The sequence below is a fragment of the Enhydra lutris genome, unplaced genomic scaffold, assembly GCF_002288905.1.
Source record: "Enhydra lutris kenyoni isolate GAN:26980312 unplaced genomic scaffold, ASM228890v2 scaffoldscaffold89, whole genome shotgun sequence".
Lineage (NCBI taxonomy): Eukaryota > Metazoa > Chordata > Mammalia > Carnivora > Mustelidae > Enhydra > Enhydra lutris.
This window is the reverse complement of record NW_019154173.1, coordinates 2,719,985-2,792,073: the sequence shown is the minus strand read 5'-3', so window position 1 is coordinate 2,792,073 and position 72,089 is coordinate 2,719,985. Positions and strand designations below refer to the sequence as shown.

At 40.9% G+C, this 72,089-nt stretch overlaps 1 protein-coding gene across 2 annotated transcripts; it reads right to left on the bottom strand.

The window, feature by feature from the left end:
- Window positions 1-13,760: 13,760 nt before the first annotated feature.
- LOC111162155 (muscleblind like splicing regulator 3) lies at window positions 13,761-70,509 on the bottom strand. 2 transcript variants are annotated; one of them, XM_022526346.1, is made up of 8 exons: window positions 69,860-70,509; window positions 35,053-35,217; window positions 23,611-23,802; window positions 22,278-22,514; window positions 19,043-19,193; window positions 17,553-17,588; window positions 14,759-14,853; window positions 13,761-13,817 (listed from the first exon to the last, which is right to left on the bottom strand). In XM_022526346.1, the coding sequence occupies exons 1-8, from the start codon at window positions 70,034-70,036 to the stop codon at window positions 13,761-13,763; spliced, it is 1,110 nt and encodes a 369-aa protein (XP_022382054.1). In that variant the 5' UTR covers window positions 70,037-70,509. The 2 variants fall into 2 exon arrangements, with proteins under 2 accessions (XP_022382054.1, XP_022382055.1); XM_022526347.1 differs by having other exon boundaries at window positions 19,043-19,088.
- Window positions 70,510-72,089: the final 1,580 nt, after the last annotated feature.

The window sequence follows — 72,089 nt, the reverse complement described above, 5'->3', positions numbered from 1 at the left end:
AGAGTGCTCTGATTCCCTAGTTGATAATTTCCCCAAAAATCTGTTAGGCATCTACTGCACGGCTACTTTTCAAGGCATCATAGAGGATACCATGATCAACGAGGCTTGGTTCTTGCCCTTGAGAAGCCTAGTTTTATGGAGGATGAATATAGACAACGTTAGAAGGGGGTTACTGAGCTTTGAGTTTTCTTGATAAGCACTAAGTAAATATTAGCTGTATCTCAGTGATATCTGATAACCAGAGAAGACTTCAAGGAAGACTTGAGAGTTGATCTATACCTTGAGTAATGAGTTTCGAAAGAGGGGAAGGAGACGGAAGGTGTTTCTAGCAGAGAGAAATTTGCACAAAGGTATGGGAAACTGTAGTATGTGTCTGGGAAACGTGAATGGTGAGAGGGCAAATACAAATTAAAAAGAAGAGGCTTAGTTTTCCTTGCTGGAAATAAGAGAAGGGACTTCTCCTCACCCCTCCCTTTTCTGACTAAATTTCTTCCTCTGTCCTTGTCAAGTGTACATAAATCTTAGTAATGGCTAAAAAAGTCTTTCCCTAGCCTCACAATCCCCCACTTTTCCTCAGGGACCTGGGAGCCCCCTCTTTGAAATGCAAACATCAAGGGCTATAGAACCCCAAATCTTTGTTCCTGTAGGAGGGTCACAGCTTAACTTTCCTGGACACCTTGCTTCAATTTGTAAAACTATCTCTCAGGGGTAAAGATATGAAAAGTTTGTTTCTCCTACGGAGAAAGTCAACACCGGTGGTCTCCCCAGTTACAGGATAAAGTTAGAACCAACTACGAATGGCAAAAGGTGCTGTCAAGTCTTCTTACCTGAGGACCAGTAATTATTGACCTTGTAAACATGGATGTATTGGGTTCCATCCACTTGGCCATATAAGGGGGTGATTCTTTTCTGCCTTTGCAATTTCCTTAGTGGATTGCCCATGGTGTGCATCCCCTTTTGGCTCAACGTTCATCCAATAACAAAAGTGTTTTCTTTCACTACTATCTTTGGCCTAAGCTTTCCAGTGTCCCCATGTCCCCATGTCCCCTTTGTGGAGAGGATTTTTGGGTTGGAAGGACTTGTTCTTTGTTATATTTCCCCAACAGTGGTTTGGTTTGTCTAGAGTTGTACAGAGGGCAAGCCCAAGGCCTGAGCACAGAAGATTGCTGTGTTAAGAGTGTAGGCTTTATCCCACGAGGCAGTGAAGAGATCTGGGAGATTTATAGTCAGGGAAGAGAAATAATGAATTTCCATCTTAGAAAAATGACCCCAGTAGTAATGCGGAGGGTGGATTGGGAGGGAGAAGGGTCAAGTGGCACAGCACTAACTGTGGGCAAGATAATAATCTTAAAATACTATTTAAGGTTTTTCTTAGTCTGTTATTACTCAAAGATTATTCTTGGATTGAACTTTCCCTAAGCCCCATAACATTATCTAGACCTGTGTATGTCTATGTCCACCAGAGGGGCTTCTCTCCTGGATGTGGAGAGTAGAGGGCAAAAGTTGTGGTTGTAGCCTCATGTCTGCCCCTCCTGGGCCATTTTTCCCGAATGGTTCATGTGCCTCTCTGGCCCCACAATCTCATCCCAGTGACTCTGGAATCCCAAGCGTCTTCAAGATCTATAAGATCTCTGACGGTGTCCTTCAGGAGAAGGGAGTTGCTTATTACAGTTGTCTCTACCCTTGGCTAGGGCTCAGGTTATGGTGAACACTCTCTTGAGATTCAGTGAGGCACCAAAGTCTCATTTACTAGCAGCCCCTACCTGAGGCCCCAAATTTTGACCATTCAATGCCTGGATTCATGTGAATTTAGCTTTTCCTACTCTAACAACGCATCAAAAGGTTTCTTTAACATGGGGCTTGTAAATAGACATTGACAAGAGCCAAAACACGTTGAATGAGTTACACATATGTTTATTAAATCGTTGACAAAGGCACATCAATAACTACTCACTACATATACATAAATATATGTGTGTGTGTATATATATATATATATATATATATATATATATAATTAACACAGATGTGTTTCTTTCTTAACTGCCAATTTCCCCCAAGAAAAGAAATGTTCAACTCTTCAGTTCATGAAGGCTAAAGGCAATGTTTCAGTCCCAATCCCATTCTTCTCTACCCTCTCCTTAAGACCGACATTGACCCTCAACGAGTTGACCATCATCTTCTGTAGCCATAGCATCTCTAGAAGCAGGCTGACTGCAGAGACTCCAGATTCCTTCGGCACTCTCTTGGGTCCTGTTGGTAATGGCCGAGGTGTCTGCTTTAGCCAGTGTTGGTCGCCACTGCTTTCTGCTGGGGGCACACTGTTACCCTGTGATTGTTCACCCATCTCCCTCTTTGTACCTATACATACATGCAATGTGCTGAATCATTCATGGGTAGGGGAGGCAACCTCCCTCATTCTCATCAGGAAAACCTACAGTTTTTCTTGCATGTGTTCCGCTTTGCCCCAGGTGCTCTGCCTGCCTCTGTACTGCACCCCATTTCCACGCATGGCACCAAAATGCTGGCTACACTGACCAGAACTTCCTTCTCATACGGATTTCTTCTTCTGAGTTCCATTTTGGAATGCTGTCCCTTTGCGTTGGGCATCTGTTTGTGAGGACAGCCACCTTCCATCCGGGTGGCTGTCCTTGCTCTCATTGGAGCTCTCAGCTCCTAGTTCCCACGTACCATAGTCCTCCTGCCTAAGGGAGAAAGCTAAGTCTGAGCACTGAAAGGAAAATCTGGGCGGACTCAGTTAAATGAGCATGGCCCGTACAAGAAAGAGTAAAGAAAAACATCAGAATCTGTGTGTCCCTCTGTTGAATATCAGCCAAGTGTCAGCATTAGACTCCTCGAGAAATGGGATCATGGATTAGGCCTATCCTGTGTCACATTCTTTATCATAGACACTGACCACAGGAGCGGATTCTGGCCTGTGGAATTTTGGAACGTTTACTATCTGGTCAGTATTTTAGGTTCATTATTCTATCAGAACTTTCCTGACAATAACCAAATTACAAGAATCTTCCTTTTGGGCCTTCTTGAGGTGGTGAATGACTGTGCCACTAATCCACAGGAAATGTGATAGCTGCTAAATGCTGTTTGTTCTGGTAAAAAAACATATGCCCCTTATCTAGACATGCGACCTTCTGGTATTTGGCCACCGGAGAGTCATGCCTTTTTGTTTTTTTTTTTTTTTTTTTTTTTTTTTTTCGATTTATTAAGTAAACGTTACACCCAATGTGGGACTCAAACTCAGGGCCCCGAGATCAGGCATCATGTAGCTCTGCTGGCTGAGCCAGCCAGGTGCCCTGAGTCATGACTTTTTAAACACAAACACTCCCAGGGGGCAGCCCATAAACATTGCCAGTCTAACACTGTGGTGCGAATGGTCTCCTAGATCTCAGCTCTGAGCTGCTCTCCATAGCTTGAGATGCCCAACGGGGAAGTTCTGAAGGAATGAAGTCCAGATCTGTCTGGGTGAGCAGGTCTGATAAGTTGCTACCATGGAGCTTCTAGAGAGCCAGAGACCACCATGGGGGATGAGAAAAGGAGGCTCCTAGAAGGCTGCTGAATAGAGGTTGAAAAGTGCCAAAGTCAACAGTGTACAGCCATTTTTGCCTGAGGTCAGCCTCCCTCCGGCCTGATAGAAACTCCATTTTGATGGGGTTTGGGAATGCCTGCCCTGAATTCTTACCTATCACGCGCCAGTTTCCAAGAAGACATAAACTGAATTCCGAAGAGGCCAAAGACCTTTTGTTAATGTCTATATGTTGAACTGGTCTTCACTTTGGGATTATCACAGACTCACAGAAACATGGACAATACACCCGAGGGCTCCAAGCTGGCTTATTGGGAAATGCCACTGTGGGAACCACGCTCAGAAAGAGTAAAGTGGGGCACGGGGGACAAGGGAGCGCTTAGCTCTGTAGGATTCAGCCGACACTGGACCTCCTCCTTGGCCCCCGGCACAGTTCTAGACACGTGAAGAAAGATTCGAGTATTCCAAAGACTCTTCACCTCTGTTTTCTATCAGCTTGACTACCAAATAGTGGCCAATGTTTTTAAGTATTCAGAAATCTGACAGAATAAAGTATTACTGAGTTACATTTTGCTTTCTTAAAGAACAAAAATGATTATCTTTTCTTCCAGTGCCATTTGTTAGTGAAAAGCAATTTTAAATGAGAGAAAACATTGTGATGGAAAAATTCACGCATCTCATTGTTACAAAACCATTGATGCCCATCTTGGGGGGAAAAGAAAATGGAACGAACAACTCGGGTTTCATATGTTCCACTGAAGATGCAAGATAGAAACAAATAGCTGGAAAATACAAACTTATAATAACATATCTTAGGAAGTGCCTCAGAATTTCTGAAGCACAATAGAAGCCAGCAAGCATTATCTCAAAATGTTTAGTTTTCTTTTACTAAAATACAAATGTGCCTTTTTTTGTGTTAGTAACTTCAATATCAGAGAAATAATACATCTAATACAATGAGTGTATTATCTATATAATTCATAATACTTCAGGTATATTTGGAAATAAATTTCTTCTATGTATGAAATAGAACTTGGGACCAAGTCATAAATTTAAATTTTATACTAGAATTACTAAATGTTAGGATTAATCTACTAGAACAGGAATAGCTTTTAAGTAAACTCCTAATGTATGAGTACGGATTCATAAAAAAAAGACAGAACCATGAAATTTATGCGTTTTATTAAAAGAACCAAAAAATAAACAACACAAGTAGCATACTAAAATGACTCGCATAACGCACACTTTTAAACACAAATGAGCAGTACAGCACTATAACTTGGGGGTGGGGATGGAAAAAAAAATCAAAGCATCTACCCTATTGATAGCAGTTGAGGGAATGAACTATGGCATTTTGGAGGCAAAATATGTTGGGAAGAGTTTTCATCTGTAAAATATCGTGGTCATTATTTAAATCCATAATTGTTGCACATGGCTAATAATTTTTCTACCTACAGGTATTTTTAAATTGACATTCTTTTGTCCCAAATTTGTGCTTCATTTTCTACATTGTACTGGATTGTCGTTACATAAATGCACAATGTTAGCCCTTAAAAAAAAAAGAATACATTGAGAAACTTCTTTTATTAAAATTTAAATGATTGTAATTTGGGGGTATGATAACAAATGGTTCATTTGCTAATAACTGAAGCAGCAACAACAATAATAAAAGGAAATTTATTTTGCAAAGGGCAACCCCAGAACCCAACAATAGGATGGTCGTCTCATTCTCTCAACTGCTAGACACAAAAGACAGCAACACAGAATAATTTGGTTTCCATCATGAACAGACAGCATCCATATACAGAAATAAAGCTTTGCAACCATGCAGTTCTATGACAGATAAATCTGTATGTTGTGTGTTTTGGGAGAAAAAGCATGGCCTAAAGTGGGGTTACTTTTAGGTCTTGTTACAGAGGTACTTTTAAAAAAAATTAAAGGATTATGATGTAGAAGGTGACTAGTGAGAATTTTTACAATAACTTCAAATAGTTGGGACTTAAAGTGATACAATTTTTTTCTTTTTGGTCTACTATTATTGAGGATGGGTTCTATTTAAAGATAAAATTTCTGTGGAATCAGCCTGCTTTGGAGTATTACTGGGTAGTTCTTTCCTAGGCAAAGCCAAGTAGAGGGGCTGGAAACTGTATGGACTAGTCCAACGAAGCCCTTTCCTGGGTTTAATAACAGAGGTCCTTTTTGGGCCTCAAGTCATTCACCTTTTGTTATGTTTCCTTCTCTAATCTGACTCACCGAAACGCAGCCCCTGTGTTTCGGCTCCAAAGAGTGTGACCCAATGGTGGTCAGCATGGATAATGTGTCATCAATTAATTCGTTCTCCTTTGTGATGCTTTTAGGTTCATACTTACTATATTATAGATGATTCTTCACTTAAAATTGTATATTTCTCTTGGCTTTATGAACATATACTGTTGTGGCTTACAGGTTCACAGGGGACTATCAAAACAAGAACACAGGGTGAATAGGGAAAATATGCTGGTGGTGAGGTGGAAGTTGGAGTCCCTAACTATAGAATGTGTGAATGCTTACAAGTGGACCAGCGCAGACGCTGGTCAGATGGTCAGGCTGTTAGTTGCAGAGCTGACTCTTGAGTGATTAAGGGCTGAAGGGGGGAAAAAAAAGACAGAAATTTCTAACCAACGGGCCCTGAGCTATTGGACAACTGTAAGGCTTGGACTGCTTTCTGGCTTTGGCTCGTTTTCCTCTCTCTGTAAGGGAGAACCAGCAAGATGGGTAGTGATACTGATACCAGCTCCCCTGATCCCAGGGTGGGTTCCTTCTCCAAGGAAGGAACCTGTGTTCCTTCTCACTTCCTCCTGTGACCTATCCTCATACCTTTCTGACCTCATTGCCTGGAGGCAACAAAAAGTTAGATGGGGGAATGATAGGTGATCAGGGAGCTGAAATTGACAGAGATGGTCTGATTGAATCATCCTTTTCCAACTCCTATGTGAGATTTGGGCTGGTTCTCTTCTGTTTAGTTAAAACAGTAGGAGGCTGTATGGCACCGTGAAGCACTTTCTAATCCAGTAAAGGCAAGTCAGAGGACAGCTTCCACTGAACAGGTATAAGGTAAGTAAAAACATTTATAAAGTTGAGCCAGGAGCATTTCTTTCTTCTGTCGGAGGGAATGAAATGCCCCGGGGCTGGCCGTACACAACTGTGAAACTAAGTCTTTCAATGGTTGCCAGTTGGGTTTTGGGATCTGCGTTTTAAAGAAGTAGTGATGAACATTAACACTTTTAATGGTCACTTAAGTGGATATTAACTGACGTAAGGAATACCTCTCAATTGGTAATTTTCTGTGAAAGATGAAATCTAAGTTGATCAAAATGAGAGGGTAATTCAGTGCTTGCAACCATTGAAAAAAGAAAACCTTTGTCAGAAACCTGCCTGGTGTGTGTGTGTGTGTGTGTGTGTGTGTGTGTGTGTGTGTGTCTGTGTGTGTTTACAGTGGAGATTAATCTAAAAAGTCAACAATCTTTCCTACTGGTTTTGCAAAAAAAATGAGGGATCTTCGCTCTTGGTCAGTGCTGTTAGCTAGCTGAAGGTGACCCTAACCTGTTACCAGTCTTTTCTATTGGTGAACCATAGCAAACCAGAAAGCCTCCTCAACAGCAAAGCAACATCGTGCTTTAGCTAAGTCTTCTAGCAAAACCCCCCTCCTTCTCAAGGCCTTAGAAATAACTCTATCTTACTAACTTTTTCGCTATTATCACAGATCTCTTATATTTAAAAAACAAAAGCTCCAAGCATAGCGTTCATGGACTATGTACAGAAGTGCAAAAAAGGTGTGTCTCACACAGTCGCACCCTAACTGAGACCGTCAGTTAACTGCAGCATATGTCTCTCAAACACTGTTAAGGGGTCATTCCACAGTACTTTTACACAAGGTTTTACAAATATGAATGAATTCACTTCAAAATACACCTCCATCTTTCTCTAATCCTCATTTGGATGTGTTGGGGTGGGTACGTAATTCCAGAAAAGAGAATTTTTGTAGGGACAGCTATGCCTCCTGCATAGAATAATTTGGAGTAAGTAATGTTATGAAAAAAGGTCAGGTAATAGATTAGAAGTGCAATGATCACGTTTTGAAGTTGAAATACTGTGGAATAACCCTATCCACACAACAAATTCTATTAGCTATAAAGCCTGACTCTAGAATCCATGTGTTGTAAACTTTTTGATGAGAAAGTCAAACAAGGACACAAAATCAGCTTTTGCATGGCAAGGTGGGATTAAAGAAAAATTCAGCCAGATCTGTTCTCTGAGTTTTGAGCTGTACCTTCTACATGCTCATACTGTCAAAAACCATGTATAGTTAACAAGTAAAATTATCACAAAAAACCACGTGTCTAAAGGTAGCCATGTTGTAGTTTTGTTGCTAAAGCAACAACTAAATATAATTAGTTAAAAATTATTATTTGTATATAAAGTTAAGTTTGTTCTTAAACTGTGAACTGTAAAGAATAGTTACGGACTATAATCTACATTTTGTCATGTTTCAGTGTCAGTTTAGAACTATCTAGGTGGGTTGAGTACATGTAGTAAATCTTAAACTCTTCTCTAACTTTCCTGCAAAGTTAAATTTGTTAGTGACTTAGAGATATAAAAATGTAGTCTAATAAAAACCTTAAAAACTCAAAAGAAAAATGAAAACCTGGCACCAGTTAGTGACTTGGTGCTCAGAACCTATCTTTGCAATTATTATCTACAGTTTGATGATGCTATCAACTAAGTTTGCAAAAAAATTTGTGATACTCTTTTAGATACTATTCATTCTGGTGCCTTCGACAGGCACTGGTAGAATTAACAATGAGGTCACTATCTTCCTACATCTAGTCAACACAACTGGGAGAGAGCCTATTTCTCTACTTCTATTTCAATGTGTATAGAAATGGAGAAGGGACAAAAAGAAAAAGGATTCCAGTTTCTAATCACACTGTGCATTACAGCCTACCCTACAGACTAAAGTAAGTTGGAACCTTAGTGAACACAGCCCCGTTGTACAGGACAACACTTAATGGCAAGATCAAAGTGCTTTCGCATGTTCAAAAACGGATGGCAAAGGTTGATGGAGGAGGAAGAAGATGGCTTTTCACTTGACAATGAACTACAAATTAGACTCTAGTCTAGACAAGTGAGATGAAATGCAACAGCTGGTTAGAGAATCATGCTCCAATTGCAAAAGTAAATACTGTATTTAAATAGCGATTTTATGAATCCATTTGGTTTTAATTTCATCTTAATCCCTCTTTAAAATATACTTCTGTTCACATAGTGCCTTCAAAATTTTCTTGAACTACTAAAAACTTCTTAACAGATAACTTTTAGATTAGATTGTTTTCTCTGTCTACCTGACCTGTTTTACCCAAGTTTCAGTACTTTTGCCTATTTTTGCAAAAGGCTGAGAGAAACAGACAAAAACAATAATTTTGGATAAATAAGAAGCCCTTGTACAATACAAAGCTTATAAAATGTCAACTAAGAATCACAAGTGGTTAGAATTTTATATATACAACTCATCCAGTAAATTATTGTTTAGAGTCACTGATTAGTTTTGTGACTTGGCTTTTTAACTGGAAATTTATAGTCTAATGACTCTCGTTTCTTCGTTTCTTTTCTTGAATAAAGAGAATCTGCATTAAGTCATTGCACAACTAGTTTAAAGAGTGCTATCTTACAATTGCATTTTTGTCAACGTTCTTTTGCATCTGATCAAAACTTTAGAGCCTTGAATCTTCTTTCTTTAAATTCACTTACAAAGTTAACTTTTACAATGCCAACTCTTTCAAATATTGTGGCACCCAAAACTCCAACTACCTGAATATCCTTCACTGAACCTCTTACTGAAAAATAAGTCCTCACTGATGTCTTCCAGTGCTCACAGCATCATAAAAACCATGGTACGCTATGCTTCTGGTCTACGTACATCTTCCTCAGAAGTTTAAAGGGTTAAATGAGACAGTACATTGTATCAAAACATCAAAACTACACAAAAGAGTTCGTTTTGCACTGAAGACATCTCTATCCCCCTTAAGGAAGAATCCCAGACTAGCTAGGGTGCTTCCTTCCTGGGTTTGTGGGATTAGCTCTGCCTTTCTGGAGAGGCACTGGCACAGGATCTATACACAAGTTATTTCACAAGGTTAAGATTTTGGGAAACAGAAATGAAGTGGTTCAAAGAATCAACAGGTCAAAGTCTGGACCCCTCTCGTTCTCTAATGCCAGGCAATACCGTTAACAGATGACAGTGTCTTGACACAAGCAAGGCCATTTAGAAATGACTGATGACCGTGATTCGGGACTGATCATCGAGAACAACAGAATATCAGCTACCGTGCAGCTGATTTTGCTCTTTCGTATTCTGAGCAGAATGGATCTACTTTGGGATTAGAGTCTCGAATGTTCTGAAGCACCAACAGCACGAAACAGAGGAACAACCGAAAGTTGGGAGATTTTTCTGGGTCTCACTGCCACCGATTAGGTAGGTAGCCATGGGCAGGTCACGTGCCCCGGGTCCTAGTTTCATCCCTCTTGAGAAGGTTGTGCCAACTCCATTGTTCTGTGATTCAAATGCTGCTAGCCAGCTTAAGGAATCCTAAATCGGATTTTCTCTTGGCTTCTCATTTTCACGAAGGAAAACAAATCCGCTATATGTATTAAATTTGCTGACTGTATGCTTTCTAGTGAAAGCATATGTATTTAGTAGAAAATATTATACCTAGGTTGATGTGAAGTATCTTAGGGAACCATTTTACTTGGTCACACAATTATTTCAGGAGGATTAGTAATGTGAATTCAGCTCAGCTCCACGGAGCACAGCTGGCCTGTCTCAACCAAAGGGTGCTGAGAACCTCTCTATTACAGTTTTCAAATACATATAAAAACAAACAAATCTAAATGAAGAAACAAAAAAAGGCTTGGTTACGATATGGCTCTATTGTCAATAAAGTCTGGGAAAGGCAACTCGACACAGAGGCTGGCTCCCTTGTTGAAGTGTTCAACGGAACTGGAAATTCGTGTGAACAGAAGCTAAAGTCAACTGTGGATGGCCTTCCTAGCAGTTGTGAGTAAACCAAAGACTCACTTGAAATGCCTTCCTACCCTCCTCCTCACCCCCACTGTTTCTCCAGACCTATATTCACGCTCCAGCTGTGATCAGCGGGGAAGGCTATCCATTTGGGAAGAAAAGGCCTCACTTGGAACCAATTCCCTTTCACCCTGACTTTTGCAAGATTGCCTCTTATTATTCAGAGTAGTCTAAAGAGAATGCACCATTTTCAGCCAGAGAATGGCACTTGTGTAAAAGGTCACGTTGCAATGGTTTTCCCGCACTTTCCTCTAAAACGTGAAAACCATCCCCATGCCCTCACCTTCCAGTTTAATTTATAACCTACAATCAAGCATACTTTTAAAGCTCCAAATACCAATCTTCAGCTGAAGTTGACAAATGGTTCAGCTTTACATGCTTAACCTAGGAGATAGGATCCTTGAACCACAAGAAACGTAATGGGCAGTTCACATAAATGCTGAGAAATTCCTTTAAGGGTGAACTGTAATTCTGTAAGCTTTTTGAGGAGTGACATTAGGGGTTCATGTTTTCAGAAGTTCCCTGTTTTTTTCTGCAGATAATTATTTCTCTCTCCCCCAAAAAACCCTAGTCATGTGATTGTATTATGCAAGGTCAGTTGGGCAGGTACAAATTATACACATGCATGTTTATAATGAATGTCTGCCCCAAGAAACTTACAGAAATGTTCTGAAGAGAGAGAAAGCATATTAACATTAATCTGTTATGTTTTTCAAACGCACATATTTCTGTTTCCCGTTAGTAATATTTTAGTTGAAATCAAACACCACACATCTAGAGGAAAACACTATAGTATGTAAAAATCTAACACAACACACCACAATACAATACAATACAACAGTGAGGAAAATGGTACTGGTTACCTTTGTTACATTCTAAATCAACCCAATAGACTATTGTGTAAACAAAACAGTAAGGTAACACTTCAAAACAGATGAACATTTACCCACTGTGGAGATTCACTCAGCATAATGGTTATTGGAAAAATCACAAAGAATAATGCAACAAACTACAAAACTTTACGGTCACATTCTACCTACTAATTCAAATAAGATAAATGGTAGTTACTCATTTTCTATGCTGTTTTAACATCTCCACTGACTGTTTAATGCTTTACTGGTTTTGTCAATTGAATCTGTTGGTTGGTCGATGCATTTTGTTTAATATATTGACCGCACCACACTTATTGTTGCGTTGGTAGAAGAGGACCTACGAGAATATACATGGAAAGGCCATATGGAGGTTCTCATGGAGAGATCTTGATACTCCGTAACTCTGTTGTTCAGAATTTCAACTGAAATGGAAAAAAACAAAACAAAACAAAAAGAGAGAAAGAGTGAGAAATATTAAGGGGTTATTGAAGTAGGAGTCGGGATACTTGGTTCTTGCGCGAGTTCTGTATGTGAACTGCCAATATATCCCCCACTTCGAGTTTCATATCCTACATCTGTGAAAATGGGGCTGTTGGAAAGGGTCCCAGAGAGTCATACGGCATGACAGTTCATGGCCTCACTGAGTGCTAGTGCTCAGAATCGCCCTAAGGTGACAGACATGTGCTCAGGCATTTAAGGTGTCATCCACACAATGCCTGAATGTGTGGATGAACAGCCACCCATCTCTCCACTTCCATCTCTCCAATGTACATTCAAACGTACATTGGGAAAACACGTTCGATACGCACCATTTTGAAACACGCAAATATTAAATATACTTGAAACTTTTTTTATCTGAATGGTTTGGAGCCATGCAGAAATAGCCAAGGTGTGAGATCTAGGTAATATAGCATTTTACAAAACTACGTTTTTGAACTCTGGAGAAATTGTCAAGATCGATTACACACGGAAGTGATTATGGTATGCCAAATACATCCAAAGTTTCCAATGGAAACTAGCGAAAAGGAATCACGATTCTCAAACAGGAGCTGTTGGAAAGCTCGTCATGATATTTGACAACGTTTGTTTACTTTATTGTAGAGGAGCCCATGAGAGTCAGGCAGATGTTTGCAAAACCTGTATGCTCATGTTGGATGCTAATCCCAAGTTGCCACCATCCCAGATGATTCCCCTGAAAACAACTACGATTTATAGCTAATTCCATTATTCCATGTATTCAGAGGTATCTTTTAAAAACATTCCTTATGCTTGAAAGGACTTGTTTGTCTAATGGTCTAATGTGCAGTCAGCCATAGGCTCTGTCCAGGAGTTCATGTTCTAAGCCAGGTTCTGGGGAACTAGTTCACCAAGAGAACAGAACCATCACCTCTGTCCATTAAACGAAACACTCCAGCCCTGAGAACCTCAAACTTTCAATGACTAATATACGCAATTCAGAATCCATACACTTGCTTAATAAGTCCCTATCAGTCATTAATTAAGATACCTAGGAGTCCTAATTGGCTTGAAAAGTCACATTTCCAAGTGAAGGACTGCTTAAATTAAGTGTGTGCTTTGCCTGGCTCTGGACCGGGCAAATGGGAGATCAAAGGGGTGGGGGGTGGGGAGGGAATCCAACAACAACAATTTTTTAAAAAGCCACAATTTGATGAAAATAATGATTACCTTACTAAATTATGTCACTCAAAATTCAAAACAGCTGGAGCAATTCTGATAGACTTACATGGAAAGCAACACAAAATGGCAGAGCATAAAAAGCACGATCTTTTACGACATCATGGGAGAAGCATATTGCTGCCTTTTAAGATATTCATTGTAGTCAGACTGTGACAAAATTACTTTGCTTCAACAACAGCAACACAACGAAGCTAGAAAAGTGTTAAGGAATTAATATTCAAAAGTGATCTGTGCCTTGGGCTGACAACTCACACTCCTTTAATAACAGGAAAACATCTCAGAATTTGTAAGCTCATTGGGAAAACAGTACTGGCTGTCATTTTTTTCACAGAAAAAAATTGCGTATTTGCTCTCCACATTTCAATTTGGAAAATTTGGAGTGCTAAACTCAAGCTCTAAGTTATAAGCAATGCCTATTAATGAAAATATTTACCAAAGCCTTTAGCAAATGCAATTGTGTAAATAAAAGATATCTATAAATAATATTCATATTAATACTTAAAGAAACTTACTGTTCTACTGGTAACTTCTACATCTGTGAAACAAACATGCTGCTATTCAGTTCATCTATTGATAATGGGGGTATCTATAGTAGTGAAAAAGATTGTAGATTAAAATAGTTTCTTGAAAGAATCCCATTTATTTTGTTCACTGTTTGGACATGGCAACTAAAAAGCATAATTAATTTTGCAGAAAATTGAGACATATTAACCATATCCACTAATAGTTAATTTTGCAAAGCATGGATTAGAATGTGGCTTATTCTCCCAGTGGATTAATGCTCTGTGTGCTGTGTGGTTATCACACTTGTAATTGAAGCAGCGGTGGAATGTGCAGTCTTAAAGCGCGGATACCACCTTAATAAGGCAAAATGGCCCTCATGTTACATGATGATTGTTATATGTATCTCATGACAATTTGGAGACTCTCCCCCAGTTTAAAATTTGTTTTGGGACTCTGCCTGTAAATACCTAAAGTAAATGAAAATCACAACAACACAGGCACATCTAATGCCCGTGTGAGATCTCTGATGTCATCACTGAGTGTCACCGAGTGTCAGAGCGTCAGTGTGACATCTCTGATGTCATCACGGGGTAATGGTAAGGATATCTGAGCCCTGGAAAGAAGTGCATTATTTGGCTTTCTTTCCAGCAGGTGTGAAGGTAAAAGGCGATGATAGTACTCAGTGCAAGTTCAAACACAATAACCAAAACAATGGTAATAAAATAAAGCAAATTCTTCTCTTGACCAATGAGGAAGCATTCAAGGAGTACTTCATATATGTGTTTGAGGATTGGTGTGACAGCAGCAATCGTGAGCATAGTATAGGAAGAGCGACCTCTGGTAACTAATTCAAAATGAGGAAACTGCTGGTTCGTTGCAGGAAGATACACAAAATGTAATGACTCCTTAAGAAACACACAGGAGGACGGATCAATGTCTCTCGCCAATCCCAAAGGCATATACGGGGCCTTACCAACATACGGTCGTTGTCTGGGTCTGAACAGGTAAAAGAAATAGCCAAACCTGATTGCCTGTAGCCGCCGCAGCGAACGGAAGGTTGGTGGCAGGTGTTGTTGCCGCAGACACAGTGGTAGGAGGCGCGCCGTGCATCATGGGCACTTTCAGTAGGAAACCATGGAAGCAACACACGGGAGGGTGGAGGGTTTATGCAACCAGGACAGAAACGATGGGATGGGGCGTGGTAGGTACCACAGCAACAAGCCATGTGACATCATCGTAATGGACACACCAGGGTGCAACATGCAATCACAGTCAGTGCAAAGCAACACAGCATGGAAGGGGGAAAAATTTAAAGAGAGAAAAGGGGAAAGCCAATTATAGTCACCATTGAAGAAAATGGAATCATTCTCAACAGCTCGTTGTTCAGCAGAATCCCATTAGATAGCTGACTTAAAAGGCCACATTGTCGGAAGGGGTTATGATGAGCGCATACGACAAAAGCTGATTTTACCAAGGCTAGCTATCAGAATACCTAGTCAAGCAGACAAGTGACTGGGAGGCACATCTGAAATGTGAGTGGGAAAGTGTGAATTGGTGCTCGGGTTCACTAACTTAGAGACCTGAGTATCATCACTAGATTGGCAGTGCAAAGAGACAGTTACAGGTAGACTTACCTGATCTACATACACGCACACATACACACACACACACAAATGGCAGTTTGATTGGTGGTATATGGTGGGCAAGTATATGAAGAATACAGTGGGCTATGCACACAGGTGTTTAAAGTACACCTCTGGCAAATCCCTTGGAAACCTAGGCTGCTTGTCAAACACACACATGGGGTCCTTCCTCGTAAACATTCGACAAAACCGTGTCTTCATCGCAATTATTAAAGCAAGGACTGTAGGGCTAGCAGCTGTCACATCTCTTTCAGGATTTTTTTTTCCCCGCTTTTTCTAGTTTGTATCTCATTTTAGAAGCTTTTGGGATGCTTTTCTCGTTTCTAGCTCATTCTGGAAAGCAAACTAAGGAATTAACGTGTGAATGGTACGGCGCGACTGGCGAGCGTGCATATATAATAATTTATGTCTACATCTATTGAATTCAGATTTTCTGAAAGTCTACAGAGTAAGTAAATGGCCTGGAGAGAGGAAAATCAATATACAACAATGTCACAGAAACCACAAATGTACCCCAAGCGGTGATTAACAGAAATCCTGTAGTCACCCCTTAAGCATATCTCCAGTTACCCATTACCTACAGACATCACTTAGTGTATCACCTGCCGATTCTAAAACCACCCTCGTTTGCCCTTTCGGAGCACACCAACTATACCAGAAGCAGCGCGCCACTGAAGCATGCAGAGCTCTTAGGTGAAATGATGGGGGGCAGAGTCACAAAATGTGAAGACAGAGATGCAGTTTACCAACTTGCAGAAGTCTGTTCTAATCATACGCGTGTGATGCTCCTGTTAGTATCAGTGGACATGGTTTACCTTCTACAGGGGACAGCCAACCGCTCCATAACTGAGGCCCCACCTCCAAGGCCAGGGGTCAACCCTTGCTATGTTCGTGAGTGCTACTACTGTGTGTCACTTTGATCTTTTTGTTTCAGTAAACCTGTTTGTCCCTTTGGGGTTCTGCATCTGCTCTGGTCAACCAACAGGACAGACGTCAGGCTGTGGCAAACTCTCAAAAACTATGAAAAGTCTTGGATGGATAGGACATGGGGGGTGAGGGGTGTGGTGGGACAATTCCTCCCTGTGTCTGTGCCCATGGGCTGGAGGAACTGCGAACTCCTACAATGCAAACAAGTCTCTTTCTTCTCTTCTTCAGTGTTAGTGACGGTAAAAATGGTCTTGAGACGGCTACCAGATGTATTGGTGACTGATTAAAGGATCCGTGGGTAGATTGTTAAGAATCACATATCCCCAAAGAGTCATTTTGAAACGATTCTGTTGTGCCTGGTTCCCATGCACCTGGCACTTCCTCCCAGAACACCATGGAATTCATCCCAGAACACCAGAGAAGGCTCTAGCTTTGCCTAACTCATCCCTTGTCAACGTAGAGTACTGAATGATTAAGATCTCCTGGATAACTTTGGTGGGAGGAGGAGGGGAAGAACTGTTTTGTTAGACTTTACAAATTACACGTTGAAAGCAACAAATGTAAAGCTAAGAATGAAACTTCCCATTCTGGCTGGCTAAGGAAATGCTTCAAAATATTTCAGCTGCAGTTTTTAGGATGAAAGGAGAGAAATGGCAGGGTCCATATTGGGCTCCAGTGGAGATCACCTAGGACTCAAGAGTGTAGCACTGTCGTCATTCTACAGAGATGTGAAACAGACAGCACCCTATTAAATCTTCACTGTCCAGAAAATGTTCAAATGGTGCTAAACTATCAGCTTTAAAATACAAAAGTGCAGAATTCTCTTACTTTCTTCCTATTTGGGCCGAAGTACCCTAATCTGCTTATAGCTTAGCGTGCAACTGGCTTTCTAGGATGTATATACATATAAATGACTCCAATCATGGTCTATCTGCATTATAATAGCAGGAGAGGGAAAGGTCCCTAGCCACAGTGTTGAAACTAGAGTGAGAAGCAAGTACCTTCTTGCAACTTTTGTCGTTAATATGCTTGGCCTTCCATAGAGCAAAGGCAGACCACAATACCATTTCCAAGCTTCTTGACGTTGTTTCCTCTCTTCTTTGTGCCCTGATGCTTTCCAAATGACCCTTCCTCCCAAGCCAGTGGGCCGTGAACCACATCACCCAATCACTCATCTCTTTCACAGTCATGACAGAAAAACACTTTTTTGGATTAAAAAAAGGTGAGAATGTTTGTACAAAACCTACCAACGCTTGAAGCGGGTGCCATGCACAGTATTGGCCCTGTCCACCATGCAGAAAAGCGTGAAAAGTAAAGGAGAGAGATTTCATTATTAAATCTTTACAGAGAGAAATCATTTTTAACTAGAAAGATATTCTTTGCAATATTAATTAATGAGCACATGCAAATCCAGTAAACCCCATGCTTACAATTACAGCTTAGTTTTAAGCTCCCCAACCCTGGTAATCAAAGTAATTCTTGGATTCTTAGGTATAAAAATGAACATTAATTTTTTTCCTTAAAGGAATTACCTCGCTTAAATTGCATTTAAATTACCACAGCCTCGTCCACCATAGGCTTTTAATCAAGAGGGGGCACTGAGCCTGACAGATTTAAATTTTGTTATTAATTGAGGGGAAAGGGATTCTTCTGATATTTCGTTCCTAAGTCTAGACTTTACCTTAGCCATATCCAGCAAAAAAAGTCTAAAAATTATAAAACTTCCGTTTTTAAAATAAAGAACTACTGTGGTTAGTAACTAAAGACTGGGTTTTTATGGTTTCCTTCTAAATTAATTAGGTGATTAATTTACCAATTAACCAATGGGTGTTTTCAAGTGTAGGTATACAATGCCATGTGTTTAGTATGTTTATGTAATTAATAAGGCTTTCTAACCTAATTTGAAAGTATGTCAGCTTCATTTAATAATAGTTTCCCAACTGGGGCATTTATGATTCTTGTAAAAAAAAATCTACTGTACTCCCAGTGGTTAGTATTTTCAATTTATTCCTAAGAGACTATATGATCATTCTTAAGTACTGAACCACAGGAAGAACAGTATTTCCCCTTATATATGATATTTATTTGAACAAAATTTTCTGTTCAATTTGGTACAAAACCATTATGCTATTACATACATTTGAATGTAGAAGGTAACAAAATTTCCTGTATAGTATCAGGAAAATATGTTAAACTGCTCTATTTTTTTATATTAATTGATATAAGAGTTAAAGGATAAAAGTATGTGAGATATATATACACATACACACACACATGCTATACTGTCTTATAACTACATTATAAGTTCAAGGGTAGTTTTATTATCACTATCTTTGGCATATCAAAGATACACAGATTATGTATCGTTGCAACGCTGAAGCTGGGAAACACTTTTTTCTTTTTTGAGGGGTGACCAGTGTCTTTTCAAGTGATACCTAAGAGTCAAGGAATTAGTTTGAGACCGAACCAAGGGAAACAATCATCAGAAGCAAAAACTAAGAAATGCTAAAAGGAAAAATGTTGACAGTTTTTCCTCATTTGATTTCAAACCATTACTCTTAAGGAATCATAGAAACATTTGGTCCTATAGACTGGCAGATCAAGTCTAAAAGCCTTATTTTATTTCCAACCCAAACTCCCACTGACAGTGCTTGCTCTAAAGCTCTTTGGCAGCTGGCGTGCACTGTACACATTCACAACATCGCTAGACTCGCGCGGCCCAGAGCCCTGTTCTCACCTGCAGGGATAAATGCTGGCTGCGGGAGCTGCAGGTTAGCCAGAGCCTGCTGGCAGTGGAAAACACTGGGGTTAAAGACCGGAGTGGCACCATTGGTCTTTTCAAGTGCCGATCTCTTTGGTATCAGTTGAAGCATACCAGGCTGGAGGGCCTGTGAGGGAGGGAGGGATTAATACATAGCACCAGAGAAAGTAAAAAATGTACTCAAAGCGAGCAAGCAGCAGTTAGATAAGGCATGGCCCGGGAACCCTTTGCCACCGTAGCCTATCCACTGAGCAACTGACTAGATGAGTACTTAGTTCCAAATGGGAAATAAACATACAGGGGAAAAATCCTGATTTTCAACTTCACTCATTTAGGCAAATAAAAAGGGGCCTCCTCATTTGACCAAGATGTGACCTGAAGCTTAACAACAAATAATCATTTGAAATTAACACCTCGGGGATGTTCATTCCTGAATCTATTACAATGAGATGAGAAGAAGCAACAGATAGAGCAGGAAAGGGATTTTTGCCAGCTCAAATTCCAACATGGATCTAGGAGATCAGTGGTATATAGGTGATAAAACAGATGTCGGGAGTTCAGAGTCTGATACTGTAGTTCCATAAAACAAAATCCAAATTATGGAAGAGCTTTGGGTCCAAATCCAGAACTGTGCTTGTCCCAACTAACATGTAAGGGAAAAGGAAGTAAATTCTTTTCTTCCCCACCACCCGCCTCACCCAGGTGATACAGTTAGCAAAATGCATGCAATTCTCATTTATAGATGCTCGCTGTGCATTTCAAGATGTATCACTGGCTTCATTAAGTCCTTGTCAGGTTTAATTCTAAAATGCATTAGAATTTAAAATCCTTCTTTCATGTCTACACTTTTTTCAAAATCCCACTGTGCTTATAATACTCAGTCAAATTTGCTCCTGATCAGATTCACTGGAGAAGTTTGACATGACTTTTAACATTTTTTTTTTTTTTTTTTTTTCAAAAAATACCTGGCTTTAAAAAAAATTCCCCCGGTGAGAACTCCGGTGTGCTCCAAATTCTTAAGGAGACAGAACCCTTGTGTTGAGTGACTAGCATTCTATATGCCAAAAAGAGGGCAAGCCATGACCTCCTTCTTCCTGTGGATCTTAAAGCCTAAAGGTATCTCTATTTTCCTTTGGGAACTAAATATTTACCCTTCCCCTCTTTTGCTTTTAAATGCGTGCAAACTGCTTTCGGTGAAGTCAAGCTGAGCTACGCATGTGAACATGAAGAAGGTAAAAAAAAAAAAAAAAAACTTTACGAAGCATTTCAGCTTTGAATCTTTAAAAATATAGAAATCTTACATTTCTTTCTTTTTTTTATGCCTGGCTTCTTTTATTTATTTTTTAAATTTATTTTTTTAAATTAACATATAGTGTATTACTAATTTCAGAGGTAGAGGTCAGTGATTCATCAGTCTTCTATAACCCCCAGTGCTCATTATATCATGCATCCTCCTTGATGTCCATCACCCAGTTACCCCATCCCTCCACCCATTCCCCTCCAGCAACCCTTAGTCTGTTTCCTATGATTAAGAGTCTCTTATGGTTTGTCTCCCTCTCTGGTTTCATCCTGTTTTATTTTTTCCTCTCCTCCCTATGATCCTCTGCCTTGTTTCTCAAATTCCACATATCAGTGAGATCGCATGATAATTGTTTTTCTCTGACTTATTTTGCTTAGTATAATACCCTCTAGTTCCATCCACATCATTGCAAATGGCAAGATTGCTTTCTTTTCTTTTCTTTTTTTTTTGCTGACTGAGTAGTATTCCAGAAAGCTTATATTACTTCAAGAAGTCTCCTTTACTTGATCTTACCTTAAACCAATTCTGGTGGCCAATTTGCCCTTACTGCTAAGATTCTTCTCTGATCAGTTACTCAGAAAGTAATTTTATATTGATATTCACGAGTACTAAATGAAGGCCTATCAGGTAATAAATAGTTAACTCTCTACATGGAAATTTGGGGCTGACTTGTATGTCTTCTACCAAACACACCCAAGTCAGGAGAAATAGACACATACATAGGAAGATCCTATGACTGAGCATGAAACAGGTGCTCAATGGTATAAGCAAGAAGTCCCAGGCATATGAGGACCTTTCCTCTTGGGGGCATACTGCATTCCTCCTCTCTATTACAGACCCACACTGCTTCTAAACTCTATGCCACCAACAGAAGAGATCAAAGAACGGGAGGGTTGAAACCTGCACTGAACATTCTGGAGACCTTGCTATTTTCGTAGCTTAAAATCCCTTCATTTGAAAGAATTTAAGACAAAAACCACTTGGTAAAGTTTTTTCAAAATTCATCAAGAGATTGATTTCCAGATCAAGGAAGAGAACTGGTGCTGTGTCCTTCCATCTACCCTCCCTGGGAAAAATTGAGAGAAATTTGGAGTATTTGCTTTAGAAAAAAGACATGAAGAGTCCCACTCCTACAGAATAAGGACTGACTTATTTTGTATAATGAAATAAGTGTTAAGTTCTGGTGATGGCAAGGTAGATTTTGACTCAATGTGAGGAAAACCTTCTTCACAAATAGAGATGTTTGAAAATAAATATATCTCTTTTAGGAAGAGGCAAGTTCCTGTCATGGGCTTCAGGATCATGTGGGTGAGTATTTTCCTCCTCCCCTCTACAGCCCAGAAACATGAGATTTCATCAGGGTTTGGTCCCTTATGGGGATTATTATACCCTATAACATGAGGAAAGGCTCACATCAAAAAAGAAACTGCAAGTTGCTTATCAAAGTCACGGACAGCTATGACCAACTTAAATAACCCCAATTCCTATTTCTCAACCCATCACACTGGAGTGTTGTGCGTTACTAGCACAGCATCCTTACTAGCAAAGCATCCCTCATGGGGCCAAGAGGTAACTTATTGCCTTTGTAGGTTATTAGAATGAGTCAGGCTATCAAAAACCACTCAAAAATAATTTCCTGTTTAAATTATATAATTTAGCCTTCCTCTAAAGATGGGAAAAAAGCACAGTCGATGAAAAATCATTAGTAAAGCTTTGAAATGATTATTTTGAGAAAATTTCAGTGAATGAAGCAGAATAAACAGGTTCTCTCTTCTCCAGCTCATAACCCTATTCAGAGTGAGATCCATTCATGACCATCCAAGATCATGGTTACAAGGGTATTCGACAAGCTGGGAAACATACTATCATTACCCCACAATGGCCCACAACACCTGCCTCCTTCCTACTCACCATAGCAGAGGCAGCTGAGTGGTTCATCTGGTGATGAGCTGCCCTGAGTTTGGCTTGCAAGTGTGCAGGAGGATGAAAGTACCTGCACTTCTCCCGGGTGCATCGCCCCTTGATGTAATCCATGCAGATCGTCACAGTATTATCACTTGCCTCAATCATGGAAACATCCGTAGGGTGAGCATAGCGACAATCGTTCTCACCACGGGTACAATTTCCACGCTGGAATTCTCGGCAAACCTGAAATTAAAACAAAACAAAACACACATCACACTGATGCCTGGAAGGTGATTAGCTTTTATTTATTTGCCAGCGAGTGCAAGAGCAGTAGTCTACGTGATTTTGTCATCCATTTAGGAAAAATCTACAAAGCTGAAGGATAAGGTAAAGCCATAGTCACTGTGAGGTGTAAACCTAGACATTTCTAGTCCTAGGGGAAAAAGCACTCCGCTCCCTCCCAAGGAAAGTTGTCTGTTTTCCTTACGTTGAAACAGAAGTGCTTAAAAGGACTGTGGAAAACCACTTTATAATCTTCCAGTTAATTCACAGCCTGAAGTGTAATTAGCCAAATTTGCAAGAGGGGGCTGTTTTGCTCAAGTCCAAGATGAGTCTTTATCACACAAGCACGCAATCTTTCCCAGCAAAATCGTGGATCACGACTGAGCTACATGTCCAATCAGATTGTACTACGATACACTGCCAGGCACTCAAGTTCAGCTAATGGCATTGACTCTGTAGGAAACGGACTAGCTATTTCTTTCAATCTATGAAGAATGACAAGAGAAGACTGAAGGACTTCCTTAAATCAAAATGCTCTTTGAAGTTTCTTTTACGTTGCCTTTTGGTAGGCGGGGGGTGGGTGGGAGGAGATTTATTATCTAGTCCATCATTCTTAAGATGGAGAAAAAGATTTAGACACTATGATACTCGTTTCACATTCTGCATTCATAGAGTTAGTCTACGTTTTTTTATCCGCCCCCCCCCCCAAGTTTGATTATTCTAGCAAGTAGAGACTCATTAAAAATACAGTTCATTGCAGTCTCTAAAGCAGAAGCCTGGGGAAAAGGAGCGTTCCCACCAGGCTTCCTGTTCCACAGCAAGTCCGCGGCTGGGCACGCTAAAACACTGTTTGACCTGTTGTACAAGCGGACCAATGTCCTTCACAGCAGGGTACAACTGCATAGGAACACCTTTACCGTTTTCCCGAGGCTGTACTCCCTAAGCTAGAAACCCAGGTGCACTTATTTTAGGCATTCCCAACCCCGGGCTCTGAGTATGTTGCTTTGTGCATGAGGTTAGTATCTACCCTATAGGTATTTATATATTTCTCCAATACCTCCAGTTTATCCGAACGCATCAGTTTGGGACCAGCAGCTGCTGGCAATGCGAGAGGCGGGTTTCCAGAAATCAGAACGGGGGCATTCGGTATAAGCTCAGCAGGAACCAGGCCCATCCCAGGATGAGGTAAGTAAGGATTGAAAGCCATTCCAGGATTAGCCGCAAGTGATGGATTCATAGGAAAAGAAGTCTGTATGTTTAAAAGAGAAAAAAGGTATTAGAGGTAAATAGTTTCTTTCTGTTATTTACACAAGGACACATTCTTTCGAAAAGCCTAAGTCATATCCAAATTTACCGTTGTTTCTTCTGGTTTCTTTTTCGTCTCATATTAATTCCCACATAGGAGTTGCTTTAAACCAACAAATCTCATTGAGTAACAAATTTATTGGTAAACTGGTCAAACCAGGCACACAATTTTAAGTCACAAATTAGCCACATTAAGTCTTCTTGATGGAATGTCTTTGAAAGGTGTCTTCCCTTGTGCTTCTGTTTTTAACCTGAAAACCATGCCACCAATGATATCATACATGCAGGCAATGTGCCTTGCAGGCCGACTTCAGGTTCTCCTCTTTCCCAGAGTAAAAACTCTGTATTTGAACCACACAAGAGTACTCTGTTTTAAGTCTCTTTTCTCTCTGACGTTCATAGTAAATTTCCCACTGAAGTTACCGTACTCTTTCTCCTGGATACTTTTTGCTTTTTTGCATTTTATAAATGTGAGAACCATTATTACAATTCTCTTTAAAAACTACTGAATTTAAAAAAAAAGATTTATTTATGTATTTGAGAGGGAGAAAGCAACTTGAGTAGGGGGAGGGGCAGAGGGAGACGGAGAGAGAATCCTCAAGCAGACTCCTCATTGAGCACGGGGCCGCCCTGGGGCTGGAACCCAGGACCCCAGGATCATGACCTGAGCTAAAGGCAGATGCTTAACTGAGCCACCCGGGCCCACCCTTATTTACTTTCAAATAGACATTTTTGGTTATCCCACCACCACCTCTGCTCCAGAGTAACTACTCCATTTCATGAATTTGAACAGCTTAGCTTTGGCTAACAGCTACCTGTTAAGCAGCCTGTAAGCTCACACATTCAGTTTTTGTTTTGTTTTGTTTTGTTTTTAAGATTTTATTTATTTATTTGACAGACAGAGATCACACGTAGGCAGAGAGGCAGGCAGAGAGAGAGGAGGAAGCAGGCTCCCTGCTGAGCAGAGAGCCCAATGCGGGGCTCGATCCCAGGACCCTGGGATCATGACCTGAGCTGAAGGCAGAGGCTTTAACCTTCTGAGCCACCCAGATGGCCCACACATTCAGTTTTTTCTTTCATCCTGCCTATACCTCTATTATAGTCCTTTCCATCAGGGGAGCTAACAAGAACCCATCCATGGGGTTTTAAAGAAAAAAATTCCTAGTGGGTTGAATCTGATTTCTATTTATAGCCTGAAATGGTCTGGACACTTAAATATGTTTCAGATATTCACTCGAACCTAAATTATTTCCTAAATATTTGAAAATATCAGAAGGTTTTCCCTCTGAGAACCAGAGGTATGGAATTTCAGCTTCCTCTGAGTCTTTAAACGCCAACAAGAATGGTGGACACAACTGATTCATGAATAACAAGATCATCTAGACACTTATTTACCCTCAGTGTCTCTAACAGTATTAGCTACTAGGGTAGGAATTCCCAAGAGCGAATGCACAGTACCTAGGAATGACCAGAGCCTAAGGAAATGCCTCTTAGAAGTCAGTGATTGTCTCTAGAATGGTGGGCCCTAGTCTGCCTTAATCCTGGACTTCCTGGAAAGCTGTAGACTAGTCTATGATACTCCTCAGGAAATTTAAAGCCCTCTCGGAATTCACCATTGGTGCTCGGCTCCAGACTACCCACTATCTAAGAGCTTATGTTCTAGGGTAACGATTGGCAAACCGCAGCCCCTGAGCCAAAGCTGGCCCGCTTGCTTTTGGATGGCCAGATGGTGAGAATGCTTTCTACATTTTTAAGTGGTTGAAAAAAAGTAAAAGAGGAATAATATTTCATAACACATAAAAAGTAAATGTATATGTATATGAAATTCATATTTCAGCATCCCTAAATAAATTCCACTGTCATTAGGAGACTTGTATTAACAAAAAGTTGTAGATAATATCCTCAACTTTGCCTCTTGTCCCATGAAACCTAAAATATTTACAATTTTGTCGGGGCGCCTGGGTGGCTCAGAAGGTTAAGCCTCTGCCTTCGGCTTGGGTCATGATCTCAGGGTCCTGGGATCAAGCCCCACATCGGGCTCTCTGGTCAGCAGGGAGCCTGTTTCCCCCTCTCTCTCTGCCTGTCTCTCTGCCTACTTGTGATTTCTCTCTCTGTGTCAAATAAATAAATAAAATATTTTAAAAAATACTTATAATTTTGTCATTTACAGAAACCATTGCTGACCCTCATTCTAGAGGATTCCAAAGAGTAAAGCACTCTGTCAGTCTCTGGAGTAAAGCACTAATTTTGTATGTGCACGTATAGAAATTTCATACTTTTGGCAAGATTCTGCAAGTTGAAACTAATACTACAGGATTCACTAAAATATTTTTTAATTATTACTAAATTAGGATTCTTAACTATTTCTTTATACAATGATAACTAGTTGGTAACTAACAATGGGAAGATAGATGGAACCTTGTAAAGGTAAAATTTTAGGAGTGTTGCTCCACGTGTTGAGTCTTAAAGGATTCTGAAAAATCTTTGCATTGTAATAGAATTTAATAAAAGACTATGCTTGAAATACATTCAAGGAATGTTAACTTATTATTTAAATTGGGTTATCCCTCAATCTAATACAAAGAAATAGAAGTGAAATGCTATGCTAAAGCAATCTTTGTGTCTGCCCAATAGCTTAGATCTGTTTGTAGCTACTTCAATAATATCCACGGTCAATTACAATTACCGTTGGATGAATGCAAAATACTTTAACTCACTGAGGCTAATCCTGGCCTGAAGTCAACGTAACTGAGGCATTCTCTCTCTGAGCTACTGTCTAGAGGTAGACGACCAAACATTTTCATTTATAGGATGGCAAACATTTGGTAACGATTTGTTGACTTGATTTTAATACCAGAAAAATAACACTCTTAACTTTGACTAACATTCATAATACCTAAATTTTATTGCTCATTGGCAAGCATTTATATAGTATAAAAGGAAGCCCTGTTTGCTGTCACCATATGAATTTCTGTCCTTAGATAATCCCCAAGCACACTGAAATGTACAATTTTCATTTCCCTCAGACTTGACTAACTTCACGTGGAGCACAACTGAATAATCTTGGTTTCAGATTTTTGCTGGGTCGTCTCTACGCTCTCCGAGTGCTGTTCTGCGGGGACTGAGATGGCCAAAAGGCACACTGCAGGAGGCCCTTGGAACCTCCAGACTAGTTAATTGGTCCCTTAATAATAGAGACTTGACTTTGCAAACAGACGCAAGCTGAGAGTGGTGTTTATGTTCTAATCACACTTGTTAATGAATAAGTCACTGTGGCCCAAGAGAGAGCTAGGGAAAAAAAAAATCAAGGGTCAAAAGTGAAGAGTTGCTCTCATCTAGGTCTGGCTTTTCTGATCTTAATCGCAGAAGTGTCCAAGTAAGAGGAAGCACTGCAGGTAGGCAGGCAGGCAAAGGAGTGTGAGTGTGAAAGGTGTAAAATGTAGAGTGCAAGGGAGGACACGTCGTGGTCTGGATCTGCCTGTGTTTGGTGGAAGAGAAGCTGCTAAGTCGGCCAGCACTTAGAATGGAGCGCCTAGACACAAGTCTGCATAACACCACGTGCTTACTGTAGGTACGAATCTGGCAAGAGGGCAAATGACCTCTTCTTTAGACGGGCAAGGCGATTTTGACTGTTCCTGAAAAGTGAACAAGGGCTGACCTAAAAATTATTTGTTGGCGAACCATCGTGTAATAATAGCGACAATTAACCAGTACTCCACTAGGAAAGGAAAAGTATAAAGAGATCAAGTGTTGCCCAATTTTAACAAAGGGTATTGAAGGAAATATGGATGGGGGGGGCGATGACAAGAGCTGAGAAAAGCAAAGAAGCTGCAAGAAGCCTGAAGACTATAAGCATTTCCATGTGAGTCCAGGATAAATGGATGCTAAGGGTTAGGATTATCAACAGTTCAGCAAACCACCTCCACCGCTGCTGCCACCACCACCAACACAAATTAAAGCAAAACCTTGCATGGCTAATAGAAAGAGAACTCTATAGAGGGGGAAAAAAAGAAGAAAAGGCCAAAGCTATAAAAAAAAAATACAGAAGATCAGGTAGAAATCAGAAATTAAGGGAATCACAAGAACATGAATTCACCACCTTACTATTGTTAGATCATATATTCCTAGAGGGTAGAGACTGTTTCTAGGTTATCTTTGGATCTACCTCGTACCCTCTGAAATACCTGGCACGGAGTAGATGCTCAATAAATATTTACTGAGTGGAATGAAAACCGATTCCTAAGCCGTTGATTACTTTTAGGTTTACCAGTTAGAAAAATCCAATTCAAACGTCACCGTACAAAAGAAACACTCAGGGATCCGAAATGGCAACACAGAGATTGAATAAATCCATCAGTTTTGCTGAGGGAGATTTTAAGCAGAAGGCTGCTCCCAAACTGTCTTTTCACATAGATGGGAAATGCTGGATAAAACAGGGTGAGAAGCACGGGATACTTTATACACACGTGGCTGCCCGTGCAAACAAACGCAAATATATGTGTGTGTGCATTTTGATTGATTGATTGATTTTTGATTTATTTATTTGAGAGAGAGAGAGAGAGAGAGTGAGCACAAGCGGGGGGGGGCAGTTGAGGGGCAGAGGGAGAGGGAGAAACAGGCTCCCTGCTGAGTAGGGAGCCCAATGTGGGACTCAATCCCAGGACCCTGGGATCCTAACCTGAGCTGAAGGCAGATGCTTAACCCACTGAGCTACCCAGGTGCCCGCATGTGTGCATTTTTATTTTTTTAAAGGATTTTATTTATTTATTTGACAGAGAGAGATCACAAGTAGGCAGAGAGACAGTCAGAGAGAGGGGAGGAAGCAGGCTCCCCTCTGAGCAGAGAGCCTGATGCGGGGCTCAATCCCAGGACCGTGACACAATGACTTGAGCCGAAGGCAGAGGCTCAACCCACTGAGCCACCCAGGTGCCCCCATGTGTGCATTTTTAAACTGGAGTGGCTAAATCATCAGTAGCAGAAGGTATCCAATGCAGAGTTCTGGGAAAAATGGCTTAGTGATACTACAGACCAAAAGATGCAACTTCTTACTACAAAATGTGTGGTACCAGGGGACTAGCAAATTGTTAATGTGACTGGAATCCACAGAATGATGGAGATTTAAGAGCAGAGACCAGCTAAAGAAGAGTTTAAAAGGTTTAGTAGATGTAGGGTGCCTGAGTGGCTCAGTCGGTTAAATGCCCAACTCTTGATTTTGGCTCAGATCATGATCTCAGGGTTGTGGGATCGAGCCCTGCACCGGGCCGCACATTCAGTGGGGAGTCAGTTTGAGGTTCTCTCTCACTCTCTCCCTCTGCCCCTCTCGCCCCACCTTGCTCTCGTGTGCTCTTTCTCTCTCTCTCTCTCTCTCTCTAATAAATAAATCTTTAAAAAAATTTAATAGATGCATAAAGTATACTAAGGCAAAATAGGATCGTTTGGGGGGGAACCAGTTTAAGATCACGATCAGGAGCTGGGGGCAACCACAGGCTTTACTCGAGGTCTCCTAATGGCCGTCTCTCATGAACTCTGTAGGGGATGGTTTTGATAAGGAAAAAAACTATCCCCAATAGGGTGAGATTGTCAGGCATTGATTTTGTTGGCCACTGCTGTTGCTTTATCTTCCGTCAGAAAAAAAGCTTTTCACAGTGCCCTCCAAACTTCCTGCCTTCAACTCACTGTGATCAACAAGCAGTTCTGGGATAGTTCGCTGTGCCTTAGACTGTGATCAAGAACAGAGACGCTAAAAAAAAAAAAAAAAAAAAAAAAAGAACAGAGACGCTAACGGGCCCACATGGTCTCATTAGCTCCAGGCTCTAGTCACTGGAGCTCAGTAGCCCCAGGAGGAGGACACGAAATGGGCGGAGAGGAGATTATGTTGCATTTATCCCATGAGAATATATGGGGGAGGCTAACGGAAGAATGTTGAGATTTGTTACTATCGGAGCAATGGGGTATCATAAAAGATAATCATGTACAAATGATCCCTGTTTAGCTGCAAAATTGTAGCACTTCCATTTCACCTTTGAACAAACAAGGTTTCACATTGTGGATTAACAGAACTGGGGCAAGGCCGGGAACTTACTGCTGGTGGGACTTACTCTGCTTGACTATAAAAGGAGCTTCAAGCTGTGTGACATACACAGCCTAGGGAGAGGACCGGAATAATGACTCCACTTTGCACCAGTAATTGCAATCAGGAGTGAATCGAGGATCTGTAGAGCCTCAAGTTTAGGCAGCTGGGTGCGGGAGGGGAGCCTTAAGAACAAAGAGTACACAAATATATTTTGCAAACTTTACAAACACATTGTAAATACACCGGTAGGGCTCCTCCCAGGGCCTCGGATGGAGACCATGCAAATGAGGGGCCCTGAGCCTTCACTAACCTCAAGGTAAGCCTACCCGTGGGAACAATTTGCTGAACAAATAAATGATGTTAGGCTTCAGTTGCAGTATCTGAAAGTGAAATCTTGGCTAACCTTTTAGCAAACATGGTAAAATCCACAGGAATTTGGGGCTAGCTGCACTCCACACACTCCTGTGGTGTGATGTAGTCAACCTCGGTCCGTGTGGAACGTCACATGATAACGACGGTCATAATTATATTATGAGCATATTCATCTAATAATTAAATAATGCCTGTCGTCACCAACTTAAACGTTATGCAAAAATCACTTTACAAAACATGTAGATGTAAGCATATCGAGATGAAAGAACAAAATGTCGCCATTTATCCTTTAGAGAGTAGATAAGCTGAAAATTCCTCTTGAGAACCTTCATTAAAATGCACTGTAATTTCTGTACTGATCATGAGACTGGTCATCTGGAATGTGGACATGGTTTCCTTTTCCACTAAGTCTACAAAATGGCTTGCCCACCTTTTGTCATGATAACTTTTCTTTATTTTTTTAGAAGATTTTATTTATTTATTTATTTATTTAATTTTTTAAAAGACATCTATTTATTTATTTGACAGAGAGAGAGAGAGAGAGATCACAAGTAGGCAGAGAGGCAGAGAGAGAGAGGAGGAAGCAGGCTCCCCGCCGAGCAGAGAGCCCGATGCGGGGCTCGATCCCAGGACCCTGAGACCATGACCTGAGCTGAAGGCAGAGGCTTTAACCCACTGAGCCACCCAGGTGCCCCAAGATTTTATTTATTTTGAGAGAGAGTGTGCGTGCATGTGTGAAGGGGAGGGACAGGGAGAGGAAGAGGGAGAAGCAGGCTCGATCCCAGGACTGTGAGATCATGACCTGAGCCAAAGGCAGATGCTTAACCTGCTGAGCCACCCAGGCGCCCCTCATGATAACCTTTAATAAAAGAGTCATGACAATAGGGAGATAGCAGATGCTTCAGCCACTGAAGTTAGTTTTGTGTATGAACCATATGTGAACTCTATAAACTAGAAAACCTGTAACTCTGATGGGAATCAGCAAAATGTAGAAGGTACCACGGTTAAGGAGGGATGCTATTCTTTGTCTTTAATGACTGAAACACTGAAGTACTTAACATTTTCTAAATTGAAAAAGTAAATAAATTACTTTGCAACTCAGCTTCTATTTGCTTAACACTGTTGCAGTCCAAAGTCCCGAGGAATAATACAAAACCTTATATTCTGAGGTGCTACCTCAACCTTCATTCCTTGCTATATTAATGTCAGATAAACATATGAGCTTGTTTATGGGAAATGTACCTGGTACAGAGAATTATAGAAATGATGTAAAAAGGTGGGGAGGGTTCAGACATACACTAGATGATACTATCTGCAATGAAGGACAGGTCTGGAGTGGAACCCATTTTTTGATAGGCTCTGTGGTTTGAAACACCCTAACTTGGCCGCAGGACTGCAAGTCACAAAAAACAGCAGACCAGGGGACTTGGCACACCCCAACGGCTGAACCCATAACCTCTATTATAAATCATCAGGTGAATACACTTGACTGGGTCAGTCAAGTTCACCTGTGTGTAAAGATCTGTTTCCACGTGCATCACCACATTCAAAGATAGAACCTAAAGGGGTTTACTAGACATGGATAGATCTAGACTATGCAAAACGTCTAAATCAGAAGTGTTTCTAATCAGCTGACAACACCATATGCACTTCACATATGCAAACATTACATCCATCCGTGAGAACTCTTCCTCCCGTAATGAAAATTTCCGGTTGTGAAATTGAAATTTAAAAACATCAGTTTGCCTGAGAGCAATCCAGTGTGTCTGATTTCCTTAAAATTCTTCAACAGGGCTCCTGTTTGCCTCCTAATTATGCCAGAGGGAGTTCTTATACATGATTTTTTTTTCTGTGAACATCAGAAACTATCTCTTAATGGCATCGAAAAACACTGGGGAGTCACGCTCCTTGTCTCACTCGCTAAACTTCCTTAATAAAGCTAACAAAAGCTTTCAGGGGTAGAATTTTATACTAGCAAATGTCAATTCAGACCTGTTAAATACAGTGAACAAACTTGCCTGCTACGGCAAGCATTCCCCGAAATTGACTAGGTGTGGCTTTTATTCATTGTTCAGTCACACTAAACATCCCATTTAGGTTGACATTCCCTTTATCTGGGGCTCATAATAAGCAAACCATACTCAATTTTCCGAAAGCAGATGTGCTCTCTTGGTATCCTAGAAACAGATCAAAGTATGCTTTGTGGAAAGATGTGAAGTTCAAGCCAGTGATACCAAATGGGGCTTAATATGCAACCATCTAAATATCAGGACTGGAAATTTAAACAAAGCCTTGACTATTCTAGGGAGAAGAATCAGATTATCAGGGTGGTGGGGGGTTAAAAGGGATAGAGAGTTGTTTGGGGAGCGAAGGTACCAGAAAAGTCAAGTAAAATCATATGTTACTTCTACGGTAATATCAAGATCCATAATAAAGAACATTTCTTTCAAATCAGACTGGTAAATGTCACTTAAAATTGCTCACACTAGTGCAATTACAACACGCCTACAAAGCTTTCTAGACCACAAAATAGGATCATATCAATCATCTTGGGGTTAGTTTTTTGTATACATAATAACGGCAGAAATTAATCTTTTATCAGTTTATCACATCACAACAGCTATTGTTAAATAATCTACAAGGTAGAAAAGCAATATCCAATTGTTCCCTGGGGTCTTCTAAGTAATGTCTTGTATCTTACGACATGCTATAAAATAAATTGTACTCCTGTGAGTCATATCAGTCATATTCTGCAGTCTGAAATCGGAAATTACCCTCATGGAAGAAAAAAAAGGGAAATGTATTCTATTATAGAAAGCATGGAGAATTCAATTAGAAAGCACAAGAGGCTGGAGAACTCAATGGATCTCTTATTGGACTCTTAAAAAAAAGCCACTCCCTCGTCTCCAGGGTGAGCCAGCATGATCAATAATGCATGAATGGTTGAGATGCGGAATGGAAAGACTCTCCTGGAGGCTGAATAGAAGATGACTAGTCTGCCTTCTGCTTTTACCCATACTTTATCCCAGGCCTTGCTCTCTGATTCCCTGAAACCGGGCATTTGATTGATGCCCCGGTGCTATCTCTTGACTAAGAAAAAAAAAAAAAAAACAACACATGCTGGGCTCAGGTGTGTAATACAATCTGGTCTCTATTCTTTGCTTCTTCTGAAATTGGGACATCCACGAGAGGCCATGAGTGATAATGACGGTGGGTGAAAAGCTCCCTTGCTTTATTCCCCTACTGCTCACGTTTTTCTGGACTCACCACGCACATTCATTTCTCTGTGGTTTTGTTCATACTATTCCCAGAATCTAGAACACCTTCTCTTCCTTACCCCTTTAGAAACAGGGAGGAGCGAAAACAGCTCACTGTGTGAAAGCTAACGAAAGGGTTGGAAGAAGGAGTTCAACTGTATGAAGCATTATGAAAGGTTAAAGAAGAGCTCAGAGCTCACTGATGACCTTCTGGGAACTAATTTATCAATGTAATTAATCAGCACTGAGTTCTGAGGCAAATGTTTTTGGCAAACTTCTAGTATGGGGAATGAAATCTACTCATTTTACTTAAAGCTGTCTGGCCCTTCTGGAAAAAGAGGATCATGGTGCAAAATTTCAATGACTCATCAATGCCCCGACTACCTATAAAGATGTACCAGTGAAGGGGTTGCCCTGTCTACACGGATTTCCTCGAATACTGAGAATCGATTTTATAATGAAATAGGCTTTGCTGAGACCACATTTTCATTGTACCCATCTAAATACGACATAGCAGAAAAGCTACATGGTCTTTAGCTTTCAGTGAGTTTACTACATAGTCACTGACCAAATGGGTAACAGATGAAGACAACATACCCCTTTCTAATTAGTATCTCAATAATGGAAGTTCTAAGACTAAACTGCAATTTTATATTGTAAGGTATCAGGACAAAATGAATTTTCAATAGGACAAAATTATTTTGTCAAGGATCCATTTCAACTCATTGATCTATAAAAATACCAGATGCTGGTCTAGAATGGCGACATCACCTTTTTAATTCCTGCAGAGGGAAACTCTGTGGCTGGGTTAAGCTAAACCACCATCAAATACCTGGCCAGGATTCCTCAAGAATGTCAGGGTCATGGGAAACAGGGAAAGACCGAGAATCGGTCGCAGACCAAAAGAGAGAGGGGACACAGGAGTCGAATAAATGTCCGTGGTACCCTGGATTCAACACGGGAACAGCAAGACGACCCTAAAAAAACAGCTAATGAAATCTGAATAAAATCTGGAGTTTAATTAATAGCAATGCGTAAAATGTCGGTTTCTTCACCTTGACAAATATGCCATAAGAAATTAACAGAGGGAGAAGCTGGGCGAGGGGTAATATGGGAACTCTCTGTATTGTCTTTGCCAACTTTTCCTTCAACCTATAATTATTTCAAAATAAGAAGCCATTAAAAAGTAACAAAACCGCCATGAAAGAGCAAGGAAATGTCTTTGGCTTAATACGCGAGAATTCAACGGTTTACCTGTAATAACAATCAGACCTCCTCCTTATCTTAAAATGCCCCTGCTCCTTTATTGCTATTCTTCTAGAAACTGAATTCACGGTAAATGCAACCCAGGTGTTAAACCCAACACACCCGAAAGCCCAGCAAGGGGATTCCGGCATAGATCTATATTCTTAAAAAAAAAAAAAAAAAAAAAAAAAAAAAAAAAAAAAAAGACACACATACGCAGTTTCTCAAAGACATAGCCGTGACTTACAAGTGATGACATGTGAGCATTCTGGAGCATAAACTGCATTTGCTGGGCGAACATGGCCGCGGCGGTCTTTTGTTGGATCAGATTGTTGCGTCCATTAATTTCCAGCTGAGTTTTTAAGTGTGGAGGAGGGTGAAGGTACTTGCAGTTCTCTCTGGCACAGCGACCCTGAAAATGAAGAATTAGATGAATGCGCATTGGTATTTCTCAAAATCCGGCAACAAAGTAACCAAAGTTTATGCAGTCCCAAGCAAGTGTGGATTCCTGTAATAAGCACTTTGCATGCACGAATTAACAGTCTTCGTACCAACCCCCTGGGATAGATACCCTTTTAAGCTCCACCTTCCAGGTGAGGAAACTAACACTTAGAGAAGCTGGCGCAGCTAGAAAGTGACAAAACTTGAACTAAAACCTGATTGGTCTGATTCCAGAACCCACTCTCTTAGCCACTCTGCTCTGCCCTACTTTGATATGCATCAAATTATATTTAAAACATAAAATATTAGGAGGCACCTGGGTGGCACAGTCAGTTTAGGGCCAAACTCTTGGTTTCCGCTCAGGTCGTGATCTCAGGGTTGTGGGATTGAGCCCCAGGGCGGACTCCTTGCTCTGCAGGGAGTCTGCGTGAAACTCTTTCTCTCCCTCTCTCTCTGCACCCCCCATGGCCACTCTCTCTCTCTCAATAAATAAATCTTTTAAACATAAACTATTAGGAATACTATGATACTCTCATAATGTTACAGATTAAATAAAAATTTCCTGTCATGTAAAATCATGTGTGTTAAATAAGATTTAGGATTTGGATCTGCATACAGAAACCATCAAGAAAATTAAGGGAAAGTGTTAGAGAACTATATACACATAAATATACCTGATAAATTTTAGATCCATTTTTCTGGGCAGTTTTAAAGTTCTTTTTCCTGAATCCATACAACATGAGAAACATCTTGAAATCCCCTGGCATTCTGTTCATCAGAGAATACATCCTTATACATGACAGTCATGTTGTTCCTTGGGTTCCAGAGGCAATGGCCCTAGATCACTTGGATAATTGAGACCAAAGTGTATTTTGGAGCCTCGGCTCTTTCAATGTTTATTTTATTTTATTTTTTTTTATTGATGCTTTACGAACCTCCAGACAGGATAATATGTCAGTCCTGGGCAATCAAATATGCCTTTGGTGTTGCCTAAATCCTAACATGGCTGCTAATTACGGTGTCTACTATGTGGTACCAAAGGACATCAATGGATAGAGATCTATCACAATGTCAAATGTGACCTGTTGTGTTCGATTAACTGGCCAGCACTCTCCAAAGAGGCTACTGAACCTCTCATTCGTATGACCAGGCCCCCCATAATCTTTTCCAGATAAGCACAACTGCAAGCAATTCTTCTCTCCACCGATGCTAACGTTCTTTACATTGGAGAGAAGGGTGGAGAAAAAGAGCAGCTTTTCTGGGGAGGTACCCAAGAGTGTAATATAAGCTCCCAGGCCACCTGAATCCGCAGGAGAAACGGGTTAGTTCATCAAGCATTTTTGACACATGCTCGGAACCTCCCTTACTTCAGATGGCTAAACCTTTCCACAATCACGCCTCCACACTGAGTTATCTTGTCATTAAGGCATTCCTATAATTTCACTGCGAATCAAGGTGTGGCCTTCCAAATTTTCTAGAGCTACATTGAACACAAACCCGGATGCGTGCATGATAAGAAGCTGAATATAACTTAGAACAGAGCTTGAGAAATGAAAGGAGCCATGATTTTTTCTGTCAGTTTCGTCCTTTCATTTCTCCCGATGACCAATTTCATTTTAACCAAATCAAATGATTTAGAAAATCAAATCATATCTTACTTTCCCGTACCTTTACATTCCTCTGCATATCCTGGAAAAGGAAGCATTTTTTGGTAGGAAGAGTTGAGATTGTTACTAACCCAATCGTTCTGATTTTGTAAAAGTAGTTTAGGAACGGCTACATCATTTCAGCACATACCAGGACTGGCAGGAAATCCTTCTATGGGCTCAAAAACACAACAGTGGAGAGTTTCCCCCCCGCCCCACTAATGTGCCTTCTATCAGAAAACATAAGCTTCATTTTACGCCTACCACAACCTGCACCGAAGCAAAGTCGCAAGGATTTTAGTCCCTAGATATTCCACCCTCCACCCAGTGTGACCGAGGTTCTCTGGCTCAGAGTTAACAACCCTGCGGGAAGCGCTGATGCTTGCTGGCCAAGCATGCCAGTTTATACTTGGGGGTTCCTCTTCCTCCTCCCACGCCCTATCATTAAGATTTCCCCAAGATTCAGTCCTAATCCTCTGCTCTCCTCTCTAATCTCCCTTCCCTAGAGAAACAAAGTTCTTGTAAAGTTTCACCTATCACCGCACTGGCTCAGATCGTAAATCTCTGTCTCTACTTCTGCTCCCTCTTTGGAATTTCGGGGCTTTCCGTCACTAACTGCAGCTGCATTTGGAGATCCTGCCCCCCAACCCCGCCAGGTCTCAATAACTTACTCCTGACCTTCCTTCTCTGTGAATGATCTTTCCTCTTCCTGTGGCAAACACAACCATAGATGCTTGCACAGAACGCAGTCTGTAACCCCTTCCGAAAAAGCTTTGTAATGAGGGCTGTCTCTTAAAGTCAGGAGTTCCAAACAATGGATCAGTTTAAACAATGAAAAGAAAAGGAATACATTAGGATTTTTTACCATTGTTACAATTTCAAGTTTTAACATCATTTGTTAAAGTGCCGTGTATTTGGCACATCTTCTGCCAATCTACAGATAAAGAATCACTGCCTGCTTTTGTACTTTTATATTACTGTCCTTTACATATAATAACTTTTCTTAAGCTTTGTCTCGGAAAACTAATGACATTTGTACAAAGCAAAAACAGTACACAGAAAAAGAAAAGAGAATTACACTTTAATAATTACATCAAGTTGAGCTGTAAAACGGAAAGTATGGAATATGAGGCCCCAGAAGACTTAAACACAACTTATTTGTCTTAGTTATGAGATTTTTACTTGATTTATAAAGCATTCTCTTTTGAATGACAGAATCCATAATTTAATTCTATAACAATACAAATGCACAGCAATACTACCTTACCAGAGACCGCTGCTTATGTTAAAGAAAGCTTATAAAAGACAAAAATATCTGCATTTTCTATCTAAACAATAGATGACCAGACCAAATAATGTAATATCAATGTTACCTGGGGAACACAATATTTCCCAAGAAAACCAAGCCTCTTAAATTTTTTTCAAGATGACTTTGGAACTCAGGCTAGCATACTGATAGGCACAACAGTCCGTGCTAACAAATCTCTTCTGCACAGTCCTCATTCTTCAAGAGGCGCAAACTTAATTATAGGCCAAAATACTTTAACTGGAGTTTGGAGTCGTAGGGGGATAAACTTGGTTTCTGACATTTCCTAACATCTGCTTTTGGTCCTTCTTTGGTAAACAGGTGGGGATGGGTTGGAGTGGAGGCAGGGGAGGGACTGCCCAGCGCAGTATCTAATCCCCCATTGTTCTTGGACTTTGGAAAACTAAAGACTAGAAAGGTTCCAGCGTTTTCTTTCGACCAGCTAAGCACTTTGAATGGGTCACAAGATATCTTACCAGTACACTGGGTCTGTAACAGCCCAGAAACTATCTTGGTCTGAAAAAAAAAAACAAAAACACCCCTCAGGTTTCCCAAGCCACGTCAAAGGTGTCCCAAGTCCTCCTTCTAGAACCACAGGTTCAGAGTTGCCATGTGCCCAGTGGACCATGTCAAAAAGGACTCTACAAGTCTTGTACCTTTGACAGTTGCCAACTACTAGCAGAGCTGGCTCTACCCAGAAAACAGCAGCTAAGGTTAGTCAAGACAAAGAACTCTCTATGGGGTGCCTGGGTTAGGGGAGGAGGGGGTGTGGGGGATGGGAGGGTGAGGGCACAGTCGGTTAGGCTTCCCCTGCCGACTCTTGGTTTCAGCTCTGGTGGTGGTCTCTGGCTCCTGGGCTCATGGGGTTGAGCCTCATATGGGGCTCCAAGCTCAGCAGGGAGTCTGCTTGGATTCTCTCTCTCTGTCTCTCTCCCCTCCCCTGCCCCATGCTCTCTCTCTCACTCTCTCTAAAATAAATAAATAAATCTTAAGAAAAAAAAAAGATAAAGATAAAGAACTCTCTCTCTGCTTCCCCCTACATATACACGGAGAATTAAAGAAGAATGACAGAGATTAGCATGCCAGTTCATGTATGCGCGCCTGAATTTCACTTCCTTTCCAGTTCCTTTGGCCTTAAAAACAAACCATTCTCATCTGGCCTTTCACTATGTTCCTGAGTTAAGAAAATAGCAAAGTGATTCAATAGGAAAGTGGTTCTTAGCCGGAATAAGAGCCACACTACACCCATGAACCTTCCAGTTCCCCCTTCCCATCTACTTGCTTTGAAATTGCACCCAAAAAGCAGCAGGGGGAGAAAATGGTCAATGAAACTTCTGAAATACATCTGCATCAAAAAGTTGATGACAGACAAAGGAAAAAGTTGCTGAGCATTTGTAAAACCTCCACAGTTCAATCTCTTTCCTTTTTCCTACCTTCAGGCTTTTGACAAATGAGTACAAAGCCTTTGACGGAGAGAGAAAAGTAGCATTGTAGAGATTCAAATCCCACCTAAGTCTTGGGAGTTATGAGGGTGAGTCTGTCAGATCCAAGATTTCCCATGCACTTGGTGGTAGAAAAAGCCTGTGAAATGTACTTTTTAACGTTCCTAAGAGAAAGCTCTACCATCCATCAGAATAAGAAAAGGACCCTAGGAAGCTGAAAATTACCTTTTGTCAGTCACAGTATCTTAACAGGAACAGCTGTTGCAGAATGACTGGTTTCTTCAAATACATGTGGAATTACAGGGAGGGGGTTGTGGGGGGAACCCCTCCCCTCAGATACAATGATTACTGGGTTACCTTTTCAAAGACACCTCACAGCTCTGCTAGGCGACCAAGAATGAAAGTGAAAAGCTAAATACAGGCAAAGAACAGATGATTTGTTCTATGAAACAAATTATGTTATTTCCTTTTAATGATTGTGTGTTAAATGAAAAATCCTGTAGATCACAGCGGCCCACTGACACACACTTACATGCGTAGACACAGCTGCTCAGAGGAAGTAACAGTGATTCAAGAATTACAAATCACATGTTTTGAGGTTGCCTGGTTCCTACCACCATCAAGACCTATTTAAAGGCTAGAACAATCTAAAGGAGCTAAAAGTGAGGGGACATCAACATAAACGGAGTATTAGCCAGATGTCAGCATACTAATGGCTAATTTCCCACTTTCTTCCTCTTAGGGTTCTGTCTTTCTAAAAATGGATAAAATCTGCATCAATTTCTCCTTCAACATTATAGCATCTATGAACATTGATAAATATGCATAAAGAGCATCCTTAAATCTTACATATAACTTGTAATTTAAATTTGGGATGCAGACAAGAAAGCTTTTATTTTTTTTAAAGTCTTTAATAAAACCATTTCCTGAAAATATTGAAGGCAAGATTAATGAGGCTGAACACAGACCCCCATGGAGAAGGCCAGCCAAGCACCCCCGCCCCCTGCAGTCAGCTCAGCATCTCATTTCCTTACGCTACTGAACTCTGCTTTCTTGAGGTCCCATTTACGCACACACTGGGCAATGACTTTGGCACAAACCGGACACCAAGTCTGAATTCGGATAAGAAGCTGGGAGGAGGGCAGAAGAACTTTCTTGCCTATCTGCCTCAAGAAAGCTTTCAAATGGTGACCTCCAAAAAGATGAAGGGAGTAGGGCTCAGCGTTGACAATTTGTTCTCAGTCCGCTGAGATGGCCTGATTACCAGCTTGTAACATTTAGGGCTGAACCGGACTTTAAGGAACATCCCATGTGCCTTTATCTTCCTGAGAAAGCAAAGAGCAAAGTGAGAGGACTCGTCCTACTTCAAACGCAGCTCAGTTAAGGGCAGAAGCCAAGTTCCCAGGCTCGAACTCCCCAACATGGATTTTCAGTTCAAATGACTCTGCCTGGACTCCTCTCCCCACCCCGCCTCTCATTTACCTCCCCCTCTTCTGAGCCTCCACCTGCATCTTGTAGTTTTATCCCAGCACTTATCACTGTGCACATCGATAAATTGCTTGCATGCCTATCTCCCCACTAGACTTTGAGCTTATCCAAAGGCAGGACTCTATCTTCCTCATCTTTGAACCTCCAGGGATGTTTCTGTGTCTGGAGAAGAGTGGTCACTCCATAAGTTTGCTGAGTGAATGAATAGTTTGTGAGAATGATTTTATAGGGAGCAACACTAAGTTTGCCTTAGAAGCCTACTTGCTGGGGCGCCTGGGTGGCTCAGTTGGTGAAGCATCTGCCTTCGGCTCAGGTCATGATCCTAGCGTCCCAGGATCGGGCCCCATGTCAGGCTCCCTGCTCAGCAGGGAGTTTGCTTCTCCCTCTCCTTTTGTCCCTCCCCCAGCTTGTGCTCTGTCTCTCAAATAATCATTTTTTTTTTAAGAAGCCTACTTGCTTCTCTAGCTATTTCCTTCCATTAAGTTCTTTCTTCTTCCTCCAACAAGAGAACATAGCCAACTTATAAATAAGGCTGTTCTGGTAGTCTGTCCCAAAGGACTGGTTATTCTATTCAGGTCTAGAACACGGTGAATTCATACTTTTCTTTCCTTTTTTTTTTTTGCTGTGAATATATACTCCGGGGTGTATGTGATCACGATGGCTGAAAACTCTCCTGGTAGTTCAGTATAACGAAGCCAGAAGCGTCAGGAATCCACGAGGCACAAAGACACAAACCCTGGTCTAATTCCAGGGGTCTACAGCCACAAGAAGCCCCCAGGCCACAGGGCCCCATAGAGCCGAATAAAGGAACCTGCAGCAGATTCATGTGCAATCGGCATCTGTGTCGCCCAAGGCGAACACTGCATTCCCAAGGCCAACTTCCAGCGCGCTACCTTCACCCCCACCTCCCTGCCACCCCCACTCTACCCCAACCCACATTTCTGTGCACAGGCTGCAAGTCAAAATCCCTGAAGCTACCTACTTAGAGTAGAATATGTGGCTTTAGGGCAGTCACATCGGGTGGGGCCTTCTTGCGGATCTCTATGGCACACACTGGCTTCTTATAAGAAACCTGTCCCGGCTATACTTCAAGACCCGCCCCCCGCCACAGCTCACCCCCCCCCCCCTCCAACCGTATTCACATTAAACATTCGTTTTCAAATAATCATGAGCTTAAATTTTTCCGTGAAATTTTCCGAAGAGCAAATAACACTAAAAATCACAGTGGCTGGTCACAGGGAAACCATGCCTGCCTCACCCATACTGCAAATCTGCTTCCTGCCCCCTCCTCTAAGTCCGCACTGCCCGCACCCCCCACCCCGTCTGCCTGCCCCAGTCTCATCGAATACCTTCAATCGTGCTAGAAAAATATTAACTGAGTTATCTGTTCAATAGTAAGCTGCTCAAGAACGCACCCCCTGTGTTTACAAAGCAGCTGATCAGAATCAAATGAAAACCAAACACAAGGAAAGCATGTCGGTACCAAGTCACCAAAAGTATTCATGGAGGCTGTTTTTAAAGCAGTCTGATGGCTGCCAGCATAAAATGTCATTAAAATACAGAAAACAGGAAAGAGAACATAACGGCATTCAATTTGTGACTCCAACAAATAAAATCCCCACAAAATCACGCAACATAGGCTTGTCATGAAACAACGTAAGAGAGGTGGCTCGCTCTCAGCCCACAGTCAAATGTTGGGTTCTTAGGGTTCCTTCACCTTCCTTTTTTAAGACACCCCACCTAGTGACCTACTGTAGTGATACAGACCCAGGACAAAGAGGGCACCAGCTGCTTGCTCCCTTTCTTCCCGGCTAGAGCTTCTGCCTGGAACCCCATTCAGGGTTGCCAGATCTATCAAGTGGGAATACAGAACCCCCAAATGAACTGGAATTGCAGACAGGCAATGAACAATGTTTTAGGATAAGTACGTGCTCCACTTACTGCATCATCTGGCAACCCTCTCCCTATCCATTCTTCTACGCTGCTGAGTTGAGCTAAATTGAGTCAAACCCTCCAAAACCCATTTTACTCCCTTTACCTTAAGGACAAAAGGATTTCTGTCCATGGAATCCACCCAGGCTCTACTAGGCCTTCGAATGCCCCAAGCAAAGCAGAAGACGCTCCCAGACCTAGCTTACCTGACCAGCTGCAAGGAATTTAAGGAAGTTGGCTGTTGGAGAAAGCAATTTTTTAATCCATGGCTCCTCCCACCAAAAGCTTCACACAGCTCCCTACCCGTCAGCCACTCTACTTTTCCCACCCACAGTGGCGCAATCGTCTATTCAAATGACTTTGTGCTTGCCCGGGGCTCCTCCTTGAGGTGGGGACAAAGAGGGCCATGGTCAGTGACCACCACTCCTAACTCCTGACTCTGAATTTATACACATTTTTGGAACATAGTAATTACTACAGGAAGATGAGGCTTTTGTGTTTTGAAGGTGGGTGTTTTGTGGGTGGGAGGGGTGAGGACAGGGGAGGGGGTAAGCTTTTCTTGAAATCCTCACATTCAAGCAAAAGTCATCCATTAAAGCTGAGGAAAATGATGGCTTAAGCATCATGTTACCATAGGCACACATTAAGATTTATGCAGATACATACTCAAAGCATGAAAAAAATGGCACGAATAGCCATTATTTGCATAGATGTCTTTTCCAGCCAACTCTTGATTACTTATATTAAAAGAGAGGGAGAAGTAAGGGGCATGGTTAGTTCTAATGAACAAAATCATATATTCAGGAAAAATGGAAATCCATAATAGCCCCACGTGGCAGAAAATGCATATCACAAAAGTGGTAATTGTGAACATTTAGGAATCCATTACTAGACATGGTCCTGAATTTTTTTTTTTAAGTTATTAGGCATGCAGCCTCCCCCCTTGCCTGCTTTTGCATTCAGTTGTTGCAACATCACCTATCATGTGGTCTCTGGAAAACTCCACTCTCGAGAGAATGACCATGAAAACAGCAAATGAGATCTTAATACGATCATGAAAATGGTTTCGATCTCTCAGACCCCAGAAACGATTTTAGTGATGCTCTAGAGTCCTTGGACCACACTTCGAGTATTGCTATCCCTTGAAGTACCCAACGATCCCCGGTGTAAGGAGCATTCTCTCGTCTGTAAACTGTCTTGAGGCAGAAGCTGTGTTCCAGGCATGTTCTAGTCCCAGCGCAGAAGTTAGTGTTTGGCCCAGAGCAAAGCTTGGCAAGTGATTGCTCGTCCGACTGATTTTTGACCCCCAAATTTCAATACCTCATAAACTTCATTTAAGTTTTTCCATATTTTTCCTGTAACTTTGTTTACACGCTGTTGTGAAACAAAAATGCTTTTAATTGCACGGTGCACTCCAAAACATTCATATCGCATGAGTGCAACAGAAGTAAGAATGTAATAGATGACTTCTGCATTTTTAAATGGAGAAATTAAAAGGATAGAAGCAAATCCGTCTTAAATGTTCAAAGAAAAGATGCAGATGCCTTTGTTGGAATTATCAAAGATTCAGAACAGGTCAGTTCAGAAGGAATGAAATCACACTACACTGGGGAAGTTTACATGTCTCTAGAGAACAAGGGATAGAAACGCAAAGAGTAAAGCTGGAAAAGCATTTGCCAAAGTGTGTACCATAGACCAGTGCTCCCAAGAGAGGAGCCTCAAAAGCCCAGTTTCCTGGGGGAATTCTTGTAAGAATGGCATACAACATTTCTCTCTTAGAGCCTGACAGTACACCAGAGTGTATCAAAAGATCCCTGTCCTATATGTCCCACAGTAAGGAAATCTGCTATCCCAACACAGCCGAATCGCAGAAACCTCCCCCTCTTTTCGTCATGAAACACCTTTTACAAACAGTTTTTCTTTAGAATGTCCTTAAGGAAGAGGCCGAACTAATGCTCCCTCCTACTAAAGCTAAACCATGGCAACCGATGGGTCAAGTTAGTTTTTCCTTCATACTTTTCAGCTCTATTTCTCTTCTCCTAACTAGAAAAATACAGTGAAGTCCCAAGAACTGGGTGGTCCGTTGAAATGACATTGAACATTTTTGTCTATACCAGATGTGCCAACAGCTAACAAGATGGAGATTTTTCCCTACGATCGCTACAAAGATCCGGAGCTCATCTCCCCAGCTTTTTTCCTTTCTTTGAATGCTTCAGCCAGAGAACGTCCGGACTTCTCTAATGGGCTTTCCCTACACTGTGACTCCTGCCCCATGAAACCAGGCGCTTTAGGTGCTCCATGACTTAAAACTTAAGGGTCTCAAGTGAGTTTAAACCGCACTAAAACTTGGGAAGTAAGGAGGTGGTTGGCAATCCCTTGATTCCTAAGGGTCTTAGTTTTGCACTTGACTTAAACCTTGGGGTTTCCACTTGGCAAAATTAAGTTTCCTGTCTCTGAGTAAAAAGAAGGTTTCAAAGAAATAAAATTTCAAATAGCTCGCAAACATAGACCAAGAGTATAAGGTGGGAAAGGCACTGATTATTGTTCAGATTTAAACAATTTATCTTTGCAGGGCTCAGTATGCCGCTGAGAATACATTAAATAATTACATTTCTATAGCCAGCCAGGAATCCTTCCACCCAGAGGTTATGCAAAGGGCAGGTATAGTTATTGATTTACCTTTTGCATTTTGAAATTAGAAGCACAAAGATGACAATCAGTCCCTCTTTTGCTAAACCTAAGGCCTTTTTCAGATAAAGAAATTTAAAAGCATGATATCAGAATGGCTGTTTGCAGGGTTTTGCTGACTTCACAAAAGTGAAATCCCGTTTAATCTCAAATGGAGGCCAAATGTGTCCACCTGGAATAAGCATTTTCCTCACACACCTACCCAACCACCAGACTCATACCAAATATGCAATTTCCAAACAGGAAGTCTTAGTGGTGCCCACTGCCATTCAAATATTTTGAGGCAGGGACGAAGTTTACATTTTGTTAACGGTAATATATTTTTATCAACAAGAGTCTTAATGAAAACTCTGTGCTAACTTGTTATTAAAACTGTAGGCATTTTACAGTAGCAGACAAATCCCCAAAGAAACCTCCAAGCTCCAAATGCATGGTGTATTTAAAGAAAGTGGCCTTTTTAAAGCAAGTAATTGTTTAAGAGTATTTGAAAACTAGGCCAACTTCCTGTTTTTGCTCTGCAGACATAAAAACAAGCAATTTTATTGATACAAATGTTTTCTCTTTTCAAAATAAAGATCTATTCTGTGTGGCCTGAATATCTACCAAGTATTAAGCTTCATCTGAAATGTGTTTCAGAGATGTGAACAGAATTGAGAAAGTTCCAGATGAAACTCTTAGTAAATACAGCAACCAGTTAATATTTGATGATGATGAAACTGTTCCTAGTATTTAAAGAACCAAACAAGGCCATTCACAAACAATGTAACCAGAAATGGGGTTAGTTTAAAGAAGATAAAATGATAAATGGAGGTTTTATGTTTTCAAATAAATCAATCCCTCAACTGTAAATGTCTCATAATCCTTACAGAGGAGAAGCTGAAATAAGACCTCAGCCAAAGAATGCCTATCTCCAGATCTAAAACAGGAAAAAAAAAATAAAACAAAGCAAAGAACAGCACAAATTAATTAGTTTTAAAATCTATTAACGGTACTCCCCAAGTCAGTTTAAACAGCTGGAACAAGAGTTATTAGGGGAATAGTACACTTGTAAGGGCGTCATGTTCTTTAACTATGTGTACCCTCTGTATTAAGCACAACATGGTTTCTAGAATCATGCTGAGAGTCCAGCTGGTGCCTTTTAATTCCTGGAATTCTTATAAAAGAAAAGAAATTTACTCTACCTTCACTGTGCCTTCCCTGAAAATCAGAATAAAATTAGAAAACTTCAGAAAATGTGGCTTTCTAAAAAAAAAAAAAAACAAAGTTCAGTGTGTGTCTCTCTTATCGGGTAAATCAAATTCCATTCTAGAAAAAATATTTCAGAAAAAAGTGATACAGTGAAATAAAGTAGATAGCACAACACATCAGCCTGCCAATCTTTTACACTTGTTTTTTCACTAAAGATAAGTGGCACATGTAATTAGCTTTATTTTGTTTTATGTTTTACATTGACTTTATATACTAGACTCGAGTACAGAAGGTCAAATGATCCTTCAGATGTGAAAGGATTCTGACCGTTTACGAGGGTGCTGGGGGAATAATTGTATCTCTGGTTTTAGCACATATTACTCAGCGTGTGATAATTGTTGACACACATTTGGAGACCAGGTTGAGGGCCTGTAAAATTATATTTTCCATTAATATCTTGAAAGCAGTCATAACGACAAAACCCATTTGGGAGATTTATGGAACACAGTGCGGTCTGGTTTGCATTTTTTTCCCCCAGTGCTTGCACCTGAGTCACAGCTGCCTGGACTGTGTATTTACCAGGTGCTGGACACCGTTCAAAGCGCTTTACGTGCGTCGCCTCGTGTAATTTTCACAATAACCCTGGGTCAGTGTTTTACACCCACCAAGTGACAGACCAAATGGAGCAGAACGAGGATATGAACCGAGGGGCGCTGGGTCGGGAGCTCACATTCTTGATCAGGACGATATCGCTTTGCAATCCTTTGGCATGTGTTAAACGGAGGAATGAGCTAGTTCAAATACTTCTGCTGCCCGGGCCACTATTTTCCCTACAAGATTGTACCAGAGATTGCACATCGACTGGCTGTTAGGCATGCCCTGAAATGATTTAACAGATAAACGTAGGGCGGTAGGATGTTCTGTTAAGCACCTAGGGAGGGATCTCGAGGGACTTGGAAATGAGTAAGAGAAGATCACCGAACGTCCACGTGAATAATCACAGTTAACTTTATTGTGTATTTGCCCGGCACCAGGCACTGTACTGAGTGCTTTATATGCATTATTAAGTCTTTCATCCTTACCGAAGCAGAACAATTAATACATACACATCATCTCTTAGCACAGCTTTTTAGTAAATGTTTGCACGGTAGAATTTTTGCCAGTTGGTTTAAGGGAGAGCAGTGTTCTATTATCAGGGGTTTGGGTAAAGGAGTTTAAGCCACAGTCAAGTGTGTTTAAGCAATAGTCCACCAGAAACCCCATGGACCCCGAACGGTTGGAAGTGTGCTCAGCCAGAGAGTGTCTGGTGGGCATTTTGTGACTACCGTTACCATCTTAAGAGAAGAATCTTGGAAAAGCACACTACTGCTGTTCTGAAGCGGGTTTCCTCAGACCACAAAGGTCTGAGTGTCGGAGGTTCCCCACTATCACAAAGCAGAGAAAATCTCCAAACAATGACAAAAGATCAGCCTTATGGCAAGGCAGTCCCCAAGTGTTCTTCGGGAGCATTTCATTCCACAGATGCAACACACACCACCTCAAAAAAGTCTGTCGAAAGTCTGTGCCACCGTAAAGCTCAGTTTTAGTGCAGGAATTGACTTAAATGATTAGGGTGTGTCTATACTCTGACCGTGCAGAGCAGTGTGATGAAGTGTAGACCTGGGAACTAGGGTTTGACTTTTTCCACGCTCCAGCTGCAGCCTTTGAACATGAACTAGGTTTATTTCTTCTCTATATTGCCAATTTATTTTGGGTTAACCACATTATTCACAATACTAAATTGTGAACTTAGTGAACTAGAATACTAAAGACTTCAAACTGCACATCAATATTTAGATGCATCAGGTAAACACGTCATTAATATGAACATACCCATTCTATTCAATATAACTTAGTATTTAGACTTTTCCGCAGCTTTTAAAAGACAGTGTATTTCAGGTATTTGCTGATGACACTAGGGAATACTTATGCTTTTAAAGACAGTATGATAGGGGGACGCCTGGGTGCCTCAGTCAGTTAAGCATCCTACTCCTGGTTTTGGCTCAGGTCCTGATCTCATGGGTTGTGATCTCGGGGTCGTGGGATCGAGCCCCGAGTTGGGCTCTGCACTCAGTGGGGACTCTGCTTGGGGATTCTCTCTTGCCCTCTCCCTGCCCCTCCCCCTGCTCTTGCACTCCCTTTTTCTCAAATGAATAAATCTTTTTAAAAAGACTGCATGGGGGCACCTGGGTGGATCAGTGGGTTAAGCCTCTGCCTTCGGCTCAGGTCATGATCTCAGGGTCCTGGGATCTAGCCCTGCATCGGGCTCTCTGCTCAGCGGGGAGCCTGCTTCCCCAACCCCCGCCACCCCTGCCTTCCTCTCTGCCTACTTGTGATCTCTCTCTGTCAAATAAATAAATAAAATCTTTTAAAAAATAAAAAAAATAAAAAGACTATGATAGGGAAAATAGTAAGGATAACAAATCCACTGTTGACACAGAATCAGCTGTTTGGAATCAGGTCACAGGCTATTCCTACTTTTGACTTCGAATGCATCTGTTACTAGACAAGGTAGTAATACATTTAAATTTTAAGACTAAACCAGTATTTTAGCAGAAAGAATTCTAGACTGGGATCTAAGTGCTCTGAATTCTGATTATCTTTAGATCATGGCTAAATTATTTTCCAGTTACAGTAATCAGGTTGGCTAGGAATAATTCCTGTCCATGTATACCTCACAGGCACTTGGAGAGAATAAAGGAAGAAAATGCAATTTAGTATACCTTGGAAATAAAATCATGACAAAGTGTAAAAAATATTACTGTTATTCTTCTTTATTAGTTGTTTACAGTAGAACTAAAATTCTAAATTCTAAATAAAACTGTGAATTCAGTATTAAAAAAACTACAGATTACAAGCTATGCTTCAGCATTTCGCTCCCCCACAAAAGATGCTGCATTATCTTATGGGGAATCCTTGCTTTTGTGAATAATAGAAATTATCATGTGCCCCGGGGCCAAATTTATATACAATGTTAAAAAGCCAAGGATACTTCTTTTTTTCAGAACTGGATATCTTTAAACAGTTGCTGTTCCCACCGCTCAGTGGTAAGGCAAGTGAAAGACCGGAGGTAAAAGACAAGATCCGGGCTTTAATCTTATCCTTGTAAATAACTGAAACAAGAAAAGTTACTGCTCCCTTTTCAACTGACAATAATTCAGGGCCTACTTGGGAGACCAGTTTATCCATTCAAGAGACCCCTTCCTACCATCACAGGCTTCTTACCTGAAGATCTCACGGAATACAAATTCACTTTAGAATCCTAATGAATAAAACATTCAAAGTCATTTCGATCAGACGAAAAATTTGGAGCATTGCACTTTTGGTTAGTACTTCTTCAGCCCGAGGTGGGGGGCTCGATCCCAGGACCCCAGGATCATGACCATTAGCTGAAGGAAGATGCTTAATTGACTGAGCCACCCAGGTGCCCCAATCAAAGGGATTTTGAATGTTATTTACATAAATTGATAAATAACAAAATTGAATCTTGTTCTAAAACCCTTTAACTAGGTTTGAGCTCATTTCTCATTTTTATTATTTTTCATCTCAGTAAGTCGACCTCTTAGAAGCCAAGATTGACTCATAGAAATGTGAAATATGTGAATATGTGATAGATTGAATACGTGATAGATCTATTGCTATTGTAAAGAACTAGTGAATATATAATGTATATTACTTATAGGCATATATAGAGGGACATATGGGAGGGGAGCAGATTTTGCCACCCCGAATTATGCCTCTTTGGAATATTGATTATTTTAAACTGGCTGTTTTCAAGAAAGAGCAGACACAGGTTTTCAGAGCTTCACCCTATTTGTGGGGATGTCTTGTTGGATGGACCAAGAAGAGGGAGGTGACTCTAAATCTGTAGAATCTTAAGTCTGCATAAGGATCAGACCCTTGTTTATTGTGCTTTTCCTGGTCGCCTTTTGTCTTTAGCTAAATATGGTAGGTCAGGTGATGGCTTGGGCCAGTTGGGGCAATGACAGTTTTCCTGGGTCTCTCCCACGTACACAGGAGGAACACACATTATTCATGTGTGTTTTATTTGTCTCCTGCCTGTTTTATTTGTCTACCTGAGCCAGAGAACCCAGAAGGGCAGAAGGGAAAACTTTCCCACCCTTACTATATATGTCCTTTTTCTCTAGATAAGCAAGTCCCCAACTTTTTTTTCTTTTTCTTTTTTGGTTTCATACACTCAGACACCAATGAGAAGGTTCTAGACACTCCACAAAAAGAGGGTTCTGTGGTCAAAGAATTTTGAGACACGTTGGGTTCAACAGAACTAAACCGCCGTCTTTGGGGCAGTATGACTCAGAGCCTGATCTTCGCTAATAAGCATCGTGGTGCTCCTTGAGGGGAGAAATAGAGTAAGTTTCCCAGAGATATGGGGGGCTTCCAGAACAGACGCCGCTTTCTTTCCACAGGATTGGAACATAAACAAATAACCCAAGTCTGAGGTCGTTGGGAAAAAAAGTGGTCAGAAAGGAAGGCAGAAGCATGAAGGGCACAATGCAGAGCACTGAGAATTCTCTGAGCCAGCGGTTCTCAAACCCAGCATTCATCAGAATCACCGGGAGGGCTTCTTCCAACACCGTCAGACCCACTCCTAGAGTTGCTGACCCAGCCTGAGAATTCACATTTCTAACAAGTTTCCAGGTGAAGCCGGGGCTGCTAGTGTGCCAACAAGAGCCTTGAGAAGTTCTGCTCTGTGGAAATACTGTCCTATCTGACAATGGATTTAGCTATTTATTAAGCATTGTCTTATGTTACCGATAATTCAGTTTCTAAAAGGTCAGACTGAAGGGATTTGGATATGGGGAATTCCACCTCTCTGACCCAGTAATGATGTTAACCATCATATAAAACAAAAGGCCAGCCCTGGGGTGCCCGGCTGGCTCAGTTGGTGGGACATGTGACTCTTGAGTTCGAGGTTGTGACTGCAAGCCCCACGTTGGCTGGAGAGATGGCTTAAACCGCCCCCTCCTCCCCCAAAAAAAGATTTAAAAGAAGGCCAGCCCAGGTCATGGAGAAGAAGGATTGGGCTTCTTGAAATTCTATTCTATTACTCTTAGAAAACACATTCATCTTCTATTTGCAAAGCAGTGTTATTAGTTCTAAAGGTGAGTATATTGAGAGCTGTGTATTTATTCCATGTTGCTTGAGTTTGCTCTAAAGCCTCCCCAGAGTGTTTCCCTAAATGTTTGCTATGTACCCAAGTTTAAGCCACAAAGTGTTTTTTAGTGAATTCTTCTCAGCTCTCCAATAAATAAGCATCTTTACTTACTGCAGAAAGCGCACTCGTCTGGGAGCATCACCCCTTCTCCTCACCCCCTGAAAAGACATCTGGAAAAAGAAAGCTTAAAGGAGGGAACTACTTTTTGCGTTAAATAAGCAAACAGCCCAATGCTGACCGCAGTGTTTCAGCATGAATAATCAAAAGCTGAGGTACTGATAGATTCCCAAACCTCAAAGCAAGCACCGAACACAAAGTTCATCCATGGAAACCATCCGTCTCAGACAACACTTCTCATCCTCTTCACGGGAAGAAAATAAACACCACGGTAACGGCTGTCGACTATTTGTAATTTTCCCCTTTCTGTAGGATGCGTAGTCTCAACCGCACTCAGTTTATTTCTGAGTATCATGGCAAGTCAATTTCCAACAGGGGCCCCCAGTTTGCAATACTGGACTGACTGCGATACAAGGACACATGTAAATGAAAACCAGATAGCTTAATAAGCAGCAAATACTAGATTCAGAGCTGGAATGAGCCCCTTCCCTTGCCCCCTCGCTTTCTCACTGGTTATACAACTACGTCCTTCCCCCAAAGACTTGGAAAGCACTTACAAGAAAGATACATTGCCAACAAGATCATTATCATAAGCCTAAAGAGTAAGAGAGATACAATGTAATGGGGAAGGTGGGGCGATAGGAATAATTACATCAAAAACTTCAAAACTCTAGACTTGGGCTAATTGCTTCGGTGGGGCCCTAAATGTAACTTGGGGCTTTCTGGCAACCCCAGTAAATAGGAGAATGGATTGAACTGCATTGTTCTCCCTGCCTGATAAAAGAAAGTATACTGGTTAATGAGCATCTCTTTATAAAAAAAAAAAAAAAAAAAAAAAAAGAATGCTGGATACCTTGGAAGGCACAGAAGAATAGGACATGGAACCTGCCCATGAGGAGTTTGCAAATCTTATCTCTCCTGGGACTGCAGAGGCATGAGGGGCTCTGGCCCGGGACACAATGGCAGTAGAAACCACAGAAAAACCACAGGGTAGAAATCAAAGGTCACTGAGGTGCTCCATGTAGTGATGCCCCCTGGAGAAGGAGGAGCACGTCTGAGAGGGAGAAGGATACTTCTCCGAGCTGGAATTCATCACAGCTCTTCATTTTGGCTTCAAGGAAAGCCAAGGAGTTTATAATGGAAAATGTGTGATGAAAAATGGCACAAATAATTCTCTCTCTGGGGGAGTCGTACTTTTTCTATAACCCCCTTGTCATTAGTGTGTTATTTTATTCATTACACCTTCATTCCGGTTTTGTTTCAAAAACATTATTATTGAGCTGAAGTATTGCAGAATGAAAAACCTTTCCCAAGAAGTGTCTCTGAATTTTCTTCCTTCTTCCCTCCCTCCCCTCCTGTTCCCTCCCCCTGCTCCTCCCTCTCTCCCTCCCTTTCTTCATTCCTCTCTTTCATTCTTCTCTACAATCTCTGACTGGGAAGCAATGTCATTTTTTCTCATGCATTCATCTGGAAGGAGAATCGGAAGTTAGGGGGAGCAACAAGTGAAATACAATTAAATATGTTTTATAGCTAATACTTCAAAGATGGACTAGATGTCCTGTGGCCCCAGAGTGAGACCTTAAGAACTGGGGAGAAATGAGAGAGTCTCAGTTTTGGTTTAGCCATCAGTTGCCTAATAACATCTGCAAGTCACAATGACGGATATTATTGCAAGATATCAATGATGTCAGCTGAATGCTGCTAAATCCTGAAAATTATTAAAGTTTCCTTCTTCATTGAGACATTTTTCTAAAATATTCCAGGCATCTTTCCTGTGCTTGAAAGTAGAGTTAGGTGCCAAACGTGAATATATCTTGATTACTGAGGATTACACCCACAGCATTTTCTGTCCTGAAAAACAGGTATCACCATGAAGAAAGGAGCACAAGATGGAGAAGGTGTAAGAGATTGAGCTTGACTACACAAATTCCAAGGTACAGCTCATAAGTCTAGAAAACCTTTTTAAAAACACATCTTGAAATCATTTTCCCCATTTCTTTTAAAAACCGATACTTGGACTCAGTTCTAGCTATTGAGAGCTCTAGTTAAGTTTATTTAAAAATGTCAGCGCATGGGCTCCCTCTCTGAGAATTTTTCTTTGCCCTTCTATGCTCAAACTCTTTGGACTTTTAAAAGATCACTGTACATTCAGAGTAAGTTATTAATTAAGCTTCAAATGTATTTTTTATTGCACTAGGCAGCCACTTTTTACACAGAACCCCTTTCTGCACATTATGACCTTGTACTTGACTCAGAATGACCTTATTAGCACTAATCATGTTTCCAGGAATACTTTGATTTGCAAGCTAGCCATCTGCTGTAAAATTCTATTTCAAACATTCTAAGGCCAAAAAAAAATAATGCTTGAATATTACTAGATTATCACACTAATTATTTTAAAATAATATTTAACAGGGGCCACTCAGCAAAATTTTAAAAAATCCATATACAGAGTAAAAGCATTCAAAATGCAACATTTGGAGACCATCCAACAACACGCGGCCAAGAACATTTCTATAATGCTAAGGGATGAAATTAAATTCCCAAAAATCACCAATGTGTAAGCCATCAAACGTAGGTTAAAATGTAGTTGAGAGAGGAGAGTCAGCACACGGGTGTATACAATTTTCATTCATATTTAAGTAAAAACCGAATGGCGGGGTGGAAGTACAGATGCAGAGAGAGAGCTGACAGGGCACCAGGCAGGTGAGCCCGTATTTATTCTCCCTTTGTCAAGTGATTCGACAAGCTCGCGTTTCATTCAACAAATACTTTCCAAGCTTGTGATACAGGCTATACATGTGCTAGGCACAGAAGCTACGTGGTAAACAAGATGGCATCTGACATGAAACTGAGAAAAATCTGGCAGATGTTCACTTAAAATTCAATGAGATCAGATATTCAAGGGTACACAGTGGCCATGGGTTGGAGAAGAACATCAACCCCTCTTCCTTAATTAACCGTGTTGACTTCAGCAACGCCTCACGCGCATCCCTGGCTTTCTCTTCCCCCTGCCACACCTGGCTCAGATGGTTACCATTCCGTACCTTCAATACTTCACCACTTTCTAAGAGGATGCCCCCCCCCATCAAATTGCCAGTCTCTCGTGCTCTCCCAACTCCTCTCGAATAGGCTGATGATGTCATTTCCCTACTTAAAACTGGTCAGCCTCCTCAGAGCTATGAAATCAAGTTCAAACTCCTCCGTGGCTTTTAAGGCTACTCCTTGGCCAACACAGCTCTAGCTTCAGCCACGCTGACTTCCCACGTAACTCCTTCCCCACACATCCCATCTTTCCGTCTCTGTCTTTGCTCAGATTATGCCGTCCACCCGAAATATCTTCCTATCCTTCCTTGGAAGAATACCTCAGACAGCACCTCTCCCATGACTGCGTTTCTCAATGCCCCAGCTGGATGTAATCCCAGCCCCTGCCTCTCCCCCTGGACTCCTAGTGGTTAGTTTGTACCTTGCTTAGGGTACAGAAGAACAGAGGCGGCTTCACTGGAAGGGGTCAGGCACGGATCAAGTCTTCCATGACTGTAGCCAGCACAGTACAGAGCCCTGAGCCTAGCAAGTAATAGGTTTCCATAAATGTTTGTTGAATGACTCATTTCTTTGGGGAATTGAACATATATAGAATTCTTAATGGATTTAACAGAACTTTCAGCATTAAATGACTCCTGACATTTATAAAATGCTTGTAGCAAACCACAACCAATAGCCCTACAAATTGAGTGGAGCTGCTTGTTCTTGTATGAAGAGAAACAGAGGTAGGAGGATTCCTGTGTCCTGCTCAAGGCCACACAAGGAGCCCTTGTTTGAGATGTTATTAAAAGGCGGCATTTTCTCTATTTATGCTACTTGCTGCTACCATGCTTCGTTTCGGATATTTCCATGGTTACATCCGTAGTTCACCCAAGAAACAGGCATTTATCAAGACAACTTCTAAGGCTTCTTTAAAAGGATACACACACACACACACACACACACACACACAATAGAGTACTATTCAGCCACAAGAAAGAAGGAAATCCTGCCCTTGGCAACAACATGAATGGACCTGGAGTTCCTTATGATGAGTGAAATAACAGACACCGAAAGACAAATATTATATGATCTCACTTATACAAGGAATCTAAAAAAGATGGATTCACAGAAACAGAGAACCAAGTAGCGGTTACCAGGGGCCGGGGGTTAGGGGTAATGGGGAGATGTTGGTCAAAGGGTACAAACTTTCAGTTATAAGACAAATAATTTCTGGGCATGTAATGTGCCACTTGGTGACTTTAGTGAACTGATTCAGTTAGCTAAGAGAGTCAATTTTAAATATTTTCCCCACAAAGCAGTATTTATGGAAGTGATAGTGGTTAACTAACCCTATGTTGCTCATTAGCAACTATATCACACTATATACTTGCAGCAAATCATCATGTTTTATACCTTAAATTTACACCATGTTGTATGTCAATGATACCTTAATAAAGCTGGAAAAAATATAAATCCTTCCTCTATGGGAGGACTGGCAAAATAGACACAAAATTTTAAAATGTTGCGGTTACTTGTATTTTAAGATTTCATTTGTTTCCACATAGAATGCTTTGCTAGGTAATAAAAAAGTGAAATAACCAAGAAATTGCAAAAATTCTAGAGGTCATGTTTCTACAAAAGCTGCAACACTTTCGTTTGTTTGTTTCATGGTGTGCGTGATAAGCATGAACGTTAACAACAGAGAAACAGCTTGAGATGGGTAATCACCAAATGTTTAAAACAAGAACACAGAGTTCTTGAGATATTAAACATTCTCAAAGTGTTACTTTAGTGTTATCCTTTCACAAATACAATGAACAAAAATGTTAAGCAACGTGGCAAGGTGGCTGGTCTAAAAAGACCATCATCTTTAAAAATGGAGTCTCCAAAAAGCATTTGGAACTGAGTAAGAGCTGATTGGTCCTAACTACATTGTTGCTTATGCAGCGTACCTAGATGCGTATAAAAGATGGGTAAGTGCCTCAAGTCCCAGAGAGAAAGGTTTCTTGTTTGCCTTGCCGTGCGCTAAAGACAGAAATTAGAACCTTACTACTCTGTAGTTAGCTAGCAAATCATGGCTGACACGTAGGATCTGTCTTAGCTGAGGGAATTTGTCATATATACCGCATATTTAACAGTTATAGCACTGTGGAGCTGACATTTTCAAACTTATGGATGGTTTTCACAGTTTGGAAATTGCCTTCACTGTCCACCGCATACCCAAGAGAACATGGGTAGGGGCAAATTTCTTTTCTACCAATTTCTGGTGGGTAAATAAAAATTTGAATTCCAGCAAAAAACATATGCCCACGTAGGATAGAAAACAAAATCCAATTTCCAGCCAACATTTAAATGCCCGTGGCCAAGTTATACCTGCCAAAATTGATGGATCCTATAGCCACAAAATTGATGGATCCACTGTACTTAACTAAATCGTGGATTAGATTAAGCAATATTAGACAAACTCATTATGGACAAGACATTAAAAGAAATGATTTACTCTGACTCTGGAGATAAGACGGCCAAGTCCAAATTGTGGAGATTGTTTAGAGAATAAAAGGTAGAAGAATAAATGGAATCGTTTACTGACTTTTAAGAAAGCAATATTAAGAAAGACAGGAAAATGAGCCGATCAACTTCAAATTACATCTAGCAGTACAACTTGACCCTGTGGTTGGGAACCAAAGGCACAGAAATAAAAGCATTGTTTCAAAAACCCAAGCAGGATGGAGAATCTGGATTCTACAGCATCAACTACAGAAAAAACAAAACAAAACAAAAAAGACAAACAAAAACGCCCAAAAACATTAATTTAAGAAACTGAAGACTGATTACAGACAGGAGAAAATATGGAAGAAAATGAAAAGATTACTCAGAGATAATGAGGAAAGAACAGACGCTAAGATTCCTCTGGAATATCTAACCCAAGCAGCAGATTGAGACAGAAGAAAAGAACGGACCATTAAGATTCCTCTGGGGGCGCCTGGGTGGCTCAGTGGGTTAAAGCCCCTGCCTTTGGCTTGGGTCGTGATCCCGGGGTCCTGGGATCGAGCCCCACATCGGGCTCTCTGCCGAGCAGAGAGCCTGCTTCCTCCTCTCTCTCTATCTCTGCCTGCCTCTCTGCCTACCTGTGATCTCTCTCTGTCAAATAAATAAATAAAATCTTAAAAAAAAAAAGATTCCTCTGGAAAGTCTTACCCTGTAGGTCAATAATCAAGCAGCAGATTGAGACAGAGGAAAAGAGGGTAAGCTCAGGGACGTTACAAACAGAAAGCTAATCTCTACGGGCAAAAGAGAGCAGTAGGTAAACGATGTTCTGTGAATAAAGTCAGGTTTCTCAAAAAAACTAATTGCTATTTCCAGACGCACAGAAGTACAGACACACAGAAGCATCAACATTTCACAAATACTTGAAATAGAGAAAAAGACAATATTTGTAACGACTCCAGACAGCCCCAGGACACGAAGAGAATTATTTAATGATCAAGTAGGATCAGGTATATAGTTCTCTAACACGTGAGTCTCTTCTGAACAAAAGAGTTGGCATATAGTAGTTCTCCAATTTCTGATTTTCAGATCTCACACGCTCATCTGGGGGTCCTGTGACAAGGGGTCAGTCGTCATGGCACCAAAGGTGGTTGAAAAATACAAACCAATGGCAACCGTGGCTTTGAGGTGGAGAGAAATGATCTTGAGCTATGCTCCCATAAAACATTTTAAATGGGTTGGGTTAGACTCCAAGTGATTTGACAGAAGAATCTTTGACTCACAATAAAGCTGAACTGTCACTGCGATTGATACAATCAACAGAATCAGATGCCAGAGTTTCGTGCAGCCGAGATGTCTGTGATCCACAGCCAGTTACAGTCCCCAACTCTAGCTAACTAACTTAGCAACACAGGGTTCCGGGGAGAGAGATGGACAAGGGAGTCCAGACAGCTTGATGTTCCGACTCTTGTCAAAGAACTAAATATGAGCCTTAACATAAAAAGTCTTAATCTAAATGTGGAGAGCCTGGGTGCCTCAATCAGTTGAGCGTCAGACTCTTGATTTTGGCTCAGGTTGTAATCTCAGGGTTGTGAGATCGAGCCTCACCTCGGGTGCAGAGTCTGCTTACGATTCTCTCTCTCCTTCTGCCCCTCTCCCCAGCTCAGGCTCCCTCTCTCCCTCTCTCTCAAAAAAAAGTCTTACTCTAAATACAATGTCATGAAACAATAAATGAGGGAGGCATTAGGAAAGGCAACCTTGGCCTTTCCCCCACCCCGCCCGCCTTTTGAAGTTCAAAAAGTCAAAGAGAACCACAACCTCACCTCCAGTGTCATGTGACACAATCTGACCAAGGTAAGGGCTGGATGATTAAGGGCTGGTTTAGGAAAATAATAGCCCAATTGATGTTATCGCTATTTCCTTCTTCTCCACAGGGGGAAAAACGGAAATGAATAGAAGAACCCTGGAGTCCCCGGGCCCTCTGACAACTGCTTATGGGATCTTGAGCCGGCAACTCTCCCATACTGGGTCTCCAGTTTCCTTATCTGGAAATGCTAACAGTCTAAACTCAGTGGTCTTCCTTCTCCAGCCCAAATTTTTGATTTTCCTCTCCATTTGTGAAGTGCTAGTCTGGGTAGGAATGCTTTCTTAAGGAGTTCACTCTCTGACTCATCCAGCTGGTTGGGGTCAGGCCCAGGATGAGCCATTGGATGGATATCAGCATTTTCTCATTACCATACCCGAGGTCAAAGAAGGCAAAATGAAAAGAAACAATATCCCACTGTATTTCTGAGCATCAGAGGACAGGAGGTGCTCATGTAAGAACATAAAAGCTAACTTTTAGAAACATTTTATTTGGAAATAACTCTATACTTGCAGAGAAATTGCAAAACTGGTACAGAGAGTCCATGACTTACCCTTCACTCAGATTCCCATAATGTCAGCAACTTCCATACCACACATAGCAGGGTTAGCAAAACCAGGAAATAAACTCTAGTATGATATTAATGAAACTAGAGACTTATTTATTTTCACCCAAGTGTCCTTTCTCTGTTCCAGGACACAATCCACGACCTCACGTGGCATTAACTTGTCAATGTCTCCTTAGTCTCCTCCAATCTGTGACAGTTCCTTGGTCTTTCCTTGTCTTTCATGACCTTGACACTTTGGCCAGTGGGAGCTCCTTCAGACTGGCTCCCGTGACCTCTTATGCCCCACTCTTTTGTAAGCACTTACTTTCTGGCACCACAAGACACTTACAGGCTCACTTTTACTTTCCCTGCCTCAGTCGAGCATCAGCCATTACTCCGAGGAGCCCTGGATCCTTTCTGGAAGAATGGTAGAGACCAAAATCCGGGTGTTAGGTGTGTTTATTACTATTGGGGTGCCCTTGCTTGTAGGTCCTCCTAGGACAGAGCTGAGAGAAATAAGCATGTATGGTGATCCCCGCATACACAGCTCCATGTCTATTTCTGCATCTATCCGTGGACATATGAAAATGAACATACTGATGCTTCCACTCTAATCCACACCACAGGATTTGTTCTAGCCCTCCCCTTTTCCTTATTTTTAACTCTTTGATAGTGAGGAAGCCGGCTATCTCTATCTATTCTCTATTCACCTACTTATTCAACCCCAGCATCCATATAAAGTACTTACATGTGCCTGTGAGTAACCGATTTACTAACTAGAACCCAGTACTTGTGTGCAATTCTGTTTATCCTTAATATAAATCTATATATTGATAATACAAATATAGCACCTCCACGTTTCTTATGATTAATGTCAGCATGGTATATCTTCTCCTCTCCTTTTAACATTTGTAAATAAAAAAAAGCAAAGAGAAGAACTGTATGCCATTATTTGTGTAAAAAAGTGAGAATATGTACATATATATTTGCATGTCTGTTCATAAAATATTTATGGGAGAGAGAAAACTCAATACATTGGTTGCGAGGTCAACAGGTTAGCTGCAGGAAAAAAAATGAGAGGGAAACCTCATTGCATACCCTTTATTGGTTTTTTAATGCAAACCTCTTATACTTAATTTTTAACTTTTTTTAGATATTCATATATCATAAAGCTCCCCCTTGTAATGTGTACACGTCAGTGGTTTTTAGGTTATTCACAAAGTTGTGCAACAGTTACCACTGTCTACTTCCAGAGCATTCTATCCATTAGCAGCTACTTCCTACTGCTCCTTCAACCTCTTCTCTCCTTGCCACCAATGTCCCTGGCAATACTGATATGCTTTCCGTCTATGGATTTGACAACTCTGGATACTTCATATAAATGGAATCATACAATATGGAATCTTTCTGAACTGCCTTTTTGCCCTTAACATAATGTTTTCAAGGTCATCTGTGTTAGTACTTCATTCCCTTTTATAGCTAAATACTATTCCATGGCATGTAGAAAACATATTTTATCTATTCATCAATTGATGGCCAATTGTTCAAATTTTTGAAAGATTAAAATACATTATCCATTCAAAAATTAAATTTAAAAAATCAAAAGGGAAAGAAAATACTTCACATTTTTCTAAAATGTCAAAAGTAAAAGAAAAAATCATCAAGTAAATAATGTATGAAAAAGAACAATGTATAGAAGAGCTTTGCTTGGCGATTCGCCAGAGGACTTCTAAGACTCGCTGGCGAAGATTTATTACACCAGAAAATACAGAGCAAAAGCAGCAGGGAAAAGATCTACATCAGGAGAGTCCAGTGACGTCTAGGACAGGCTTCCAGGATCCTTCCTCATCTGGGACACGCTCTGAGCCTTCACCATGATAGACACAGCTCCACCTGATCTCCTCACTCCCGTTTACCTCTCCCCCTTCATCCCTCTGCTCCAGTCATCCTGGTGACCTCAAGATTCATCACACACACACACCAGGCTCACTCCTGCTTTGGGGCCTTTGCTATGGCTGTTCTCTTTGCCTGGAACGTTCTCAGAAATCCTCATAACCCGCCCACTCACCTCCTTCATGCCTCTCCTCAAATACCACCACCTGACCACTCTATATACAACAGCAGCCCCTGGCATTCTCTGTGTCCTTTCCCTGCCTCCTTTTTCTTCATACCGGAAGATGTCATTCACCTGAATACCGACTTCCTTTTTGTTTGCCCCTCCCCCAACTAGACTGTCTGCTTCATGGGGCAGGGACTGTTTGTAGTTCACTGTTGGATTCCTCTGCTTAGCACAACACCCTGCAACCCAACAGGTGCTCCTGAAGTACCTGTCCAGTGAACGGATGAATAAATCGCATCCATCTATCTACCTACCTATCTATGGACACTGAGTGGAGTGAAAGAAGGAAGGTATTTGGAACATGTAAGATTCCTTATTCTCAGCTCCAGAATGCCAGAATGTAGAGGAAATGCTCAATGAAATTCTCAACTTTTTTTCTCAGGATTTGAGTATGCAAACACTATATTTAATATCATGAAACTTCTCTTATAAAGATGATTTTAGTTTCCCCTGGGAGGTTAGCCCTCTCTAAAAAATTTTTTTTTTATTAGAAGTAACAGTTTTGTTGGAGAACACATAAATAATGCAGAAAGAATTAAATTACAGGGTGAGAGTTCTCTGGACCGGAGTTGGGGACAGAGGGAGGATGAGGGGTACGCCGTGTTGGGGACAGTGGAAACAGGTGGCTGTGTCAGGTGTCAGGGCAGCCGTGCCAGGAGGGCTCAGCAAAATGTCCTCAGGCATAAACTGGCCACATGAGACTGTCTTGCTTGACTATTTCTATCCTTTACCTTCTTACTTTCTATCCTTTACTTTTCCGGGAAAATACCATTGTATTTGTTTTTTACGGTAAAGCTCGTTGAATATTAAAGACCTTTTTAATCTGTCAAATTAGTTAAAAATTTCTCCCTAATTATTGCTTATCTTCTAGCTTTTTGGTGTTTTCTGTCTCTCAGCCATGATTTGTATTATGTGTTCAGTTCTAATAATCCTTTGCTTTGATTGCCTCTGCCTCTGATAATACGCTTAGAAGGTCTTGCCCACCCCCAAGATTACAAAAGTGCTCACCTACACTTTCTTCTACTACTGTCATGGTTCAATTTTATTTTTCATGTTTAAATTGTCAGGGCACCTGAAATTTATTTGGTGAACATAGACATTTCTTGGGTGCTGATAATGAGCACTCTGTTCCAAGCGCCTTATGTGGATCACCTCATTTGAATGCTCAGTAACTCCAGAGGCAGGTGCTAGAAGGTTCTCTGTTTTCACAAATGAGGCAAGGTAGGGACAGGGAGGTTGGGTACTTATTCAAGACCACACAGCTGGCAAAACCTGGCCCATCCAGTGGTAAATCTTACACTGCATTGTGGTGAGGATTACAGTCAGCATGTGTGAAGTTTCTGGAATATTGTAGGCACTCACTAGAAGATAAAGCTTATTATTATGATTGCATAGTCCTCACAAACATAATTTCTGATGGCTGCATACTATTTGAAAAATAGAATCTTTTACATTAAGTCTGTGTCTGAAATACTATTCTTGCACGAGTATGAAAAGCTTTTGGAATTCCATGGAATGACTGAAACCTTTTTTTATTTTTTGAGGAAACAGTTGTCATTAAAAGAAATTTTGAAAGGACATATGTATTGGAAATGTTGGTCAGGTAACAGACTTACAGATTTGGTTTTTTCGAAATCTTTGTCTCTATATTATAGTTTTCTAGAAATGATATTTTTATTTTCTAACCAGAAAAATTGCCACAATAAATGGCATATTTTTTAAAAGTCTCTGAATGAGAGATCCGGCAGTATCTAGATTTTGTTTTCTTTCTTTCGTTTTTTCTTTTCCTTTCCTTTTTCCTTCCCTTCCCTTCCCTTTTCTTTTCTGTTCTTTTTTCTTTTCTTTTCTTTCTTTTCCTTTTTTGTACCCTGGGAGGAACATGAGACTAACAGGAAGTGTAAATGGAGGGAGAGGTTGGCTGTCCAGGGTGGGTGGGGGAGGGAGTGAGGGAGAGAGGTCTGTGAGGACACAGGAGGTAAGGCAAGGTTTATGATACAAATGGACAGTCATATAAAGGACGGAAACACTGGACGGAAACACACAGAAACGTTAATGGTGATATTGGCACAGCGGGGATGATGTTTACACTTTACCTACCTTTCATTACATTTTATTTTTATCATCTTGCATATGATTTTTAAGATTGCTTTTTGTCTTTTCCTTTCTCTTCATAGAGATGGATAACTTTTACAATCGGGGGAAATATTATCTTGGAAACAAAGGCAGAACACCTGCTTCCCAATGTAGGAGGATCCCAAGTTAAGGGGGCCAGGTGCACTGATTTTATTCCACACGAGTTCCACCCCACAGTAGCACATGATGGGGACACACACATCCCAAAACTTCTTGGGCTTCTCATCCTCCAGGGTTCTGCCATTCTGGGGGCCCATCACTCCTTCCTTTCCTGTCATGCTCTTGGTCTATTTTCTCTTCCCTCCCCTTCTTGATTGACCGTAATTATAGAAACGCACTACCCAATCACTTCTAAGACAGACACTCATTTACATTTTAACAGCTTAGATATTAGGATGCCCCTTAAAATCAATGGCATATTGTAGGAGATGATGAATAAATGAGGAAGATATTTATCAATTTGCACAAAAGGAAAACTGATCACTTTACAGCAGAGAAACCCAGCAGACACCATCTTAATCAAGTGATTAAGGTTAATATAACGAGTGATAAGATACACCAACATCAGGTACTCTCAGATATCATGCACATCTTTCCTGTGTTTTTTTTTTTTTTTTGCCAAAAATGCACAACCCTAATCCAATCATAAGAAAGCATTTGACAAACCCAAATTGAGAGGCACTCTACAAAATAACTGACTGGTACACATCCAAAGTGTCAAGGTCAGTAAAGACAAGGAAAGACTGAGGAACTGTCACAGATTGGAGGGGACTAAGGAGATAGGACAAATAAGTACAACGCGGGATCCTGGATTGGATCCTGGAATGGAGAAAGGACATTGGGGGAAAATTGGTTAAATTCAAATAAGGTCTCTAGTTTAGTTAATATATTGTACTGGAGTTAATTTCCTGGTTTTGATAACTGGGCTACATAAGGTAAGTCGTTGACATTACCGGAAGCTGGGTGAAGGGTATGCTGGAACTCCTTGTACTATTTTTAAAGATTTTATTTTATTTCATCTTATCTTACCTTATTTTATTTTAGATTTATTTATTTTAGGGAGAGAGTGAGTGAGCCGGGGGAGGGACAGAGGGAGAACGAGAGAATCTCAAGCAGACTTTTCACCGAGCACGGAGCCCAGTGGGGAACTCAATCCCAGGACCCGGATATCATGACCTGAGATGAAATCAACAGTCAGCTGCCTTACCTCTGAGCCACCCAGGTGCCCCTAATCCTTGTACTACTTTTGCAACTTTTCTGTAAGCCTCAAATTATTCCAAAATAAAATATTAAAAAAGTTAGGTTGAGCTATCAATGTGTATTTGTTTTGGTTCTAATTGTAATTCCACTTTTCTTTCAAAAAAAGTTTTTGAAACGTCCGAAATGGCACTGACTTTTACCAAAGATATTTCCTTTTCAAGGTCAGTATTCCTGAAGATAGAGATCCTCAGGTAAAATATGATTTTCCTGGAATCTGAGGATGACAGGTGCTATTTATGTATCTTTATAGTGCAAGCAGATCTCTCTGATAAAGCTTAGAAATGGTTCTGAGTCTTGCATAATCCAGTGACCCTTGGGATTAGGTTGCTAGGTCTTCTGCTCCCAGCAAGTTTTCCCTTAGCAAACAGGGATGACATAAATATTCAGTCAAATTTTAAACTGGTGAAAATGACTGTGACTAGTGAGACATAGTACAGAATATACAGGTGACTCAGGACAATCTGACCTACAAGGGTGGATTCACATCTGTGTGCTGACACGACAGGTTCCACTTGTCAAAATGTGATTACACTTGTGATCATGTGCGATGTCTGAAGACATCACGTGGAGCTAGTTTATGTGCATTCTGGACCCAGTTTCCATCTTTTAGGAATGTAGATGGGTTGACATGGCTGTCCTCCGACAATGTCCGCTGCCAAGACCTTTGCCAGGAAATTTTTGTTACAAAACTACTCAGCGTGGGGAGTAGAGGGGGCAGATGTAATGGGCGTCGATACGCCATAATGAAATGATTGCAGCATTTACATCCTTCCTGGATAACACGTGGCTGATGTCACCCTGCTTCAAGTACAGAGGGGACAGAGCAAGACATCATGACATCGTCGGAGCAGAATACACGACAATAACAATCTTGGCTATGGAAATGATCACAAAGATTCTAGTGTGGTATTTTTAGGGATGATCTTTTGTTAAATGTAAGGGACATGCCCTGAAAGTATCAGGATATGTCAGTGGCAAACTGTCATATTGAGAAATTGGCAAAGAACAGGTTAAGCAATATTTTGGAGAGAATTTTTAAATCAACATGCCAAGCAGGCTAGGCAATTGAGTCAAAACCAGCTGCATATCAACATGACATGAGACCTTTTTATGTAGCTGGAAATCAGTCTGTGGGCCGCACTGTCTAGAGCTCTATCTGAAGATGGTGCAGCCTTCGTCAGTGAACACTCAACATTCACTTCAGCACAATGCATGATTAGCCATCAAGCTCGCCCTCCTTATTTTTACAATTCCTCATTATGAGGTGAGTATAGAACACTGTGTGTATTGTGCCTATTATGAAGGCAAAGAACCATCATCATCTGGTAATGTACCTAGTGCTAATGGAATCCTTAGAAAAACAAAACATGGAACACCAAAAGCAGCAGCCCAAAACTCATCAAATGATTGCTTCAATTATTTAACCACTCACGGAAATAGAGTGCACAGATGGATTTCAAAGGTGTTCCAATGATACAACCTCAAGGAGAGTAGCAAATGCTGCAATAAACATTGAGGTATGTTATTTGTGTATTTTAGACAGGGTCCTCGTACAATCCACACAGGTCAATTACCCTCAACTTAGTATAGCGTTCATGCATATTGTGGATAAGGAATAATATAAAAGCAGAGAACCACAAAGCTTTTGGGCAGACATGGAACTGGGATGAATGTGCTGTCTAAATGGCAAATTAATTAACTGTTTGAAAGGCTTTGTGTATTTGAAATATTAAAGTTTTCATTAAAATTTGAAAATGTGAGGATTATATAAATTGTCTTTACCCTGTATGACTGGTCATCAAGATATCAACATAAAACGCAAAACATCAAACGCAAAAATTATTTTTAAAACACTGGATGCAGTGAGTAGACAGTATAGTTAAATAATTAAGTGGTTTATTAATATTCATTGGCCATTATCTATGTAGTCTCTGAATTAAACATTTTCCAACCTTCAAAGTGGTAGTGCAGCATGTGTTTTGTTAACAATTCCTTTGCTTATTATTTTCTTCAAAATGTTTCCTTTATGGCACTTTAAGTACAAGAACTGACCTAAAATATACCACTGATTGGGAGGATCGCCTATCTCCTTTCACCGGATGTCTGCAAAGAAAGAATTTACAAAGCCTGCAAGGACCTCTCGATCAAAGAGTAAACTATAGGGGCGCCTGTGTGGGTCAGTCGTTAGGCAATTGCTATTGGCTCAGGTCATGATCCCAGGGTCCAGGGATGGAACCCCGAAGCGGCATCCGGCTCCTTGCTCAGCGGAAAGCCTGTTTCTCCCTCTCCCACTCCCCCTGCTTGTGTTCCTTCTCTCGCTGTCTCTTTCTTTGTCAAATAAATAAATAAAATCTTTAAAAAACAACAACAAAGAGTAAACTATAAAAACAGTGATACTTAGCTTGAAGAACTAATATGACACTCATGGCAACTGGATTTGGGTATGTCCATTTGGAATATGAGTTTGTGGAGTTCAACAATAAACCCTAACTAAATAGAGCTGTTTTGAAGATACTCCTCCTCATGCTATCTCCATAATAATCCTGGAAAGTAGGTAGAGATAAAGGAACGTAAGCCTTATCAGAAAAAGTAGCTAAGGTCAGACACAGTAGCAAGGCTGGGACTGTCCCCCAGATCTCCTGAAACAACATATGTACAGTGCCTCGTGTTATCCCAGACCCTCTCGTTGGACTGAATGAAAGACATCTCCTGTTTCCCCCCACCCCAACTAGCCCAGTGCTCTTTTCTTCTTCAAGGCATTGCTGGGTAATGCAGCAGGAGATTTCAATAATACACAAAATAATTGTAGATGAAACTCGAATGATAGTGAGATGTAGAGAATAAGCCCTATAATCATATCTTCTGCAAATAAGGGCAATTCAGACATTCTCAATGGCAAAAACTACTGTTTTTTTTTTACAATAACAAGTTTCCGTTCTTAACTTGGGAGGATCCCAAATGAAAAGTAGTAGCCACAAAATAAGTTAAATTAACTAGCTACGGAGAATGTCACTTGATGAAATGTTTTCTGAAGAAATGATCACATAAAGGAATACATCTCTGTCAGCCAATGCAGCCATAAATAAAAATGTTAATGAGGTAAAATTGGTCATGATGAGGCTAAAACATATCAAGAAATTAAACAGGTTCTTATTAGGCTTTATTCACTTTCACGTATTTTGAAAAAAAATTCTCAAATGCATCGTAGCAAATCTTATTAAACTAGGAATCAATTACCATTTTTCTTACTTCTGTGCTTTAATTTATACATCTTTATCCTTAATTTAAAGATAACTATGAATAAAACATGAAAGTCAGTGCATTTTCTTGTTCTGCAATCACATATGTTCTATTCTACATAATATCTCGTTTGCTCTCGTATTTTGGTTATAGTCTAGTACATAATATTTGGGTTTGATGACCTTGGCAGTAAGACTTGCCTTATAAAAGGTACTCAGAAATTTGAAATTAGTTAATCTATTCAGGAAGAGAATTAAGTGAACCTAGTTTGGTACCCGTGTTCAAGTTAAAGGTTCAAAATATACTTTAACTAAGTATTCTAGGGGCCCTTGGCTGGCTCATTCGGTAGACTGTGTGACTCTTGATCTCAGGGTTGTGAGTTCGAGCCCTGCACTGGGTGTAGAGATTACTAAAATAGATAAACTTTAAAGGCCATTTTCCTCCTGGATGGTGAGATTTTCACCTTATACTCTTTGAGTTTGACTTCACTTGTCCTCTGAAAGCTGCCTGGTCCCTGCCAAGTGTTATTTTGATAACATAGTTAATAGGGCTATAATTCAGTAAACGGCTTCTTTAGGCTCTACAAGAATTATGATCACTGTATTCAACATATAAATCCTATACAAAAAAGTAAAGTATGGCGAGGCTGCAATTTCTCATTCCTACAAAAATTCTTTCATTTTTTTTTCCTTCAAGTCTATCTTAATCAGCGGGCTTTGAGGAGATGAGATGAGCTATAGTCTGGCTTAGTTCTACAAGCACAGAGTCTATATCCTGTCTTAAAGCAAACAAACAAACAAAACTTACCACTTCTGTGCTGTTACTAACGTCACTAACTTCAAGGCATATCATATTTCAAAACACACAGACATCAACAAATTTAAACAAAACATATGCGTGTAGATGGGACTCACCTTTAAGGAATCAAAACACGCCACCACTCGGCCATTTTCCACGTGGCAGACTCTCGGCGGATGGGCGAACTTGCAGTCTGCATCGGCTCGAGAGCAGGTTCCTCTCTGAAATTCTCTGCAGACTTCTAAAGTCAGCCACTGGGTGTCTCGAACCAGGGTGACATTGACCGCCGTCATATTGAAAGCGAAGTTAGAATCAAGTGCACCCTCTTTAGGACAGTTTCAGTGCTGTTAAAAGGTTAAAAGTGAATTCAAGCTAGATGCGAAGTGATGAGGTTGCTTTGCTGAAATGCTTCTTTGTTAGCACTTAGGTTTTCGTCCCAGCCAAAATTTGGTCTGATCAAACAAAAAGCCAGTCGCAAAATAAAAATCGTATCAGAATAGCTAAAAATTAAATGAGAGACCAACTCCTAAGAAGGCAACCAGAAAGGTTAAGATATTGAGTGTTTAATTTGTTCCTTTGCCAAAGTTACTTCCAATAACTGGCAGGCTTTCAAAAGAATTCTGTGCTCTTTAGCTGATGTTTTCAATTATTCTTGCAAAAAGCATACACTGCTCGTTGCCCTTCAATTTGTGGAATGGTCTCAGATCAAGGGGAGAAATGTTTTTCTCCCTATTTCTAGGATTTAATGATTAAGATTGGTAAGGATGGGACAACTGTAAAAATAAAACGTGCTGCAAAGTCAGGAGGAGGGAAAAGGGCTAGGAAAACTGGGAATCAAAGGGAAAAGAGAATGGACAAGTTGTTGAGACTGAACTACAAGCAAACCAGGTTTGGGGGCTGGGGAGGGAGAGGGGTTTGTAAGCAAACAGCTCTAGAGGGGAATTGAAGCAGCAGCGTTCAGAAAAGGCACTTTTCAGAAACCTGCAAGAAAAAAAAAATAAAATTAGCTAATAGAATGCAATATTTCAGTTTTAAACTCCAGATTTGGAAACGAAGTACCCTATCCTGTTTAAAACAGGAAGCGTCTAGATATTGACAGTGCAACACAATACAGCCAACCCTTGTGAATAAAAAGAGCATTTCCCAGTGTAGAGTAAAAGGAGGCAGCTACATAAATTTACTGTTGAAATACAAGCCCAGTTGGGGCACCTGGGAGGCTCAGTTGGTTAAGCGGGGGACTCTTGGTATCAGCTCAGGTGATGGTCTGAGGGTCCTGGGATGGAGCCCCTCCTCCAGCCCCGTGTGGGTCTCTGCGCTCAGCAGCAGGGTCTGCTCAAGGGTTCTCTCTCTCCCTCTGCCCCTCCCCTTGCTCGTTGGCTCACATGTTCTCTCTCTCTCTCTAAAATAAATAAATAAATCTTAAAAAAGAGAAAGAAATACAAGCCCAATTAAAAAGGAGAAAAGATGTCTTCATTTTGTTTGGGGACAGAAATTCATTTAGGGGTTCACCGCACAGAAAATGCCCGAGCAGGACAGGACAGCCCCTCAGTTTCTAGAGGCTAGAGAAGACCCGTCATTAACCTGGCTTCGCTGTGGTCTGATCGAAGGCTTGCTTATCTGCTCTCAAAATCCAGCACAGGAATTGCTGAGAAAATGTAAGTTGCTCTTACATTTTGAAATGTAGTTGTTGAGGATCACAGCAAATGGTCAGGAGGTAACTGGCCAGACTCCGATCTTGGATGAGGTGGGGGAGGGGATGTAAAATGGGCTTCAGATAAAGAAAAAAAAATTCTCTGAGAAGATGCTAGGGGTTTTTTTTTTCTAATATTTTATTTAGGGGTGCCTGGGTGGCTCAGTGGGTTAAATATTTTATTTATTTGAGAGAGGGATAGTGAGAGAAGAGTATGAACAGGAAGGAGGGGGAGAAACAGAATCCCTGCCTAACAGGGAGCCCGACTCAGGACTCGATCCCAGGATCCCAAGATCATGACCTGAGCTGAAGGCAGACACTTAACAGAGTGTGCCACCCAGATGCCCCTGGGTTTTTTTTTTTTTTTTCTGTGTATGTCCCATTAGTTCCTAGTCTCTGTAGAGGGTACTACAACTTAACACAGGAGGAAGTTTCAGCATATACAAGTAAGCGAGACAGAAAGCAGTCTTCAGTTATACATTAAATACCAGACAGCTTTAAGGTTTGCAGTTTAACCCAGCATCAACTGGCAATAATCTTTAGCAACTCAGCTGAGAGAACGGATAAAAGGTTAATTTATTGGCGTCATGCCACAACGTGTATCGAAATAACAGGAATTTTCTAAAATAAAAGTAAGCTCTGAGTATCAGTCAAAT

Excerpts from the sequence above, each read along its gene's own strand:
- LOC111162155 (XM_022526346.1), bottom strand. The coding sequence starts at position 70,036 with ATGACGGCGGTCAATGTCACCCTGGTTCGAGACACCCAGTGGCTGACT. Across the intron at positions 19,194-22,277 it reads ACTCAGCTGCCTCTGCTATG|GCCCTCCAGCCTGGTATGCT; the intron begins GTGAGTAGGAAG and ends CCTCCCTCACAG. Across the intron at positions 17,589-19,042 it reads GCCAGCATTTATCCCTGCAG|GGCCAATACTGTGCATGGCA; the intron begins GTGAGAACAGGG and ends CATGGTGGACAG.